The sequence below is a fragment of the Telopea speciosissima genome, chromosome 1 (genome assembly GCF_018873765.1).
Source record: "Telopea speciosissima isolate NSW1024214 ecotype Mountain lineage chromosome 1, Tspe_v1, whole genome shotgun sequence".
Lineage (NCBI taxonomy): Eukaryota > Viridiplantae > Streptophyta > Magnoliopsida > Proteales > Proteaceae > Telopea > Telopea speciosissima.
The window spans coordinates 72,127,111-72,199,199 of NC_057916.1; the positions used below are offsets into that span (position 1 = coordinate 72,127,111).

At 38.5% G+C, this 72,089-nt stretch overlaps 3 protein-coding genes and 1 long non-coding RNA gene across 4 annotated transcripts in view; all 4 read left to right on the forward strand.

Moving 5' to 3' along the window:
• Positions 1-12,034: 12,034 nt before the first annotated feature.
• On the forward strand, positions 12,035-14,506 carry LOC122671939 (probable trehalose-phosphate phosphatase F). The gene is made up of 11 exons (XM_043869433.1): positions 12,035-12,486; positions 12,583-12,723; positions 12,827-12,898; positions 13,000-13,128; positions 13,268-13,324; positions 13,439-13,540; positions 13,655-13,732; positions 13,845-13,914; positions 14,017-14,087; positions 14,179-14,271; positions 14,376-14,506. Exons 1-11 carry the CDS (start codon positions 12,184-12,186, stop codon positions 14,427-14,429), a joined length of 1,170 nt encoding a protein of 389 aa, XP_043725368.1. The 5' UTR covers positions 12,035-12,183; the 3' UTR covers positions 14,430-14,506.
• Positions 14,507-16,796: 2,290 nt separating this feature from the next.
• On the forward strand, positions 16,797-39,159 carry LOC122671946. Its single transcript, XR_006334419.1, has 4 exons — positions 16,797-16,807; positions 17,706-17,709; positions 27,049-27,055; positions 38,957-39,159. It is a non-coding gene; the product is annotated as an uncharacterized LOC122671946 (long non-coding RNA).
• A 16,812-nt stretch (positions 39,160-55,971) lies between these two features.
• LOC122670768 (beta-fructofuranosidase, soluble isoenzyme I-like) lies at positions 55,972-61,424 on the forward strand. Its single transcript, XM_043867751.1, has 7 exons — positions 55,972-56,436; positions 56,615-56,623; positions 59,025-59,881; positions 59,976-60,137; positions 60,238-60,473; positions 60,784-60,871; positions 61,035-61,424. Exons 1-7 carry the CDS (start codon positions 56,031-56,033, stop codon positions 61,227-61,229), a joined length of 1,953 nt encoding a protein of 650 aa, XP_043723686.1. The 5' UTR covers positions 55,972-56,030; the 3' UTR covers positions 61,230-61,424.
• Positions 61,425-69,512: 8,088 nt separating this feature from the next.
• Positions 69,513-72,089, forward strand: part of LOC122665265 (monocopper oxidase-like protein SKU5) — a 4,565-nt gene continuing 1,988 nt past the window's right edge. Inside the window, exons 1-6 of the mRNA XM_043861374.1 lie at positions 69,513-69,831; positions 70,061-70,170; positions 70,299-70,569; positions 70,679-70,817; positions 71,450-71,816; positions 71,973-72,089. The exon at positions 71,973-72,089 is cut by the window's right edge and continues 249 nt beyond it. Of these exons, the coding sequence (XP_043717309.1) occupies positions 69,691-69,831; positions 70,061-70,170; positions 70,299-70,569; positions 70,679-70,817; positions 71,450-71,816; positions 71,973-72,089 (1,145 nt within the window). The 5' untranslated portion in view covers positions 69,513-69,690. The remainder of the gene's footprint in view (positions 69,832-70,060; positions 70,171-70,298; positions 70,570-70,678; positions 70,818-71,449; positions 71,817-71,972) is intronic.

A 72,089-nucleotide genomic window follows, 5' to 3' on the forward strand; every position in this document is an offset into this window, starting at 1 on the left:
TCTCACATTCATGACACTCTTTCTCTTTGCTGAGTTTCTAACCACAGGGTTCTCTATTGGTTACCGAAAAGCGAAAACTGATTTTTACACCCCAATTGATGTGATGTGGGAGCTAATTCCCACATATTAGTGACGTCGGAAATTCTCTCCCTTACAATTGTATCACATTTTTTTCTCTTTTCTTTTAAAAAGACGAGAAAAACAGACTAAATTTTGCTGCTACACTGGTAGCAGATGTTCCTGCTACAAGATTGGTCGCCAAGGAAATGGAATTTTAAAGGGTATTTTAGAAAATATTAAAACTTAGGAAGGTATTTATGAATCCAAAGGGGAACATTCTTGCTATGTGAAATTTTTTCGAGAAAAACATAACGAGCATTTTCCTTCATCAACAACAAAAGGTTCACCTACAAATCTACCGTCACGGGTTTTGAAAATGCCGTCATTCCCTATTCTACCATGCCCATCCAAGTGCAATGATGACCTTCACTGTGGCTCAAGAAAAACTCAATCCCTAGAAAAAAAGATTTGGTGTACTTTCTTTGGAGTGTTATAGTTACTATGTCTTAATTATTCTTTGAATGGTCTGGTCTGGTAGGAAATTATGTAAAAGAATTAATAAATACATTATAGCTAAAACTAGAAAAATGAGTTTGGTCACAATCTATAACAGTTGGAACCCTTGATTAGCACAACTGCACAAGTCACTTTCCTCTTCAAATCGATTTGCTTCTTCATAAGCTTTTTTGTGTAATATTTTTTTGTGTTGTTTTGTCAACATATACAATAATAGTAGTAGTAGTAGTAGTAGTATGGTACAACTATATATTTATGGTCTTTTTCATGACCAAGAAAGTAGTAAAACACGGTTGCAACGCATTGTGTGATCACGGGCACGCGCCTCTTTTAACTATTAAAGCATGCATGCATCATGAGGGGAGAGAGAGAGAGAGAGAGAAATCTACAATATTAAGACGCCCATTGTATCAATAAGAAAAGTAATCTAAGCGCGCGAATCCCATGAGCATTTGAAATTACCTCTCCAAAAGTGCAAATAACTGTACCTTTGCAATGGGTTCCACCATTCAATTCACACTTACAGTCCAATCCTTATGAAAAGTGGGGTCTATTGTTCAAGTTTTGTTACACTCCTACAAACCCATGGTTACACTACTACACGCCCATGGTTTGAGGTTTCGATAACGTATCGCTCAATACGGGTGATACGTTACCAATTTTGCAAGTGATCAATCTCGATATCGTATTGATACCATTTCAGTGATGCGGTAGAAAGGATAAAATGGTTAAAAAAAACTCATTTTTAAAGGAGAATTAGGGGTAAATTTGATTGATACATCCGATTCATGTTGATATTAATTTGATATTGTATCGGTTTCCCAATTAACCAATACTGTGCACTAAAACCATGTACACACCTTCTTAATGTGGACACGAAAGAGAAGCAAAGAAATTAAATGAGAGATTTCCCACGATGCCAGAGTATAATTTCTTACAAATAGGGTGTCATGAAAAATGGTTTATATACTGAAGGCATTTAATGTAGATTAAAAAATATGGGATCCATGGCATGAAATATGAGAAGTTGTGGAATGAAATCTGCACTATGGTACCATGGGATTCTTTTCCATTTTGAAATAAAAAGGAAACAATGGGCGTATTAGTATGGTTTTCTCCCTGGGAGCTTTTTTTTCGTTCCTGCAGGTTGTAATCAAGCCGTTGTACCATCAGAATCATGCATTTCATCTTTTGAATAGTAATGATTAATGAATGCCTCTATGGTGTTTTTATTAATGAAAATAGTTCATAAATATTTGTAATTTCATATGGAAATATAGGGAAAAAGGACCGTGCGTCACAAGCATAGCTCCTGGCCTGCACTCAGACACATGATGGGATGAAATGACTGCTTCGCTTCTCTTGAAAGGCAGAAATCCTACTACTCTTGATGTTTGAACACACACTTCCATTGATCCTCGTATTGATGCAGGGGCATGCTCTGGAACAGGGAATTCTTCCTAAGAAATATGACATTGGGTCCAATATCAAATTCTATCATGGCATTAACAAAACATTGAGGAGTTCCTTTGACAGATGACCTCAAAACCTGTTTCAATCATGGTTCAAGTAAACCACAATAAAAGCCTCATTGATTTTGATTTTGATTTCGATTTCAATTTCGTATGAGTTAGAATCGACTTGAATATAAGAAAACTAAATACAATCGGTTGATTTGAATCTACTAACTTTGATTCAAACCCTAAGAATCTAGTACAAATCAATTGATTCGAATTGACCAGACTTAGCATCAGGATCAATAGATTTCGATTTCGATTCGATCGAAATCGACACCGATTCAGATTGGTGGAGAGCCAGCCTTGGCTGGTTGTAGCCAAGTCTTCGGATTGGAACCCGCTTTATACTCCCTTCCCCTCCTTCAATATAAAACTTCTCAAAGAAAATAAAAAAAAAGGGGGAGGAGTTTACCTTTAGATTCTATTATGATAATCACGTATATAATTTAACCAAACTTTAAAATATTATTTTAACTATCTTTTGTGCTTGTTTTAGGTTGAAATTTAACCACCCATGCCATCCAAGTTTGCAGCGTGATATGAAAAAAAATAAATAGCTTAGTGAAAACAGGCAATAACACCGATAGTCATGACATTTTTATTTACCTTTGCTCTAATTACTAAAACTTATTTAAATGCGGGCAAATTATAGGTTAGCATGAACAATGACTCAATGAGGCCAGTTTGTCCAACTCGATTGCATCAAAAGCCTGATTATTGATCTTTCTTATTTTTTTGGGAAAATGGTTCTCTAACTCATCAGGGCGAAGTACACTATCACCTCAATCAATGTTTGTCCCTCTCATCCTCACTTGAGCTGTCCTCCTACATACTATATTATTTTGTCGTATTTTATTGGTATGTTTCGTTATTCTCCTTGCTTCGAAAAACAGATTGAACTCCTCTCAGGGAGCATCCAGCTGTTGGGCTGTGCCGCACACATCCTTAGGTGTGCTTTAAGATGTGCGCAGCACAACACAACCCAACCCTTGATGTCCCCTAGACACTCCTTGGACGCTGAGCTCTTTAGAGAGGAGCCAGATCCTCGAAAAACCCTCTTTCTATTTTTATATTTGTTCATGTTTCAATTTCAATTATTGTTTAGTTTAATTAAGAATTTGATAATCCAATGTAGGCAAGTTGCATTCTTGAGATTTTTGTAATTAAACCATTACACAAGGCACCATATTTTTTGGTTTGGGGTTCAACTAATTCCAAGTCTTCAGTTTTGATAGTCAAATGTTTCAATTTAAGTTGCACCTGGTTTTCAGACATACACATTACGGGATGAAATTCCTTAATGTGTACTTAGATATACTACATTGCAGGTTAGATGGTGCTAAAATCTCAAGTTACCCTCTTTCTCACATGTCAAATTTCAAAGCAATTCAAATTTTTCAAATGACAAAATAAAGAATTGAAAAATTGGGAACTACCAAGAAGGTGCACATGACTATAATTTTAGAACAAAAAGATATGATATCAAACGGGCATACAGCCTATTTGGTCCATTCCCTAGATGTCTAATGTTAGATTTATCTTTGTTACATCATTTGTTCGTTTGCCGGCAAAAGTAAGTGTGAATAAGACTGGTTACCTTTGGGTGTTGGCGTATGATTTGTATGTTTACCAATATCAAAAAAAAAAGTGTTAATACGACTCTTACCTAAATGGCTGTGTGGGAGATTTTTTTCCATTAAACTTAACTCAAATGTGATAAAAGCACTACATAAACTAGGTTTAAGGCAGCTTTTTTTTTTATTAGCTTTTTAATTTTCCTATACAATTGATTCAAGATTGCTACTTTGATATCTTTTTAGTTGAGAACTAACAACCACACATTAGTTTGAATAAGATCATTTGTGTTTTCAACTATACTTCACATATTGGTCTAGAAAGTCATGAAAGTAAGATGAAATATATAATTTTTCTATATAGAATGTACTATCTCTTATTTATAAGCAAATTCTAGTACACTCTTGTCCTCTTGTAAAGCTTTACAAAACAAAACAAGAAAATTATTTCGATGCGACTCTTGTATAAAGGAGAAGTTTGTGTTTTGTCAACATGTGTGCAATAATACTTACTTTTTTATATAAAAATAAATTTAAATATAGTGATTTTTTTATTAAAATTAAATTGAGAGAAAGTGAAGGAAATTTATTTTTCATCCATTTTATACTATAGATGTTTCCAAAGATTTTTTTTTTTTTTCAAAATTGAAAGAAAATTTAGTTTTACCTATATATTATATGATAAGAGAAGTGACTGAGTAAGAATAAGTAAAATAAGAAGCCTTTGACAACTCTCCGTGCTAAGTCATTAAAGTGACCTTATAAATCATGCATGCAATTACAATAACTTAATTATATTATTACTTCATTGAACAAAGCCTCGAAAATAATAATTGTACTTATTCCAAATGAGTGGTAATGCAGTAGTAGGAATAGTAAAAAAAAAAAAGAAATTTAAAAGCCGCTTGATGGATTCCATTATTTAAAAGGTAAGGTAAGTGACATTTTCAACCTTGAAAAGAAACTTTTGTAATTATACTACATATTATTATATAATTAGCTCTAAATTATTTCATATTTGGTTATAAAATTTCATTTTACATTGCATATAAATCCCTTGGATTTTGAAAAGTAAAATAAAAATTAAATCTAAAAAGTATTATTATTGAAAAAAAATATGATATAAGAAATTTAAGTAGTTTATACAAGTATGTTAGATAATAATTACCAATGTTTCTTGTTTAGGTTTAAAGTTTTGCACTTTCCTTCCCTTTAATTTCCCTTGCAATCAAATGGAGCCTAAAAACATTGTCTTTGGCAACTTCCCCAATGTGTAGAGAAACCCTCAATAGATGCAATGCTGCATTTGCATTTCCTCTTCTAATCTTCTTATTCCTAGTGAGCGGTAATTTAACAATAAAAGTAGTAAATAAAGAAATAAGTCGTTGATTACAAATAGAACCTGAGAGACATGATTTTTGCATTTTGGTACAAAAGAACTTTATTGTAGATGTAATTCATCATAATTTAATGGATTTTCATTCCACTAAAGAGAAAAAAAAGTCTTTTGACAATGAGGGAAAGGTTTTACCCAAAAAAACAAAAAAGACAATGAGAGAACATTTTATCCAAGGATTTAGAATATCTCTATGGCAAATTGCTTTTCAGTGGTTATATGTTTAGATAGTTTTTTAAATATTATTTACAATTAATTAAAAATACTCAAAAGTTAAAAATTAGTAAATAAAGTATATAAAGAGAGGAATAATTAAATAATTAATATAAAATAAGGGCAAGGAATCACTAGTTGACACAACCAATAAGGGCAAGGGACCGACTAGTTGGCCCAACCATGGTGATCGACTAGCTTTTTGGGGCATTTTGAACATAAGGTTGCAAGTTTGAGGATACTTTCAGACCTTTGTAAATAGGAGATAGTAATGGGGAGTAATGATTGGATCAATGCATTGACATCTAACGAATTTTTTTGCAATAAATAAATATACAAATTTATAATTATAATATAAAATATAAATGAAAATTTTAATATTAGATAATTGAAATGCATAATAATGAACCAATAGAACACTTGCTTTTCAAGAATTTTAATTTATTTTAATAATATTTTCATTCACCGTAAAATAATAATAAAAAATTGCAGTTGGGGGTAATCTGATAAGAGAATAGGGGAGCACACCTATGAAGTGCGACACACCGGTATCATATATATGTGAGGAGAAAAGATCTAGACACATAGGTACTAGGTCACCTAGTAATCTTACGCTCATCATTATCTCTTTGGTAGACGAAGGTCGAAACTACACTTTCGAGGATCTTTTTATTCTTCCATCCATGGTGAAGGAAATTTTTTTTTACCAATAGTAGTTGGAAATCTAGGTTTTCTGACTCGACTCTTCTTTCAGAAAAAACTGGTGACTTGGCCTTGTCAAACCTAGTCAAGGTGAATCATGTTTTTTTTTTTTTTTAAATTTAATACAATAAATATGTATAAATTAGTAAAAATTCAGAAAAATACATAAAAAAATATGGAAAAAAAAAACAGAAAAAAAATAATGAATCACATATCAATGCATTTTGACTTTTTAACATTGAAAAGAGAAGGAGTGGAAGAGTTGACGATTTCTTACTGTTTAAGAATACAGATTTACTATTTTACTCAACTCAAATTTTAAGTGAAGCGCATATGATTGTCTTTTTTAAATGACTAAACTCGTTGAGTTTGTCACAACTCGTGTAAGAATACTGAGTCTTATTTGACTTGGATGCTATATGACTCAGTCTCGTCATTTTTTATCCTAACCTAATATACACGACTATTGACCAGGTTTTCTAAAATTTAATTCGACTCGGGTGATTCGCCCAGTCAAAATCCAGTTGTCCAACTATGCTTACCATGACTATCGTTATTATGATGATAAAAAATTAAAAAAGTATTGTTACAAAAAAAAAGGATTAAAAAAAAAATATTTTCGAATTCGTCAATAAAAATGAAGAGTTTATTGATTCCATAAGATGACATCATTAATGAGTCGGTGATGAAGGAAGACCTTTTCCACATAGAATTGCTGAATCTTTGTCTTTTCGTGTAATTGTGGGTTAATGAATCTCTCAATCCTTTTATTTTTCCCTTAACCTACAAAGTAACATACCACATGTTCCGGGCTGCAAATCATCTCTCATTTCGGTCTTCTTTCTAGAATCTTTAGTATCTTCAAACGAATCTCTTGTTTTCAAACCATTGAATCATAGGGTCATCTTCCTCAAAAGTCTTACCAAGAGCCAAATAATAAAAAAGTGGAAACTTAATCCATCAGTCTTATTCCCCCCTTTCTTATCAAACTAAGCCTTTTTTTGCAACTTGCGTGGAAGGGGTCAAATAATTCCAACCTCTTTATTATGTAATTTTACTGGAAGCGTGCATGGGTTACATTGACTGAGAATCTGAAATATCACACATCTATTGTGAACAACAAATCACAAAAAGGTCTTTAAGAAGAAAAAAAAAAAAAAAAATATCAAGTAGGGTTTGGTAGCCTCAAGCCTGGGGAACTAGAAACCCTACAATACAGCTGGCTTTGCCAAGTTCTTAGTCTTCTTCATGAAAATGTCAATCACTCTTCCCCTTTCGTTTAGGGAGTCTTTTTTTATTTTAATTTACAATATGATATTGTATCTCCTCGTGCAGATTGCAAATCTTAGGATTAGATGTGAGGAAATTGATTATTTGATGCTTAATTTCATTCTTCAGTCTTCACGTTCACCTCAATTAACAATGTTTTGTGATTGCTTGCAGTGGGAGTAACTCATTTTTTAAGTGTGGGATGTTAGGCAACCTAGAAAGGCAGTGAAGAGAAGAAGAGGTCGGGTTCAAAAATAAAATAAATTAGTGAAAGAGAATGCCCTATTTGGTTGCATGCGACATGTTACCCTGAGTCTAGACACAGGATCACACAAAATGATCATTATGATCTTATGATCTTATGAAAAGATAGAAATTCTAAAAAATGCGATGCTCATTTTGCATAACCTTGTGTGGATACAGAGATCACGCACCACACATAGATCAAATAGCATTCATTTTTTTTAATAAAAATTATAGTAAAAACAAATTGACCCAAAAGGTCAAAATTTAGAATCCATAAAAAGACTAAATGTGAAATAAATAATTAACCCCATTCATATAAGTCCAACACTCTAGAAGGGACATATACCAAAACCTACCAACCACATCTTGGCCCTACCCTCTCTCTCTCACACACACACACAATATGTAAGCAGCGAAGTACTGAGAAGTGAGAACACAGTTCTCACAGTTCAAACTTCAACCGCCCTCCGCTGTCCGTTGTGCCAGTCAGTCATGACTCATGAGGAGGAGTCAGCCAACCTTTTTACCTCACCTCTTTTCGACCTTTTTTGTTTTTTGAACTTTTTCTGATTTTGTCTTTTTCCTTCTTTATTTACCATCAATCTACTTTTAATAGTAAAGGAACTTAGATTCTAGAGTCTAAAGTGGGTCCCCATATAGGATTTTTTTGACCCAGTGAAAAAAGAGAATAGTTGCCAGCTCGGACTGAGGAGGAGGACCACGTGAAATTGTGAATTCCTATAACACGAGCTTGGAGCCTTTAGAGGGAAACGACGACGCCGATGACGAACCGAAAGCTAAAAAAGTAGGACCGCTTTTCACTTACGCCTTCGTCTTCACGACCTCCGCACCTCACCTCTCTTCTCTTCACCCTCCATATTTCCGCACGTGACTTTGACACCCACTACTCCGCCACGTGGATCCATCTCGCCCTCTACTATTCAACTTTTTTTTTTTTTTTTTTCTTTTCTTTCCAGAAAGAAAATGGTTAAACTTAAAGAAACTACCTCTTGTACCCCCGACGACTACCAGCTGGGCGGGAAAGCGACGCTTGCGGCAGATTCGTCATTCTTACGTGCCGGGGCCCGCTCTGACACGTGGCCACGTCATGTTTGTTATGAATACAGGTGTCTTCGTGGTTATGGACGGCAAATACGCGTTGACACATGTACGTCAACGAAGGTCTCCGGTGGGACCGTCAGATTCCAACGCACACAATTATATGACCGAAACGTATTTTGGCAACTTCTGTATTTCTCTTCAACTCCCTTCAAATACCTATTTATAAAAAGAACGGAAAATTATTAAAATTGTTATTTCATTTATTTTGTTGTTGATTTCGGTTATTATTTTTGTCAATTTAAAAAAACAAAAAGATTTTGTAATTTCCGGTGGTGTTTCCCGGTTAAACAACCGAGTTGCCTTGTTTAGCACGTCTTCTTGACGCTATAAATACCCCAGCGCGTCCCCTTCGTTCTCTTCTTCTCTCGTTTTTACAATCTTTGTTGGCGTCAATATTGAAGCGCCCTCTCTGTTTTTCTTTCTTTCCTGTTCTAAATTTTTTCTGTCCCTCTTTCCTGTGGGCCGATTTCTTGGATTCTTTGCGACTCCGATTGCTTTAAAGGAGTCTTTGTTCTATTCTTCTTTCTCACCTCGATTTCTCCTTTCTGTGCTCTCTTCTTCCTCTTCATATCCACGAAGTTTCACTTTTCCCCTTTCTCTTCCTATGAATAGCTTTGAAGATTATTGTTGGTTGTGAGAATCCGAGATTACAATCTAATATCTGCATTTCGAAGCTCTGTTCTTGTTTATGTATTGATCTGTTGAAGGAAGGATTGGTTTTTGGGTGCTCCTGAATCAGGTAGGGAACGATTCTCTCTGTTTCTTCACCTTTTGTTATACCTAAACCATTTTTCGAGGAAAAACGTAATGCTGCCGGATTTAATGTGAAAAAGCTAATAGCTATGGAAGAAAATCATCTGCGTGTAGAAGGAGCTTGCTTGTCTCTGTTTTCTTTTACTTTGGGTTCTGTTATTCTCTTGTTTACTATTCAACATTGACGATTTCGTGTTTTCTGATATTTTATGGGATATTCATTGCCGTTCTGTTTGTCCTGTTGACTACTTTCTATTCTTGGCGAGTCATGCGTTGTCGTTTGAAAGACAGGGCTTCCAATAATAGGAAGAAAACGATTAACCAGCGAAGCTTTTGATACACCGTTTTATTGATTCAGGATTTTTTGTTAACTTTCTCGCTGCCATGACACGAGGGTTTTGTTTTGGAGCTTCTTGTTGCTTCACACCGATTAGGATATTGGGACCCCAAGGTTGTTGTGAGGTGTCACCTTTTTGTTGATTATGCGTTTTGTAAATTTGAATCACCATTGTTCGTCATGGTGGGTTTGCGTAATTTCTGATATTTATACTCTGGAGGAAAGCTGCCGACATTAAACCCTATTATTTCTTCTCTTTAGAAAGAGATTGTGAAACAATGCATGTATTCTTCGGATTCTTCTATATTTGTTCCACTGTAACTTTTTTGTCGATTGCTGTAGACAGCTAGAAGGAATTAGGTCAAATGTCTTTCTAGTCTTTGTCAATAGACCCAATACCCCTTGGCCCTTCCGTTATGCTACTGGCCGTCTAGACCCCTAGCGGTCATTTCCGACTGCTTTTGGAGCGATACTCAGTACCAAAGGAAATAGTTTTTTCAAATTTATGTCTTTGTTTTGGTTAATTATATTAGATATTCTAACCACCAAAAAAAGGTGTAGCAAAAATTTTATTTGGTTCCTCCTTTTAAATTTGTGTCCACCAGATCCAAATGCTTCATCACTCCCATGTTCGTATGTAGGCCCCTTTAGCATATGCTTTAGTTTCATGCCACTGTGTGGGGTAGGACGATTTTGTGCACTATATTTCTGTAATGTTTACCTAGATTTTCTTGGGGACCGAGTTTCTCTCCACACACGTTTTCATTCACCAAGGGGTGGGAATGGGTACCGGGAGGGTATTTTGGAACATATACAACCTTAGGAGGGGTTTGTGAACCCTAGGAAAGTGGGTGAACCGTCCTCTATGGGTGGAGGAAAACTTTGTCCTTTTCTTTATCAATGTATTTCATTCGAGTGGCCCTTCTAGAAGTTGATTGGTTTTTAAAATTTTCGTAAATGACTCTTGAGAATAATTTCCACAATATTTACCTTCATTTTCTATGAATTTAATTTGTGATTTTATTATGCGGGTCCAGTGATCTAATTTATTTTTAAAATATTTTGTTTTATTTTTTTTTGGGGATCTGTCTTCCCCTCACTTTCCTGTTACCTGGTTTGTATCATTTAAGTATCTCGTGATGAGCTTTCTAACTGGTGTAGTGGTATTGATTTGTTAAGTTAGACTTAGCAGAGGAAATTAACATCAATTTAGTGTGTCAAATAATAGTGTGTGTATTTTGTTATCTTGGGGGCAGGGGACTGAGTGTAGGTTTCTTGTTTAATTATCATCATGAGAAAGTAGAGATGGTGGTGTTCTTTATCAGAATGACTTATTTTAACTGTCAAAGACATCAATTATATTCTCTGATTTTGATAGTTAACAACTTATACATCATTGCCACTGGACTTGCTTTTTATCTTATATTTTACTGGATCTAGAAAAATCCTGTATTTGAATTGAATGGGATATAAAAAAACTGAAAGATGTGCAATGGTAAATGTCAGAATGTGCACTTTACGTTGCAGCATAAATTAATCAATATTATGTAACTCTCCATGAACAGATTACTCCACTGCTTTGTTGTGTCAGGTGGGAATGCCCCCTTGATAAACTAGCATTCAAGGAGTAAAATTATTTCTTATAAACCCATTTATTTTTAATGAATCTCAAGAAGTCTTAATTTTTTATCTTTTAAAATAAGCCCTGTTGGGGTGTTGTTTTGAAATTTTTACCGTAGCTCCTTCCCTTACTTTTAATAATCATCAGTTCTTAAGATCATTTTGTGAGATAACTATACAAGCCACTGACATATATGAACTATATGTGCCTAGTGTTTGTGATATTGTTGATCTGATTGCAATTGGTGTTGAAACTTGTAGAATCTCTTTGTTTTAAAAAAATTAATTATTGTTGAAGCCCATTTCTAGTTCTTCTAGAGTCTTTTTCAATCTTTCTCAATCGATCTATCTTGTGGTGGTGTTTATGCATTTAGCAGGGAACAACTTATTTTTTTCTGTTTCACCATTCCCATAAAGTATCTTTCTGCTCATGTTTTCCCTAGGCCACTGTTAACTAAGCTATTTTAGAATGGTAGATAAATATTTCTGCTGTTGTTAATCAGGTAACAAATTTGCGTCATCATTTTCACCTGCCAAGGTTGTACGTTTTGGGTATGTTATTATAATAACTGCCTCTATTTTTTCATGCAGACAATTGGAGTGTGCATTCCTTTCTCAACATTCATTGCGAAAATAATGTACAGTTTTCAGGAAGCCTGTGCTTGATGGACTGCTCACACAACAGCAGTGACAAGAAAACTTTGAAGAGGTGGTTTTTCATCGACAAAATGGTTGGGTAAAAATTAGTTGAGATAGTGCTGTGTAATATCTGACACCATTAATCTTGAAAGAACCAGCTATCCCATTTCTTGCATTCCAAACAAACGTTATTTAACCATTTCTATTAATCCGGATCCAATGGACTTGAAATCAAACCATTCTGCTCCTGTTCTCACTGATCCTGTACCCATTAGCAAGTCAAGATTAGGCGGCATCCATTCTAGTCTGTTGCCTTACTCACCACCAGGAGTAGTGTTCCCTTCTAGCCTGTATCTAACTATTCCTAGGAAGAAGCCCATTCCTGGAAAATTTGATGATGTCCGTTCCAGTGGGTGGCTTGATGCTATGATATCCTCATCACCTCCTCGCAAGAAGTTAACTATAGAATTGAATGTTGAGGTTGCACCAAATGATGCAGATATTGCTTACAGCTCCTGGATGGTATGTTTACTTTTGTTTTGTCAGGTTTTTCTGATTTGTATTACAGGGAACTTACCTACAGTAATTGCTCATCCATCATGCTTATCTTTTATGCAGCTTAAGTATCCATCAGCGCTTTCATCTTTTGAGAAAATCATGAATCGTGCAAAAGGGAAAAGGATAGCATTGTTTCTGGATTATGATGGGACTCTGTCACCAATTGTAGATGACCCTGACCGTGCATTCATGTCTAACACTGTAAGATTCTACCGGTTTGGAATTCTTTATTTTCTAATGGAAAAATCCGTGAAATTTATCGACGTCTTCTTCTGAATCATAAATTCTTTTATTTTTTTTTCAGATGCGTTCTGCTGTAAGAAATGTTGCAAAGTATTTCCCAACGGCAATAGTAAGTGGAAGAAGTCGTGATAAGGTAACTTCATGATCTTCATTTTATTTGCATGGAATTTAGCTTATAGATGGCATTCAGTTATTTTTGACCCTTGTCCTCACTTCCTCTTTCTTCTGTTGTAGGTGTTTGAATTTGTAAGGCTAACAGAACTATATTATGCTGGTAGTCATGGGATGGACATCATGGGTCCAGTCCGAAATTCGGTGGCCATTGATGACCATCCAAACTGCATTAGGTCTACTGACAAGCAGGTAAGACAGGGTGCTTCATCTTTACAAACAGTATTAATAATTATAAGAAACTGTCAATCATGTGTATGACCTAAGCCATATGGTCTGTGTTTTTTTACTTTATTATATGTGGTATTGATCTTATCTTTTTTGACTGCAGGGTAAGGAAGTAAATCTGTTCCAGCCTGCAAGTGAGTTTATACCCATGATCGATGAGGTGTGTCATCCTCTGCAGTAACTTCTGTTGCAAAGCACTAAATTAGGTTTTAGAATTTTGCATTGTAGTAGTGTAAAAGGAGACCGAAACATTAATGTTGCAACGTTTGTGCAGGTTTTTAGATCCCTTGTCGATAACACTAAAGAAATTGAAGGTGCGAAAGTTGAGAATAACAAGTTTTGTGTCTCTGTACATTACCGTAATGTAGATGAGAAGGTATGGTTGATTGTGAGTCTGATCAGATTATGCTATTCCTCTGAATTACGGGCTTTGGACTGTACTTTTGTCTCACACGATTTCACTTTGTTTTGCCCTTGTGGAACTTTCCAGAGTTGGACTACAATTGCACAATGTGTCCATGAAATTCTAAAAGACTACCCTCGTTTACGGTTAACTCATGGGCGAAAGGTACTACTTAGTTTACTTGATCGTAGAGAAATTATTTGCTTCTCAATTTTCCTCTTTCCTCATACCTGATATTTTTTGCTCATCTTGGAAATTTCTTATTCTATTTGTATAGGTTTTAGAGGTCCGTCCTGTGATTAACTGGGACAAAGGGAAAGCTGTTGAGTTTCTACTTGAATCACTTGGTAAGTCTACTGCACCAGATTATGGAAGTTACATGATTGTATACCAATTTTTGGTCCAATCTTTTAAGCTTATATCCGCTGTTTATGATTGTAATGGTGTAGGATTAAGCAATTCTAATGATGTGGTTCCTATATATGTGGGTGACGATCGGACAGATGAAGATGCATTTAAGGTAAAATCAGCCTAATGGTGTCCTGGATTCTTTGGTTTTTATTCCGAGTCTCTTCCTGTAGACTAACATTTGATCGGGAAATTCCTACCAGGTATTGCGAGAGGGAAGTCGGGGTTGTGGGATCCTAGTGTCGTCCGTGCCAAAAGAAAGCAATGCATTCTACTCTTTGAGAGATCCCTCAGAGGTATTTTTGACTGATCCAGTCTTTGTCAAAGCTACATTTGATGTTGTTTGTAACTTCTCTTCCTGATTGATTTTGATCAATTCATTTGTTGGCATTAACAACAGGTCATGGAATTTCTCGAGTCCCTGGTGAAATGGAAGAGATCAGATGAAGTATGAGCAGCCTGTAAAAGAGGAGGAATAGGAGCATAAAATAGTCTGCACATAGTAGTACTTATATGTTCTGTAGTTCCTAAATAGCCTAATAAAATCAAGGTTGGCGAGGAGTTACTGGAAGTGTTAATATTTGAAGCTGGCATCTGGGTGTGCAGTGTCTCTATGTTTACTTGTATCAACCTAGTGCTTGTCATCATCCTTGTACATGTTTTCCCTCCCAGCTAATGGTTCTTCTGATCATCCTCATCATCTCCCGGTCTCTAGGATGTATTAAATCAATTTTTTTTTCTTCTCTTCTACCTGTTTTGGTTCTAGTGTTCCATCTATTGGATATTTGTTTAAATTCATTTATATCTATTTATATATATATATATATATAGGTAAAATATTTACTGTCACAGTTGTGAGTTTCTTGAATCGCAATTGACATTACGCTTGTGATTGTTAGCACAGATGGAATTTAAAAATCAAGGGCATACGCCTAAGCTCATACAAAAACTTAGGATATAATGAATTTGGAATAAGTTAGAAATTGGAACATTATTCCATTCCCGGTAAAACGTTCGGGCTGGCTGACAGGGCTTATTGGCTTTAATATCTGATATTTGGTACACATTAAGTTTAATTTGGGGAAATTTGAAAAACCAGTTAAAAGCAGCTTCACAATTCTTAAAAATAAATCGGGGAAAAGAACACTACCTGGTGGTGTTGTTCCCATGGAAAGGTGAAAATATCTTCCAGATGATGCTTGTGTGTGCTCTTCCATTGGCTAGTGTTTGTGCAGGCTTGAGGCAGCCTCGGGTGTGCAATAAAGGTTCTGAGAAGTGTAGTCCCATTTGGAAAAGGTAATAAATCCATAGTTCCTCTTAACGGGTGGAATGGGCCTCGTCATTTCCAATGTGCTATAATCAGACACTGAACCATGATCCATGGGCTTAGCCTAATTACTGTTTAATCTGGATAGGTTGGCCCAACTAAGCCCACTTACACCTGAAAGGCTGAAAATTTCAATCTATTTAATGTTCTGTCCACTGTGGTTCAAGTGTCTGGAAAGAAATTTGAAACTCTTGGGTGCCTTTAAAAATCCAAGTATTTTTTATTTTTATTTTATTATTATTATTTTTTTAAAGGAAAGCTGTTAACCGAAAGGTTCATAGGATGATTGTGGAACACTCAGTAATGTATCGCCATCAGGCAAGACAACATTTGTTTATTAGTCCTGCTTCTCTCAGAACATCCATGCAACCGAATAAACATATGCATGAATGGATTATGGCTTGGGGTGATCCAGGTGAAGGATTAGTTGCTATAAAAAAGAAGAAGAGCTTTGTAACTCACGCACTCACCTATTGGTCCCATTTGGAAAAAAAAAAAAAACGCATATATTTTCCAAGGAACGTACACCCTCAAGTGAAGATTTGGAATGGAAATCTTATAAACTATATTCACGAGATACTAAATTTGAAAATCACAAAAAAATTCATTTCCAACAAGTAAATCAGGTAACTCTTCCGTTCCATCATTTCAGTTGCCTATGCATTGTATTTCTATTTTTCAGAGGCAAGCTTTTCAAATAACCCTAAGGCAATGGGCTTAGGATGCATTGCGATGAATCATTTGGCCGGCCCCAACTTCTACATTAGTGGGAGAGGCCCTCGCCTTGCGTCTTGGCTTTAACAGGTAAAGTCGAAAAGCTATCACAAGGTCATGTTGTTCTCGGATTGCCAAATGTTGATTGAAGATTTAAAGGATCGAGATCGCCTCATTGTCAATCACATCAGTTGTTCAAGACATCTGACATCTCCTACAAGGCTTCCACAACTGCGAGTTCTTGTATATTTCTAAGAATTTAAATGTTTGTACACAGAATATTGCTAAATTGGTTGTTTCTTTTCCCGAGTACGTTTGGTGGGAGAACTCTTGTCCAGTGTGTCAAGAAATTCCGGTATCCATTTGCTATTCTTCATTAATCACTTCTTTTCCTCTTTACTTTGTTTCTTAATTAAATTAATCTCATGTTTAGCTCCAAAAGGAGGGCAGCTGTAGGTTTGGGGTTCGATCTGCGGCGCCAAATTTTCTCTTCAAGCTTCCAAGGTCGTCTTGTCAAATCCGCTCTTCCCCTGCAACGCCTCTCCTCTCGACACTGGTTCTCTTTCTATTCTCTCTCCTCTTTGTTCAGCCAGAGTAAATTCTTGTCCTTGTATATATGTTGATTGTTGAGGATTCGTTTTCTACTTGCAGATTTAAGGATTGAATTGGGTGCTGCTTCTAGCTTCAGTGAGATCCTTCCGGATACTTTCATCTTCGATGATTTCAATTAGTAATTTTGTAATCCCTCTTTTCTGATCTTCCTACGTTGGATGTTTTATTACAAAATTTTGGTTGTTTCCCTTAGTATTCTTGCAAATTGTTAGAAATGCAGGTTACCCACTGCGGCTACAGTTAGCTTTTCCCTGCTTCTCGGTGTATGTAGCCTTCCGGATACAGATATTTAGGGTGAGTGTCGTTTGATGCTAGCAAAACATAGAATGAGAAATTAAAGAGTGTAGTTTTATCCATCTAGATTACAAATTCTCGTAGTAAATGAATAGTGGGAATAACTATGAGTGCAGAGCGTTGTAGAAAATGCACTCTCTGACTCGGGAGTGTTATGGAAAAGTGGATCCCAGTGTTCGTATGTCCTGCTTCTATAACAAGGTCTGTCTTTCATTCTCCCTTTTAACTTGGATTGAGTTCTCAGAGGATATCAGTTAACTGGGTTGCTCATGTTGTTGTTGTTGTTTGCATGTTTTAGTGAATGTTGGGAGTGACTTGTTGAAGCTAGTCCCTGGTCGAGTATCAACTGAAGTGGATGCTCATCTGGCTTCCAACACACATGGTATTGTTAGGAAGGTGCTGACTCTAAGACCCTTCTGGATGCTCATTTATTGGTTCTCTAATGAGCTCCTGTGCTGTTCTTGTGTTTTAGGATGATCATATTAATGATTTACATTGGGCATCTGATGTTGAGACATCCATTAATATGAATTTGTATTTTTGTAATATATATTAATGCATTTTTTTATGTATTATCTTGTGCCTGGCATCACCATTACGATTTCCCTTTGTTTGGATAATGTTGGCAATGATTGAGTTCCCTGTGTAGTTAATATTCGTTGCCTACCTTGTCATTTGATTCTGTAATTGAAGCATTAGTTAATCATTCATACAGGTTCTTGAAAAGTTGACGTTCTGCTAATTCAAAAGAATAAAGTTGACTATCTTGCTTGTAGTAACTAGAAGTGTTTTGGGACTGGTTAATTTTACCTACTCCTACAGTATGTAGCAAGAACAATGTACTGCTACTATGTGGCACTGTTTGGGTTGAGTGAATATTTCTTTGAGATATAAGAACATTGTTCCCTTACAGACCAATGATCTTAAGGTTAGACTTTTTAAAGGATGTTCTCGTCTGCCAGTTTATGGGGGATATGGAAGGAGTGGATTACAATGGTATTTGAAAACAAATCATTAAAAGACCCAAATTTTGCTTAGATTTAGATGCTTTATTGATTGGTGGAACCTATCTTGGTCACAACTGGTCTTTTGGGTGAGAAACACATCATGATCTATACACATAGACAGAGCATCCATGCGAGCGAAGGAAGCTAGGGCAGCTAGGGATTTGTATGGCAACCATTCTGTTTCAAAAAATTGGTTTTGAGTCAGATTCGATTTTTTCTGTTTCTGGATTTTTGTAGTAATTCTGTACCAACAAATGTTGTATGGTAAACCTGGTAAAAATTTTTTTTCTGCTATTACAGAGAAACAGAAACAAGTATGGATTGCCATTTTAATAGAAACAGTTTTCTCTTCTAAATCTATCAAATTACATAAAAATTTCATCCCTTGGCATAATTTTCATAACACAAATGAATGAGAAACTATCACTAATTTCAACATGTCCAAAATCATTTCAATACTAAACATAATGTTCCTGCACATCAAAAAAACTATTGACTAATTTTCATTCAATTGGAGGCATGTTTCTTGATAAAGCCAATTGGTTTGCAATGTTCTTTTTAAGTTCATCCATCTCTCTTGCCCTATACACAACACTTCTCAGAAATACACACCTTTCCCTGAGTACTTATCCTCATCAACTAAACTCTTAGGGATCTTGTTCTCAGATTTCCTCACTACCCACAAGAAATAGTTTTTTGCTACTCCTCAAACCCCATGCTAGTTCCTCCATCTGCTCCTCTCCAAGTTTTCAGCAACTCTCCCGAAGGATACATAGATGACAGATCCAGCTTCTCTCTTGTTTAGCCAATCCATGCAGGCCTCCTTGCTTGACTGAAAAAGACTCAGACCATAATCTTTGTCATCTTCAAAACAGGATAAGAAAGAAATAAGGGAAAAAAAACTTATTATTTGGGTTGGAGATCAATCCTCCTTAGAATTACCCATTGCATGCAAGGACAAAGGACAGAGAACTTCCTCTTGATCTTGAAACTGGTATTAAGGAAATGCTGCCATAAACTGTCTTTTTAAAAAAAAAAAAAAAAAATCATTTTAGCATTATTAACTCATTTGCTCCCCAATTAGATCAAGGCCCACTGGTTGTTTCTCTCCACCAACATTGACTTGAGAATTTCTACTTTAATGCACAGCAAGTAATTAGTTTCAATAAGATAAGATCAAGTTGCATTGCTAGGGCTTATAATATATAGTGAACCAATAGTTTTCTCATCTCATGTACAAGAGAAGAACCTTTAAAGCAAGTACAAAAACATGGCACCTTGCAAAAAAAATAGGCTGAAACATAGAGAAGAAAATGATTGAAGAAGGAGAATTTTTTGGTCCTAAAACATAGCACCTTGGGATAAGGTTTCCTTTTAATTACACCATGGATTTGAATATTCAAATGAAACTTGTGCATACTACAGGACCTTGGAAGTAAATCAGCATCTTATATTGCAGAAAGAGGATACCTCTGGTTTCTCTTCCAGGCCAGCAAGGGCATGGCATGGGTCTTGCATCAACACCTAGAACCAAAGGGTGTGGATTTTGTCTTTTACTAGGTGTAACTTATAACCAGAATTGGGTTACCATGAATCAGGAGCTCAGAGTGTTAGAAAGTCTCTCCTAACCCTGAGGTGAAATCTGGTGTGTTTGTTTCAGTGGTCGAAGAAGATTCCTGTAAGGCTTTCAAGATCATGGTTTTTAATATCTCTTCTGCTTTTGTTTAGTTTGCTTTTTCAACAATCTCAAATGTCTGTTATTATCTCTTACTGGAATTAATATGGCAGTCACTCTAATTTGTAAGAAGACAAGATGAATCACCGAAAGGGATGGATTCGTTTATCAAGTTTTGTGAGTAAGAACAACATCGAAGAGAGTAAAGTTCAAAGATTTCAGGCAAACCCAGTAACTGTTATTCACAATTTCACATTTTTCGATAAAAAAACTTCCGGAAGTTTTATTAGTGGAACTCTTCATGGAGAAGGGTAACACAACAACAGTACAAGAGAAAACGTTAAGAAGCCGGGGTTACGCTGGTTGATGATAGCTTATATACAAATGGAAGACAGCCCGGGCACTGATCTACATTGATCCCATTGGATTGATGTCTAGTAGATAAATTTTCCTGTTTTGGGGTTTTCATCATCTTCAAGGGCAGAAGCAATCGATGAGCATAGAGACAAAAGCTTCCGAGTAGTTGAAAAGTGGCGACTTGTGTTGCAGGGTTCCACCAAAAGTGAGAGAGACTTGACGTTAAGTAAAGCCGATTCTTTTGATTGAACCACAAGGCTTGAGCGAAATATACAGAAGAAAACAAAAAAAGCCCTAAAAATCACAAACAACCTTGAATTCAAAAGAGAAACAGTTTGAGCAACTCTATTACACACAGAGAGAGAGAGAGAGAGAGAGAGAGAGAGAGAGAGCTGATTGGATTAGGGGGAAAATTTTATAAAAGAGTAAAGAAGGGGAATTTTACCTTCGGCTCAAGTTTCACTATTGGTTAGTGAGATTAGAGAGTTTTTCTTTGCAACTTTTGCTTTAGGGTTTCTGCAAAAGGAAAAAAACCGCAAGAAAAAGTAGGTGAAGAAGAAGAAGAAGTAAAGTACGGATGGCTTACCTGAGTTGGCTGACGATGTTCAGAGCTTCGAGAGGGCCCGGAGAGGTTAATGGAGCTTCAAGATTGCAGTAGAGATCGTTACGTATACTCCATTGTTATGTTTTGATGGCAAATTCCATCAATACCCCTGTGCTACTTAAGTTGGACGGTGTTTCTCCGATTTTTGGTAGAATCAATTCTAAAATGTGAGAAACACCTAAGTGTTTCTCAAAAGCTTGCCAGAATCTATTATATCACCCGGTCCGTTTCAAAAATCACAGAAACAGACCGGACAACCCATACATAATCTGTTTCAATTCTGCCCCCAGAATCAGAAAAAACACCAGAATCCATTTTTTGAAAGGTTACCGTACAGATCCTAGGAAACCAAAGAATAACAGTTAGAAACAAAGTATTAAGCCAAGAAAGTATTACGATTTCGGGGAGGATGCTAGAATACAAATATGGCATGAACCATGAAGAATGGAATTCTCAAGGCAGGTAAGAGGAACTCATGAGGCCAGTATATGGGAAACCACGAAAGATTTTGATGGTTTCATAATTTGTGTTAAATCAAAGGTCTGCATTAGAAATTAAATTAAATTATGAGAGGACAAATGCTAGAGTAAGGTAAGTTGAAGAGGTTTGCCAAAAGTATATGATGTCGGTGTGAACAAGGAGATCACTCTGATCAATAGCTCCAGGAGTATTCTGATGACGCAATCGAGTGGCCCGGATATGCTTAACTGAGCTTGGAATTGCTTTCGGTGATTGGAGCATACATGGTAGGAAATTGGGTTATTTCCATCACTTTTCTTAGGCTTAATTTTTGGATGATCATAACTTCCCTAATTTGGTGTTATTGGTTCTGTTTGAAAGGGTATATTATTATCTGTTCTACGAGACTAAGATCTTGCAATTTCGAGTTGCGCTGGGAAAGTTACGATATATTTACTGATGGTGTGCTGATCTGTGGGAAAGTTGTGGTTGTTGTGTTCCCTTTCTTTTATTTTTATTATTAATCCTTTTTTTTTGGTCTTCATTGGGATCCGTGTAGCCAAACCCATTTAATTGGGAGAAGGCTGAGTTGTTGTTGTGCTGATCTGTGATGAGCTTCTATTTTAGGGTGTGTCCACAGATGGTAACTCTTTGGAATCCTGAATCTGAATATTGAAAACTGTTTGGTTGCGTGATGGGGTGATCCGTACTAGATGCAAATAATTCCATAGATGCATCTTTCTTCAATGAAACGCTTCCATCCAGATTTCACCTAAATAGGTGGATCGTGATTTGATTCACCTACATTCAACCCTAGTATAAAAACCTTGCGTCCAAGTGGATTCAGGATTATTGTGGAAGAGAAGACTCACATGAACTCCATTGCTCATCTCAGTTCGAAAATAACAGCAGAAAGAAATCTGGAAACAGCTTTGCCCTAATCTGCTCATAAGTTTTCTTGCCCAAGCATCTGCTCGTCATCTATCTCTCTCTCTCTCTCCACTTCCATAACTTCAACGCCCTCTTGCAGATCTAGGAGCCTAGATTTCGCAGAGAAGTGGTACAATACTCACTCCAACAACACTCATACCTCTGTTCGAAAGGACCAAGAAGGGTACCGCTGCTGCTACTTTTGCCCTAACCGTTAGTCTTCTTGCCCTAACAATGATAAAGCACAATAAGCTCAAGTAATGTCATAATGTTGGAAGGGGAACAGGGCGGATATGTAGTGTTATTGTTTCCATCATAATGAGAAGGTTATCTTCTGTTGAAGCTTCTGTTGAAGAGTTTCATCTTACCCCCTCTCCGAGTTGGTCATGAAATAGGGAATCAATTTGAACATGAATAACACAGACCCACTATTGTGTTACCACTACACAACGAAAAAAGCTCTCTCTGTTATCGAGGTTCTACCACAGTTGTCGTCAATTCATTTATCTAAGCATAGCATTAGATGCTATGGACCTGGGTAACCAAACAGTTTTTCAGATAGATTCAGGATGAATCCAACTAACAAACTCAGGGTAACCAAACAGTTTTATAGGAAGATTCAAGTCACAAAATCAGGCTAACCAAACAGTTGATTTTCCAGAATAACGAATCCACAGATGTTAACTCTGTGGATGACCATCCAGAATCAATGCAAGCTCCAATTGGTATACGCAACCAAACACACCCTTAGGAAGTCTAATTAGATTTGGAATCAGGTCTCTCTTTAATTAGCAGTATATTTGATTACGAAAAGGATTAAGCACATTAGAGTTTCAGGTCTATTTCTTTTTATTAGCAGTATACTTGAAGGATCACTTGCCTTGGCGCAACGGTTAAGTTGCGCTATTGCAAGTTGCAACCATCAGGTAGTGAGTTTGAAACATGGACACAGCCTCTCAGCGAAGCGGGGATAAGGTTGCGTACATTGCCCCTCCCAGGCCTTGTAGGCACTAGGACACTCTTTTCTTTTTGTATGTTTTGGTAACTTGAAGGAACACTTGTTTTAGTTGGTTTAGAAGTCTTAAAGTGAGTCAATTCGGTAATAGGGTGGTATCCCTGCATGATTATTGTTTTTTTTCAAGAATGGAATAAAATTTTTATTTGATTGAAATTGCTTCCCACATATGTGGCTAGTGTGGCTACCATGCTTCTTCAACTAGTTGTCTGTGATTGTCCTCTCTCTCTAGTCTCTACCTTCTTCATCTTACCTATTCTTCTTTTGCTTCTTCTCCCAATGAATCTTCTTCCTTCTTGTTTACTACTACATAGCAGATCTGTACTGGTAAATCCATAGTTGTCACGGCGTCATGGCTATCCAAGTTGGTGGAGGGGTATCTAATCGATATATCGACATGTCGCCCGCCATGGTGATCATGTCGACCATGGAAGAATTGTAATAAATCCAAAGTTGAATGGCAAAGTTGAATGGCAAACTAGTAGATAAATCAAGATTTATAAGAGCAATGGCAGAATTGTAATTAATTTGAAGTTGTAAAGGAGTGGCAGAACTGTAATTTAATGGAGTTAAAGAGAAAACTGAATGGGTTAAACAGAATAGCAATAGAGAATATAAGGGGTTTTATATAAATAATATAAGTTGTCCTTACTTGCAATTTTAAAGACTTCATGTCTTCTTCAACCTTGCAATAACACGATAGAAAGAGAGGTAGAGAGGCGGTGAACTGGAGTAGTTCCAGCAGAGGAAACTCCTTATGAAGACAATTCTCCCTGCAATTTTTGGAACAAAATCGTAGCACCAAGGTCTGCCGATCCCAACGAGAAAAAGCCCCAAAATTCTACTGGCAACCAAATGGTGAGATCTGAAATCAGATTTGGCGGACGTCTTAGTTGCAGGTTACTAAACCAAGGCTAAAATAGGAGATTTTGGGAAGCAAGGAGTGGGTCTAAGGTTGGGGAAGTAAGAAAAAATTAAAGAAGAAGAAATCGAAGACGGAAAGAGAGCCAGGAAGAAGAAATCGAAGAGGGAAAGAGAGACAGGTGCCATGGCGTAGGTTGATATGCACAGACCTCCAGCGCCAGAACGCCATGGTGACGATATGGCGACGCCATGACAACTATGGGTAAATCAATATCAGGTACATTAGTTGACTTCATTCAAGAGATCAGATATTATATTCTCTTCCTAACCATTTTCCTTGGTTAGTATTCTTGGTTACTATTCACTGGAATTGTTTAGAATCATAGTTGTCCAGGCGCCTTTCTCTTGCCTTGGTCCCCTAGGCAATGCCTTGTCTCCTTGTTGGTGTCGACTTGGTTTTTACCCCCTCAATCACCTTGGTGCGCCTAGGCGCCTTAACAACTATGTTTAGAATTGCATAACAGGGTCTTATTTTTATTCTTTTCCTCTTCTCTTCTATATTTATTAATCCTAATCAATTCTATCTATTACCCATCACATTTCCTTGTCGTTTAGCCTTAGAAGTCCAAAACCCTAGGTTGTTCTATATCATGCTTGAACAACTTTGTAGGGGGTGGAAATTGATGAATATATATACTTTCCAGTTTCATAAAAGAGCAGCATATAGGTAAACGGTTGAAGATTAAAGGGTGTGGAAGATGGAGTAAGTGGTTTCAGTCATTTGACTCTAATGAGCCACCCATTCAAGGATTAGGGAGCAGCAGTTTTGTGCCAATTGTTAAAATTTCTGCCAGCCTGTCTGGAGCGGAAGTCTTAATGATTGCATTAAAGAGAGCTCTTACCGCAGACAAACAGTGTGTCAGAGAATTCTGAGTAGCAAACAATTGGTAAATCCGAGGAAAACACATAGATACTCATTCCTTGAAGCAGTTGCAAATGGAGCTACTTGTAGGTACAAGAATCCCACAAGCGCCATGAGTGTGAGGCATCGTGCTTCAAGAGGTACCGGGAAGAAATATTAGAAAGCAATATGATGAACAAGTCTAATCTGAGTCCTACAGGATGTCCATTGGAGGAAAATGCTTCACTGTTTTATAAAAGGCAATGGCATTAAATCGGTAGTAGCGGGACTGGTCAAGGTTCCTCATCAATGCACCAAGTTACACAATTACTATTCTACATGGCATTTTACCACGTACCATTTTGCCACAAAAGCCCCTTCTCCATTTGGCATGGGATCGGGGGTGGGGTTGCAGGGGATGGGATTACAGAGCGAATTGCAGGGAAGGGCGGGTGTGGGGTTAGGGGGCGGAACAGAGGGTGAGGGTGGGATTCGGGGGTACGTTTGCAGGGGATAGGTGGGGTGGGGTTGTAGATGTGTAAGATAAGTGAAAGAAGAAGAAGAGAAAGAAGAGAGAAGAAGGAAGAAGAGAATCTGCAGAATAGGGGCTGCAGCCGTAAGAAAGACTGCCCCCAAAACATATTATTAAATAGGGTAAAAGACAAATAACACCAAGAGACAAAAATACCCCCAGTAGTGGAAATCGTGAATAGGGGCTGACGCTAGTCCCTATTCACGACTCCCCCTCTCTCCCTTACTTCTAATACTCCCCCTCAAGCTGGAGCATAGATGTTAATCATGCCCAGTTTGGTACAAATATAATTCACTCTCATACTTCTCAAAGACTTGGTGAACAAATCAGCAAGCTGCTCCCCAGTGCGAATATGGCGAGGGGAAATAATCCCTTGTTGCAGCTTCTCACGAACAAAATGACAATCGACATCAATGTGTTTCGTTCTCTCATGAAACACCAGATTCTCAGAAATATGAATAGCAGCCTGATTGTCACACCACAACAGCATAGGAGAATCATCACCAAATCCAAGTTCCGTCATCAACTGTTTAATCCACATTAGTTCACAAGTGCCATGAGCCATAGCCCGATACTCCGACTCTGCACTAGACCGAGCTACTATAGTCTGCTTCTTGCTCTTCCATGAAACAAGGTTTCCTCTAACAAAGACACAATAGCCCGAAGTAGACTTTCTATCAATAGGAGATCCTGCCCAATCCGCATCAGTAAATCCTTCAATCCTTCTATGACTATGATTAGAATACAAGAGACCACGGCCTGGATCCTTCTTAACATATCTCAGCACCCTTATAACTGCCTCCTAATGAGCTATCCTAGGGGCGGACATAAATTGACTCAGTACACTGACAGGAAAAGAGATGTCAGGTCTAGTCATAGTCAAATAGTTGAGTTTCCCTACAAGCCTTCGATACTTCTCTGGATCATCCAGAATATCCCCATCCTCTGCCATGAGTTTCACATTTGGATCCATAGGAGTATCCAAAGGCCTAGAGCCCAGTAATCCTGTCTCTGAAAGTAAATCAAGCACATATTTTCGCTGTGAGAGCGAAATCCCTTTCCTTGAGTGAGCTACCTCAATACCCAAGAAGTACTTTAGTCGTCCCAGGTCCTTAGTCTGGAATTGCTGTCCCAAATATGTCTTCAAGCTCTCAATACCTGAAGAGTCATCCCCTGTAATAACAATATCATATACATAAACTACCAAAAATATCTTCCCTGCATCTAACTGCCTGAAAAACACTGAGTGATCACTCTCAGACCGAGTCAAACCAAACTCCAGCACAAAATTTGTAAAGCAGCCAAACCAAGCTCGTGGTGACTGCTTCAGCCCATACAAAGATTTTCTCAGCTTACACACCTTACCAGACTCCCCCTGAGCAACAAAACCAGGAGGTTGCTCCATATACACCTCCTCAAGGAGGTCCCCATGCAAGAACACATTCTTGACGTCTAGTTGAAATAATGGCCAGTGATGTATAGCAGCCAAGGAAATTAAAATGCGGACAAAAGTAAGCTTTGCAACTGGAGAGAAAGTATCCAGATAGTCCACACCATACACCTGGGCATAGCCCTTAGCAACAAGACGGGCTTTCAACCGAGCCACAGACCCATCAGGATTAACCTTCACCACAAAGATCTAGCGACAACCGATAGCAGACTTACCAGAGGGTAAAGAAACAAGCTCCCATGTCTGATTGTCCTTCAGAGCAGATAACTCCTCAGTCATGGCAACCCTCTACCCAGGGTGAGCTAAGGCCTCTACCACCGACTTAGGAATAGGATAACTGTCAATAGTAGATAAACAAGCAACAAAAGAAGAGGACAAACGAGCATAGGACACAAAACGATCAATAGGGTGTTGGGTACAACTGCGAACCCTCTTTCGAGACCAAAGTCTACAGGACACCACATCGAACGTAGGAACATCAAGATCAGAAATAGGAGGTACAGTTATAGAGGAGGAAGTACCAGAAGTAGGATCTGAAGGCGAGGATAACGTGGTAGATGGTGCTGCCTGGGTACTGTATCTCTCCATAGGTGTAATGCGATGTGTCGGTGCATCAGGTGGGCGACGATGAAAAACATCCAGTGGTTTGGTAGGGAGGTGGCACCGTAGGCAAAGGATCCTGCACAGGAGAAGAAGTATTGATAACATAAAGAGGGAGATCATCGTCCACCTCCGAAGCAGGCAGCGAGGATGTAACAAATGGAGTAGATTAAAAAAAGGAGACATCAGTGGTAACAAAGTACTTTCGCAAATCAAAAGAATAACACCGGTAACCATTTTGGGTTTTAGAATACCCCACGAAAAAACATTTAAGAGCTCTAGGATTTAACTTAGAGCAACCAGGACGATGATCCCGAATAAAACAAATACACCCAAAAACACGTGGTGGTAAAGACAAACAACGGATGGGAAGGGAATAACAAAGAATATGGAATGCCACCACCCAAAACAGAAGAAGGCATGCGGTTAATAAGATAACACGCAGTCAAAACAGCATCAACCCAAAAAACTTTAGCCACTTTCATCTCAAATAAAAGAGATTGAGTAACTTCCATCAAATGTCTGTTCTTCCTCTCAGCTACACCATTTTGTTGAGGTGTATCCGCACAAGAGGACTGATGAATGATCCCACGTTGAACCATAAACTCATTAAAGGGAGCAGAAAAATATTCTTTTGCATTGTCACTTCGAAGAACTTTCAAAGAAGTAGTAAATTGATTCTGAATTTCAAGCACAAAAGTACAGAAAATGGAATATAATTCAGAACGATCATTTATTAAATAAATCCAGGTAAATCTGGAAAAGTCATCTACAAAAGTGACAAAGTAATGAAAACCCAACACAGACGAAGCAGGACACGGACCCCACACATCCGAATGAACTAAAGGAAAGGGTTGGACAGCCCTGTTACTGACTCGAGGGGGATAACTTACACAGTGAAGTTTCCCAAACTGACAAGACTCACACTGCAAACTAGACAAGGACTGAAACCGACTATCTAAAATCTTCAAACTCTGCATTGAAGGATGACCCAAACGACAAAGAATCTGATGAGGAAGTGCCACACTCGAACACGCCACAGTGGATGCGTTGTCAACAAGATACAGTTCCCCAGATATGCGACCTCTACCAATCGTCTTCCTCGACTGGAGATCCTGAAACTCACAATAATCAGGAAAAAAGGTAACTGAACAATTGTTAGCTTTGGTAACTTTTCGAACAGATAATAAATTGAAAGGAAATTTGGGCAAGTAAGAAACGGAAGACAATGACAAAGAGGGGTTAACATGCACAGTGCTTGTACCCCGAACTTTAGCAAGAGACCCATTGGCTAACACAACATCAGAAGAAGATTCACGAAATGAAGAAAAGATACCTGATGCTCCAGTCATTAGGTCCGAAGCACCTGAATCAATGATCCAGGGACGAGAAGTAGATGATAGGCATGCAATAGCATTACCTGGCTGAACTAGGGTAGCAGTGGAGAACTGAGATGACTGAGAATTCTGAAATTGCGTAAACCGCTCATAGTCTTCATCAGACATAGTCACTATTTTACCCTTAGGCTTAGAAGGAGGGGTAACCACCGGATCACTGTTGGCTGAATTTGCAAACTGAGGTGGTTTACCATGAAGCTTCCAACAAAAGCGCTGAATGTGACCAGCTTTGCCACAATGATGACAAGTGCGCACCTGTCCTGAAGTCTCTGAAGTACCGGATGTGGGTGCTTTACTGTTCCCTGACCCACGACCACGGCTACCACCACTGCTGCCCGTACCTGTCCCACCACTGGACCCACGGTTGGGGAAGGCTGCAAGGGCAGAATTCTCATTACCATGAGAGGAATCTTGGCTGTTCTCACAAGAAACCCGTAAAAGTCTTGAAAAAGTTTCCGAGAGTGTGGTGACTCTATCCCCATTGAGGATTTGAGACCGTACTGGCTCAAATTTTTTTCTAAGTCCACCCAAAAATACCATAACAGCCAGCTGCTCTTGAGCAACATCTCTTTCACATCAGACGTGATAGGAAGAATGGAATTCAGCTCCTCATATAGTTGCTTGAATTCTGCAAAATATTGGGTTACAGGCAGAGTCTTCTGATCCACCTTATAAAAAGCTTGGGACAGGTCATAAATCCAAGACAAATTGTCCTTCCCAGAGTAGAGGACATTCAAATAGTCCCATAAGTCCTTTACTGTGTCAATGTGAGTAACCAGGTCTGCAATCTGATTATCCATTGAGTTCAACATCTGACTCAATATTCTTGCATTCACCGTATCCCATGTCGTGTCTCCTGCAGGCTTTGGCTTGGTGAGATGATCCTGTTGATCATGCCCCGTCAAGGCCAATCGAACCACCTTCTTCCATTGCTGAAAATTTGAAATCCCTTCAAGTTTCTTTTCGGTAATGCGATGAGAAGAGGAGGATAATTCTGTCACAGTAGTCTTTGCATCACCCATGCTGAACTAAACCAAATTAAATCTTCACAGAGAAGTCTCGGACAGAGTGAAATTAATGGACAGCAATCACTTCTGAACTTGCAAACCCGGACAGCACCAACTTCTCACTTTCAAACACCTCTGAAATTACAAACAGTTATGAAACTGTAGGGCAGCAAGGTGATACAACCTTCTACGACCTCCAATCAATCACAACCAACACACGCCAGCCAATAACTCAATCCAAATCCAAAAGACATAAACCACCGAGACCTAGTTCTTTATATAGTCATGAACTAGTCTCAAATAAAACCATAAAACTGCAGCAAAGGGTGCTGCATCCCCTTTAAGATGAGATCACGAGAAGTTCCAAAACCTTGATTCTTCAAATCTGCAAGTTTATACAAATTAAAACGCAGGAATAGAGAGAGGATTGAGGATGAATAATCGACCTCTACAGTCCTAGCTCTGATACCATGTAAGATAAGTGAAAGAAGAAGAAGAAAGAAGAGAGAAGAAGGAAGAAGAGAATCTGCAGAATAGGGGCTCCAGCCGTAAGAAAGACTGCCCCCAAAACATATTATTAAATAGGGTAAAAGACAAATAACACCAAGAGACAAAAATACCCCCAATAGGGGAAATCGTGAATAGGGGCTGACGCTATTCCCTATTCACGACTCCCCCTCTCTCCCTTACTTCTAACAAGATGTATTGGGAGGAAGAAGGGTGTAGGTCCCACTTTTTTTATTAAAAAAAAAAAAATAACAATCACAAACCGTAAAGGTCAGTTTTTTCAGTTTTGTGAAGGACACGTGTTCACTGGGAAACGTACAAGGAGGGACTCCTTTACTCCTCGTACGAGGAGCTGAGCATGACTCCCAAATCCACGGGTCATCTAGGTTGAAGACCTAGCACGATCTCAAAAGGTGTATGGCCAGTAGTATGGTTGAAGGAATTGTTATATGCGAATTCAGCAATGTCAACAATTGAGGGCCACATCTTCTCATGATCACGAACAAGACATCGGAGAAGGTTGTCGAGACTTCTATTCACCACTTCTGTCTGGCCATCTGTTCGAGGATGGAATGCCATAGAGAATTTCAGCTTGGTGTTCGTCTTCATCCATAGAGTCTTCCAAAAGTAACTCATGAACTTCACATCATGATCAGAGACTACGAATTCTCGCAATCCATGAATACGTAGCACCTCTTTGAAGAAGATCTTGGCTATATGGCATCAAACGTCTAAGCCATCTTTGGGAACTTGTCCACCACTATGAAAATAGAATCATGCCTCTCGTGAGTTGGTGGTAAGCCAAGGACAAAGTCCATGCTAATGTGCAGCCATGGTGTGTGTGGGTCCTATGGGATGGGTAGAGGTGTGTATAGACCCGTATTTTGCTCATCTCCCTTGGCAAGTTGGCAAGCGCGGCATCTTTGTATCACATGCTGAATATCACGTTGCATATGTGGCTAATAGTATAAATCAGCAGCTAATCAAAGCGTCTTATCCTTGCCAAAGTGTCCTCCCATGCCACCTCCATTTAACTCTCGAACAATGTGCTGCCTCAAGGATGTATTAGGAATGCATAAACGCATCTCTAGGAAAAGAAATTCATCACATAATGAGGATTTTGCATCGGTTCCAGCTTGCTGTAAATTTTCAAAATTTTTGGAAAAGATAGTATCAAATACTCATCTTTAATATGGTCAAGGCCTGTGTTGTGGGTAGTGAAAGTATTCAACATTAACACTTTCCGACTGAAGGCATCAGCCACTTGATTCTCTTTTCCAGCTTTGTATCTCAATGCAAAAATAAACTCTTGGAGGTAAGCATTTCATTTGGTGTGACGGTTGCTTATCGACCTCTGAGAGTGTAGGTACTTGAGAGCCTCGTGGTCAGAATAGAGGATAAACTTCTTGCCAATGAAATAGTGCTACCAATGCCTAAGAATTTGTACCACGGCATATAACTCCAAATCATAAGTTGAGTAGCACTTCTTAGCTTCGTTCAACTTTTTGCTATAAAAAGCGATGGGATGTTCTACTTGCATTAAACCACCTCCAATCCCAGCATGGGATTCATCAGTAGCAACCTCAAATATAAGGTCAAAATTAGGCATGCGAAGGACTGGTGCCTTTGTCATGTTCTTCTTGATCAACACAAAGTCTTTGGTGGCAGCCGGCGTCCATTGGACTTTTCCTTTACTTTCTTTCATGCATTCTGTAATTGGTGCCATTACGGTGCTGAAATAGTTGGAAATGATGTGAGGATCGATTCAAGAGAGAAGAGGAGAAGGTAGGAAGTGAGAAGAGAAGAAGAGAGAAAGTGATGACAACCGAATAATAGAGAGAGTAGTTTCCTCTCCCCTATTTGGTTTACTAATTTGAAGTGAGAATTACAATGTTACACCCCGCCCCTGGTGGACCAGAGTAACTGGTTGTCGATCGATACCCCAACCACAGGATCACAAACACAGTACTCCTTATCAAGCATCCATCACAATACCAAAATTAAAAGCACCAAGAAAGAAACTTATATACATTATATTTACTAGTTCATAACCGAGTCTATGTGATAAGTTAACTTATATATATACAAGGTCCCGAAAGTTAGCTTTACATCTTGGGTAGTAAAGATACTTACACAAAATAACTAAGGTAAGCTCAAAAGACCTATATAGTAGAAATTTCTATCTATGTTAATCACTAACAACTCCTATTGGTAAGGCCATATCATACACCATTACAGTATCCACAATCACAAGACGGATCATTCCCCTCGGTGGTCCAAACCCGCATAGTCGTAATCAATAACAGCTCTTGGTTCGATTGGATCCTCTCACTCGGGGTTATGTTCACTTGCAAGATTATCTAGAAAAGAGGGAATTCCACGGGGGTGAGCTTCACTGAGCCCAATGAGTGAAAGTAAACCATACAAGCACACGCAACACCAATGAAACCTAAATGCATGAGGTTCAAGTCTAACTTTTATCCACCTAACATTAATGTCTAAGTCTCTAAGTTGATGCTATTACAACAACTCGGGAAAACACTTATGACTTCTTCTACACCTCACCGAGTTGCAACCCCGGTTGTTGCATGGAGCCCGCTTAGGTAATCGGTTGTAAACTATCCATCTGGCAGACCCCGATAACCATAGTCAACCTTACCTTGGTACTCTCGCAACTCAACAACCCTTCTCACTCCTCAGACAGTAAGGAGCTATGACAACCAACACCTAAACCCCTGTCGGTAAGGGTCGTAGCATAGGGATATAATTATACCTAGCCGAATGCATTTTTGTATGGCATAGTGTGAAGTGCACAGTGCTCCTGCATCCCATACTATGACACACCACGGCCTTCACTTCCAAGCCGGCTACGACATCTATTCTATCACAATTTCCATTCAAGATATTTGATACATAACTTAAATTCAGACATCATTGTTCCAACACACCATAAACCAGTAAAAGAAAGAAAGAAATACAGCATGCCTTCATAAATAATTTAATTTTCAGAACAACAATTTAAGTAATGAGAGATGAACATGCTAGCATAAATATAACATGCGTTCCTAAGAAAATTGTAGACTTCCAAATAACCGATTAAAGGAAGGAAACATAAACCAGTCCATAAAGGGCAGAATTTAATTACATGACTCTATGCATATTCTTCATGCATGAAAGGTAAGCAAAGAAATCAAAATAGAAACACTCCATAAACAAGTCAGTGTCTAAATTCACTCACTCTGATCTACCAAACAGTTCGATAAGGATTCCAAATCCGAACTTCGATAAGCTTCTTCACGTATAAGTGATTCCTTCCCTAATTAGATTACATAATAGATAATTAGGTAAATTAAATAGTTTAGGGTCAGTTCTAGTGTGTTTATACCTTAGTTTAATTATATGATTTATTAGCTAGGTCTTGCAAGGGTTTAGAATCAAAGTACAACATTTAGGTCTAAATAGGTTAATTAGGCTATGCTTATAGTTTATTTGATCATGCATGTAGATTAATTAGGTGGTACATAAATGTTAGGTTTAATTCTAGTGGGTGATCATACCGCAATTTAAGTGTACCAGGTGTTAGTTAGGGCTTGCATAGGGTCTAGCACCAAAATGTAGCAAGAACTGAGTAAAACAAAATTCACAGGGCCAATCGGATGGTTTAGCCAACAAGGACCGGATGACCTGTGTGGTTTGGCCTAAACCATTCGGTTGTGCTTTTATGCTCGAATTTTGGGGCCTTTGTTATGGATTCTCCATTTTTAAGGTGCAGAAAGCTTCATCAACTTGGGGTAGATGCTCACCATGGCATTTGGGTTAAATCAACCCAATTGCATGGCTCAATCAAAGAGGTTAACAGTTTTTAAAGGAACTAAACTAGAATTTGGGTTTATACACCAAATTGGGCAGAATTTATGTTGATCATGCAGTCCTTGATCTTAAATCCTACCTAATAGGTTAGATTTACATCAGACATGGTTAATAAGACCATGCATGTATGATCCAAGGTGCTAAGGTTTGGATTACTACATATATAAGTGAATTCAGCAAGGGAAAAGAAGGGTTTCAAGTCGAGGTTCTTATCTTGAGATGAACTTGAGTAGAATCACAAGAGTAGCCGCAACTGGGTGAGCTTCTCTCTCATTTCTCCCTTCTCCTCTTCTCCAAGGTAGAACCGATTCTAAGAGTGGAATGAAGAGAATGGAGTTGAGAATTGAGAAATAAGTCCTATATATATGTTTAGGCCTTTAAGGCCTGTTTGGCCCTTATGAATTAAACCTCTATGGTTTGTTTGGTTGCCCAAAAAGGTTTAGAATGGGTTAAATGACCAATAGGTCCATGTGGGACCCACCGTTATGACTTGATTAGATAATTTGGAATGTTGGTGGAATCCAGCCGTAATAGTATACTAGTAACTGAATTACCATGATGGGTATGTGTGTGGGTCCTGCGGAATAAAATATTATTAAAATAAGACGACGGTCTCGTAACCTTACTGGATCGGGTTGTAATGGACAGGTTGGAGATAAAATACTTACTATTGGCTGTACATCTGGGAGTGTACAGTATAGTTACACGGAGAAGGTACTCGCCTCTTCACTGGTGTGTATACTCTCGCCCTCGGGGTACCTTCTTCTCTTTCAAATACTTGGTTGATACTCCACAAGGCACCAACAACTGTGACTTCCAGTTCAGGACTTACAACCAAAGTTCGAATTAGCTTGGGTGTAACATACAACCACCTCCCTAGGGAGGTAAAAGGTAAAACATGAAATTTACAACATACGACAACAAGATACTAAACTAGTACTTAAACTATCATTTATTACATAAACTCTTAACACTCCCCCTCAAGCTGGAGAATAGATGTCATACATTCCTAGCTTGCATAACAGGGTACTAAACTGATGAGGGATGAACCCCTTGGTTAAGATGTCAACTAATTGATTGCCTATTTTAACTAATAGAGTACAAATGTAGCCAGAGTCAATCTTTTCCTTGGTGAAATGTCAATCCACCTCAATGTGTTTTGTCCTGTCATGTTGCACAGGGTTGTGTGGTATACTTATGGCAACCTTGTTATCACAATAGAGCCTCATAGGTGCCTTTGTATTAAATCCCAACTCTTGGACCAGCCGTCTAAAGCATAAGAGTTCACATACTCCATGAGCCATAACTCTAAATTCTGCCTTTGCATTTGACCGAACCACAACTGGTTGCTTTTTACTCCTCCATGTGACAATATTACCACCCACAAAAGTACAATAGCCAGACGTAGATTGCTTGTCAGAAATTGAACCAACCCAATCAGCATCAGTGTAGCCTTCAATTCTCAAATGGTTGTACTTAGCATGTAGAATACCTTTTCCTCTCTCTCTCTCTCCCTCTTTACTTCCCCATCTTCATTATTATTCTCTTTTATATTTCCTTTTATTTCTGTCATAGTTTTCACTTTCCTCTTACTACCGATTTTCCTCTGATAATAAATCTGGTTTTCAGCCATGAGTTACTGACGCAAGGAAGAAGACCAATCTTCCTATCTCACAATTCTTTCTCCTTGGTATTTATTGCTCTATTGCCAAATATACCCTTTCCATTACCTTTTATTCCCCCATGTCCCATACCTTATTTTTGCTTCCAAGTTTGTCCTTAGTAAATACTTATCCCTTTTGCATCCCTTCTTCTTTACTTACCTAACAGCCCCTTAGAAAATTCTGGTTATTACGAAATTGCCATTGCCCTTCTATTATTTGGACTTATGTTAATTGGGTGGGCTCATAAGCGATCTGAGTAGGGTTTCCGGTCCCCTGATCCGCATCAATATTACATATACCACACACCTAAGGTGCCTAGGCAATGACGCCCATCGCCTAGGAGGGTGCCTTGTAACCTAGGTACTCCCTCCAACGCCTTGGGTCACCTAATCGCCTTGACAACCATCGTATGAATGAATAATGGCTTAACTCAAAATTGTTTTGGTTGTCGATCCTTAATCCCATGATGAAGACCTCATTCAAAGTTTGCTTTACTACTACCATTTCGTAAGTGTTGTTTGTGCAACTAATGAAGGACCCCTATGGTATCAATTGGTAACTATGGCAGCATGGTTTTGTTGTTTAACATTTTTATTTACATGAAATATCCTGTTCAAAAGCTGTTTGCTAAGGGAACATATTCATCCTCCCCCGCATAGCATGCAACTGTTCCTCTTTCATGTAGTACTTAAATCTCACAAGTTATTCCTCTTTCTTGTGTTTTTGCACAAATTCTTTTTCTTTATTCTTGAAGAATGTGTATCTAAGGATTGATTCTGTGAAACTACATCTTTCTCTTTCCTTTTATTGATAACTAATTTGCTTTTCACGACCAGGGAAGCCATTGTTTGTTGCTTGGTTTTCATTGAACAACCATGCCTTGGCTACATATTTTGTCTTGCCATGAATCCTAGCAACAGAAGAAACTACTGCCAAAATTGCTTTGCACAACCAAGAAACAAAAGGTTTGTTATGTATAGCCAAAATTTCCACCATCGCTCAGGGAGTCATTTCTGTCATTGTGATCAATCTACCAAAATTGTAAGTGGGGGAACCTAATCAGTTCTTCAATCTAGTTGCCTACAGCACTGGTTTAAAAATTGGCAGGAACTAAGAAAGCATAAATTGACTGCAAGCACTTTTTGTGGAGCTGTTGGGTTCTGGCCATGCTGAAGAGTCCAGCTCTGGCTAGAAAAGCTTGGGGCAATTGAGCCTTTCACTGGCAACCTTGCTACCTGTTGGAACAATATAAAGTAAGAGGAAGAACTTGAAAGGTATAAGCTGATGACAGGAAATAGTGTCTCTTTTCCTGAATTTCAGATCTATGATACAATGAATCGTGAAGATGAATGGCTTGCAGCTTCACCTGATGGGTTGGTTGACCAGATTGTTTATGGTTTACCTTCCCGTGGGGTGCTGGAGATCAGGTGCCCATTTTTTGGTGGTGACATGTTGAAGGCTTTCCCTTGGAAACGAATCCCTCTTTATTGCATTCCACAAGCTCAGGGATTAATGGAGATATTGGACCGGGACTGGATGGATTTTTATGTCTGGACTCCTAATGGAAGCAGTTTATTCAGATTAAACAGAGATGTAGAGTACTGGAACCTTCTGAAGGTGGCTCTATCTGATTTTTGGTGGGAGCATGTCCAATCTGCAAGGGAGCTCTGCAGCAAGTCTCAGATCGCAGATCCTCTCACTCAGTTGAGATCACTCAAGCCAACACCAAGGCATGAACTGTGTGCTGCCATTGTTTATGCTAGCAAATACCTCGTTGATGATTCCAAGTTATTAATGCGAGAAATTCATGGAAAACTTATAAACTGAGGTATCATTAAATTTTCTTGAGTTGAAACATAATTGAGTTGTGAAATCCGGGAATGGAGGGTGGGTTGTTGAGAACAGGACAAATGGCTTTGACCTTGTTAATTGAATGTGGAATTGGCTTCTCTATGTCAGCTACTGAAGGGTAAAAAATCTGATCTATATGAATGGTACATGATCTAGATGAATGCCTGAATGGTGCGTAATGGGCAAGGTTTCCAATTTTTTAAAATGGGTAAGATGATAATTTAGTTGATCCTTACTTCAGAATTCAAAGTTGCATCAGCAGTCACTTTGGTGGAGGGGATCCTTGATGGCAAATGAGTGTCAAGGGAAGAAGAAAGGGCAAAAGGTTTTCACCATGTTAATTTAATGTGGAATTGACTTTTTGTTTTGAGTTACTAGCTAGAGGATAAATATTTATACCAATTGGATGTGATGGGCAATGTTTCCTATTTTTGCAAAGGGATAGGAAGATAATATATTTGATCTCTCTAGTAGTGTTCGAAGTTGCACCAGCAGTCACTTTGATTGACAGATCCTTGATGGGGAACGAATATCGGGAGTGTGATTATGACAAAAGTTGGAAATTCTGGCTGTAAGTTACCCTTTGTTCAGTAATGTTTGTCAAAACTTATTTCTCTGCAGGTATGTTCAGCTAGGTCTTTAATTACATTGTACAATTGTCCTGATACCATATAATTATGTACATGCGATTGGGTGGGCTTAGGAACCATAATTATATAGTTGTTTAGGTCCTTTAAAGAGATCTCTGCACTAAAACATAAATAAACTGGATCATCCTGGTTCTTTATCTGCAAAAATCTGTAAGATGTCATAAAAATGTTTTGCCAGATCAAATGACAAGATTAGCCCAGAGACAGTTTTGGCTTTTGAGATCTCCTAGTGGTGCTATGAATTGCTGGTTACAATTTCCAAGCCTTTTGCATGTATTCCATGTTTATGACATGGAATTCAGAACTTTAATTGGGTGTAAAAGATATGGGCTTCCCATCTGATCTTCCATCCAGTCTCAACTCTCAAGGATGGAATTGTTCAAACAGATTGTATATCAAGGTCAAATTACCAAGCTCCAATCTTGGAACCTTCTCTATGATAGGCAATAGCTCATGCTGTAGCTGATTCATTCTTCAACTTTATTTGCAAACTATTCAATAGAATTCTTTTTTTTTACAGTCTCTTTAGTTTGACCTGCTTTTGATGAAGGTGGGTCAAATACTTCACAAGAACTTTAAGTGTTCTAGTAGGAGCAAGTTTTCCTGGAAGTTATATGTTGATCCTTTTACTTCTATTTACTTATTTCAATTTGAGCTAGACTGAAAGTTGTGATCTACTTGTGTTTTTCTGCAGGCTCTTAAAGTGGATAGCGGACTACTATAGAATTTGCACGAAGATAGGTCTTGATTGAAAGGTTTGTTTGTGAAGATATTGTCGTACATACTGGTAGCATTTATTCTTTTGTCAGTTGATATATCTGTTAGGGCTTGCAAAATGCAAACCTCACAAAATTCTTTAGCCATGAAGGTGGAAATATAATAAGTGTGGAATCTTGGGTCAATATTCCTACTTCATCATCTACTGCTGAATGTTCAATCCAACCTGTCAATACACCCAAAACCCTTCATTCCTTTGTGGGATGGGTCCAGCGCAATGGCTACACAGATATAAGACTGATGGGCACGATGGGTCAATGATTCTCAAATAACCATCAGACTGTCAATGTTGTAAACCATGTCCTTGGCTGCTTTTTTTCATGAAGTGTTTTCTTTTGAGAAACTCCAGGTGGTGGTGTGATTTCTTCTCTCCTAATTCTTTCATAAACTCGGAAGTGTAAGCATTTAGGGTTGGATTGACTATTATAGTGGTTGAAACTGCTAATAGTTTGGAGAAGTGTGTAAATCACATGTGATGTTAGTGAATTGGTGGTCAAAGAAGAAAAATAGTAGATCAATGAATATTTTGGAGCTGAAGTTTTTCAACAGTGGCTTGGATTAAAGAGTGAATTTCTGATGGATCGACTACTCTTATTGAAAATTCAGTTGGTGGGATTTGTTCTTGTTGTTTACTGAATCTTTGGTTTTTATTTTCTAATGACTGGATAATTGAAATATTTTCGCCTAGAATTTGACAAACTCCTGTGAAGGATTTCAATGATAAATTTTAGTACATAATATATTATCTCTATACATAAACTAATCTCCCCTTCTCAATTCTCAAAGCTTTGATTGTTACTTTTTGGTTCTTATTTGGCATTTTTATGTAATCTGCGCTGTGAGTCTGTTGTATCTCTCTCCCCCACCCCCACAAAAAACTGGAAATAAGAAAAAAGAAAGCATTTTTGTCTTATTTTTATTTTTTGCATTTTATGTAGTTTCTTTCATGTAGTCATTCAAAGGGTTGATGCAGCTGTAAGCATTCTACTTAAATATTTTTTTCAAGTGGTTGATGCAACCATAAGCATTTACTTAAATATTTTTCCTTCTGTAATCAGTCTTCAAACTTTTGGGGAGCATATCAAATCTGGCAGAATTATTCTGCAGCAAAATTGATTACTATCCTTGTTGAGACCGATATACCAGAGATTGGCTCTCAAAAGAGAACTCAAAAGACTCTCTGCTTATCGTTCCAAATCAGCACTGGCAGCCGGAGATTGATCGGAAAGGCAGCCCAGCCATGTGAATGACATTGTTACTTTGTGTTATTAGTTTGACTCCATGGAGCCAAACCACAGCCATCCCTTTCTTCTGTGTGAACTGTATTGCTGCTGATCAAGTAATTGTGATCAAGTTTTAAACGAGGAAATGGTATTGTTGACCATCAAGTGTATTAGGGGATACCTTTGTTTGTGTTCTCACTTCCAGCTTTGTAACCTTCTTGCACCATCTGTAGATTTCGCAGATTGAATGGGACTTATGGTGAGGTATGAACAGTATGGTTGTTCAAGATTAATAATGGTTGGATTGGGAACTTCCTTTGACAAAGTTGCCCTTTATTCCCAGGAGTATCTGACAGTAGCTGCTCTTAGAGATGATTTGATCATAGAACTTATTTGTTATATATGGGTCCCTGAAGAAGGCTCAATGAAGCAGACGTTCGAGTCCGTTAAGAACAGAGAAACCTGTTTCAATGTCTATTTTGATTGGGTTGAGAATTGCTTATGTCTTGTATTGGAGATTTGGGAATGGGTCAATATGTGTGAACATTATTTGGATGAATTTTGACAAAGGGCTTGATTTTATGTAATTGGAGCCAAGAAATATAGACTTTTGTCATTGAAAAATCAATACGAAAATATGAGATTTTACCTGAAAATGTAAAGGTCCACCTCTTCAGTACTGAGTCAGTAGTCACTATCGACTAGGGTAGCAATAGCAGGTCCAAAGAACAAATTTAGCCTTTATCCCAACTTAATGAGACCAGCCATATGGATCCAAACAAAATAAAGTAAAGAAAATTGAAGCCTAAAAATAATAAGCGAATTAGGAGATGGGAAAAGAGGGAATTAGGAGATGGGAAAAGAGGGATGGGTAATGAGATGAAAAATGGAAAATAACAAATGAAAGATGAAAGTAAGAGGAAAGAAGTACAGCCCAGCAAATTAAAAGAAACTCAACTGAATGGGGTCTGCTACATGGATCCTTGCCCTCCAATAGGCTCTAACTGATGCATATCGTTCCCTGCAACCCTACCCTTGTCCTAGCCAGTGCAATTCTCTTCTATCCCAAGTAACAGAGGAAAAAAAAAAAAAGAGATTTTTTCAAAGGGGAACTGCCGAGGATGGAAGGAGAGTCACTGTTTTGTCTAGTTTTGTAAAATTAAACTTGTTTTTGTCTATTTTTGTTAACTCAAACATACAGTGGATAGTTTTGTAAATGAAAACCCAAAAGTAGCTAATCATGTAATTTTCCCGAAAAAGAATAGGGTCTTGGTCAGATCCATAGTTAGTAAGTTCGAGAACGGCAATAATACGGGAACGGACACGTACGGTAGTCAAATGAACTATACGGCAATAATATTTTTAAAAAAAATCGACGTAATAATACGGTACGTGTTTAATACGTGTATAATACGGTTACTATATAAAAATCCAGAAACAAAAATACAGGCATATATTCACTATGCAATAGACATGTAAACCTAATAAACACAATAATTGCATTTACTGAAGTGCCTAAATATATAGTTTGATTGGTTAACAAGCCTAGATTCAATACATTCTTTATTGTAGGGATTAAAATCGCCAATCAAAAGGGATGATTGAAATGAATATTGCTTATAAAGAGTCTTTTTAGCTTTTATGTACCAAACAAGAAGTAAGATAACATGACTTCTCTTCATTCATAAAATCTTGCCGTCTCTGGAACAAGATAAACGTCTCTCCCACAACACTCTCTCCCCCTCCCCCCCCCTCTTATATTTTTCTTTCTAATTTCTTCTATAGTTTCAGATTCTATTTTCAATTTCTAATTTTAGGTTTCGGTTCTGCTGCTGAATTGAGTTTTGTTATTAAATATTAACTTAATCTGAGTCTATTTTATGCTTCATGGGTTTTGGACTTTAATAAATCCCAAAGCCTGTCTCTTTGACCGTCAAAACCAGAAAGAATGGATGGTTCTGAATCTACAGTGATGGAGTTTTTGGCTAAGAAAAGCTTTGAGTTCTCACAGATTGTATATGTTTCATTTGGTTGGGTTTCTTGAAAAAAATCGAACGAGTTGCCTTGTGTTGTTGTTGGGCTTCAATTTCTTAGTCATCTCTGCGATTCTCCTTAATAGAATGGAGGGGAAAAAGTTTCTGAAAAAATACCCTAAGAATTGTCGCTTCAAGTGCACCGCTACAATCATCGGCTTGACAAACGCAAGAACCACCGCTGCAATCGCCGGCAAAATGCAAGAAGAGGAAGAAGAGACAGAGAGGAATGGAGAAGGGGAACAAGCCGCTAGAGGTTTGGTTTTCCGCTTGAGAAGAGACGAGAGTTTCGTAGATTTTAGGTTTTTTTTAATCTAACGGTTAGTATTAAGAATTGGTTTAACGGTTAAGATAGATTTTAGTTTTTTTTTTTTTTTTAATACATATGCAAACGTATTATACGCGTTTCATTCGAGTATCATACGACGACCCTTAAAATGCATGTATTTTACCGATTCTAAAGTATTATACGCAATATAGAGTTTTTTTCATTCATACGTTTGGATATGCAAACTAACTATGGCCAGATCTAGCTAGGTTTAATATCAGGGTGCCGTTTCCCATCTCTAATCGCCGAGGTTAGAAATTGATGCATTACAAATAATATCGATGTGGCCGGGGAACCCTTAAAATACCTGTATTTTACTGATTCTAAAGTAATATGCAATACGGAGTTTTTTTCATTCATATGGATATGCGATGTAGCTAGGCTTAATATTAGGGCGCGAGGTTAGAAACTGATGCATTACAAAAAATATCGCCGTTGCCTGGGATCGAACCCGGGTCACCAGCGTGACAGACGGGAATACTTACCACTATACTACAACGACTTGCTGATGATATGTTAGTGGACATTTTTAAACCGTAATTTAATTTAGCTTCCAAATTCATTCCCAAACTTAGTGATCACTCATGAGTCCTGACTTTTCTTTGGAGCTCAAATATTTCTTACTCTTTCTAAATAAACCTCCAAGCCATTATTTGAATATCACTAATCAACCCCAATTTTCAAAATCCTCTTCATGACCACCACCCATTTTCTTTGGAGAAGAAATACCCAATTGCGCGCCTTTGCAACTGCTCTGTGACAACGAGGAGTGTAGCTGATATTGTGGAAGTCAAAGCAAAATCGCCTCAGGAGTTCGGACCTTTTTTCCAAAGAAGACAAAGGGTAAAATAATCATTTTAGTGTTTCAGTTATTCGCATACATAGAGATAGAGTGCTCACTGTTTTGGGCAAATTTCATAATAATCTTCCTATTGGGCATTATAGTATACACCCAAACTTTTGGACACAAGGGAAACTAAAAGAAAAGAAAGTAAAAATTTTAAACTTAAAAAAGAAACTTTTGTAATCATTAACATGTGACTTATCACTAACTCTAAATCATTTCATATTTGGTTATTAAATTCAATTTACTTTGATAAGAAATTTACATGTTAAATGTATCATTATTAAATATGATAAGAAATTTAAGTAGTTATGAAATTACATGGCTAATTATTAAAAAAAAAAATTATTTTAGGTTTGAAAACTTAAACTTCCCTTCCCTTTAATTTACCTTGCAACCAAACGTATCCATAAGGAAAACTCAAATTTGGGTCATCTAATAATTGTTGGGGGAAAAAGAACTTTGTTCGAGAGTACAGCACATGTGCCTAGACACAGGGTGCGGGCGAAATGACCCCCCACCTAAGAAAGTCCAAAAATCTCACTCTTGTTGATGCTTTAGTGTGTGCTCCTATTGGCTTCCATGTTGATGCATGGGCCACGTTCCCAAACAGAAAACACTTCCCTAATTTTACAAATAAATATCATGGATCCAGTACACTAATATATAACTAGGGAGACATCAACCTTATAGTGCATCATAACACATAATATTCAATTCTAACAATAAGGACCTCTAAAGTCTTGCGATCAATCGTAAAGCATTGATGAAAATCTTGTTCTTAATACAACTGACAATAATCCATTCAAGATTTTCATACTATCTAATTTGATGTAAATAATTATGAACATTTGCTTGTGTTCAAAATCACCATTCTCATCCACACACAATGTGACAACCAAATGAAGATAGTAATCTAGTTGCGAAAATTTGAAGGAATAACTTTAGGATAAGAAAATGCCCAATTAAATTAATTCAAAGCATATATATTATTTAAATTATTTAAGAGAGAAGGTTCTTTGCTTGGCAGCATGACCCCTATACCAGTGCAGGGTCAATCACAGCACCTGCGGAAGCATCAAAAGGGGTGTAATTTTTTGCATTCATAGGGGTGCGGTGGTCATTTCACCTCCCTTTGTATCTGGGCACTTGTGCCACACTGCCAAATAGGATTCTTTCTCCCATATATGGGATCGTGTCCTTGTACAAGTACCGTCTAAGGCCCTTCAGGGGCCACTCACATGGAATCCACTCCTCCTGTGGATCCCACAATAGATTTGTTAGATGACACTTCATCAATCCTATCCATAGCTGTTGTAGTCCCTATGATATTGCTGTAATATTCCCTGTGATTGTGTGATTATATCCAATCCTATCCACAGCTGTTGTAATCCCTATGATATTGCTATAATATTCCCTGTGATTGTGTGATTGTATCCCTATCCCCATAATCGTATCCTTATGACTGTACATTCCTTTGTTAACTTCACCCTATTAGGAAGCTATACCTGTATATACATTGTCCATTAAGGACAAGATTAAAATCAAGATAAGATATTCACATTCTTTACATCTTATCATGGTATCAGTTTGAGGCAACGATTCTGTGCCTTCATTTTCTCTGTTTTTTTATTTTCTTTCTTCATGCCTAACGATTCTGCTGCAACTACGTCCATGGGCACCACAGCTCCAGCAACTCTACCCATCTCTTCTCCTTATTTCCTTCATTCGAATGACCAATCGGGTTCGGCCTTGGTTACTCCACTCTTGGATGGTGACAACTATCCAACTTGGCACCGCTCTATCTTGATGGCGCTGGAAGCAAAAAATAAAATCGGTTTTATTGATGGTTCCCTTGCGATGCCAACCTTTGATTCACCGGACTTTGCCAATTGGGTTCGCTGCAATAGTATGGTGCGCTCTTGGCTCGTGCACTCAACCGTTCCAACCATTGCTCACAGCATCTTATGGTTTGATTCCGCGCATGCGATATGGACAAACCTCCGGGAACGTTTTTCTCCCAAAAACACTCCCCGAATTTTTGAAATTCGTCGTGCACTTTCTACGCATGTCCAAGGTAATGACTCAATCTCTGCTTATTACACTCATATCAAGGCATTCCGTGATGAACTTTATTCCTATCGATCTCTTCCAACTTGTTCATGTGGGGCGATGAAGACCCTTCACTATTTCATTGCAACAGATCATTTGCTCGACTTTTTTCAAGGATTGAATGAATCCTATGCTGTTGTTCGCAGTCAGATTTTGTTGATGGAACCACTGCCTTCTGTTAATAAGGCTTATTCTCTTCTTCTTCAAGAAGAAAGACAGCGCTCTCTTCATGATGCACGTCTAGCACCACTGGACCAGGCAGCTATGGCAGTTCTTCATCGCCCATCTACGGCTCCCACTCGGCCTGGTGGAACCAAGCCCAGTTATCACTGCACCTACTCCGACAAGGATGGTCACTCCGAGTCGCGATGTTTCAAAAAACATGGTTATCCTGAAGGGTGGACACCACGTTCCAGTTCTCATAAGGGTGGCTCCGGGACATCTCGTCTCAGCCAGCCGCGCACTAATGCACCACGTGCCCTTGCTGCTGTCACGGATTCTAGTTCTTCATCTCTTTCAGTCCCTACTTCAACAGCGACTCAAATCCAGCGGTTGTTGATGCTGCTCCCTCTTGATGATCACCCATTGGTTAACCTCGTAGGTAACACTCTTTGTCTCATTTCGGTTGCTGCCTGGATCATGGATTCCGGAGCAACCGACCACATTGCTTCAGATATTTCTCTTTTTTCTTCCATTACTTCTACTGCTGCCACCAATCCAGTTACATTACCCGATGGTTCCCGCGTTCCAGTCACACATATTGGTACTGTTTCTTTGTTTCCTGGTCTGATTCTTGAACACGTGCTTTATGTTCCAGCCATTAAATTCAATCTTATTTCTGTTGGTAAACTCACATCCACCTCTAATGCATCTATCGTTTTTTCTTCTACTTCTTGTGTCATCCAGGACCAACAATCGCGGACGATTTTAGAGACGGGTAAGCGGCATGGTGGTCTTTATTTTCTAGCACTCGTTTCCTCTTCTTCATTCGCGGATATTGCTTCCCCGGGTACCCATTTCGACCTTTGGCATTGGCAGCTGGGTCACCCTGGTTCAACTTCTACTGCTAAAATTCATAATATGGATAATAGTATTTCTTTTTCTCATAATTGTACTTGCACTGTGTGCCCTCTTGCGAAACAATCACGCTTGCCATTTCCTCTAGTTCAATAACAAGTACTTTTTGTTTTGAAATGATACATTTGGATGTTTGGAGCCCTTTTCGAACTAAATCCCTGTCGGGTGCACGTTTTTTTCTTACAATTGTCGATGATTATTCCCGCTGCACTTGGGTTTATTTAATGCATTCCAAGGCTGATGTTAATTCTCTTATTCTCCATTTTTTTGCAATGGTTCATACACAATTTCAAACCACCATTCGGTGTCTCCGTTCTGACAACGGGCGCGAATTTTTTAATACCTATGTCATTTCATATCTTCAATCTTTGGGGGTTATCCAACAATCCAATTGTCTCTACCCCTCAACAAAATGGGGTTGTTGAACGCAACCACTGCCATCTCTTAAATGTGGCCCGTGCTTTGCGTTTCCAATCTAATTTGCCTCTTGAATTTTGGGGGGATTGCATTTTGACCGCAGCATATTTAATCAATCGTATTCCCACCCCAGTGCTCAATGGGAAATCTCCTTTTGAAATTCTATATGGCAAATCACCATCTCTTACCCATTTGCGTGTCTTTGGTTGTTTGGCCTTTGGTAGGCAAACAATTCACCATAAGTTTGATAAACGTGCATCTCCAGGGGTTTTTGTAGGATACCCTCATGGTCAGAAAGGGTTTCGCATTTTTGACCTCACCACCAAGCATATCTATGTCACCCGCGATGTCATTTTCCATGAAAAAATATTTTCCTACTCTCTTCATCCTAATCCCACCCTCCCTCACTCCCTAGTTCTTCCCTTACTCATTTCCGACACCGACATTCCACCCGTGGAGACTTCCACAACCTCACCACCACCACCTCCACCCCGAACCTCTTCCTTCCCTTTCGATAGTCCCTACCCCATCGCCATCACCACCACCTATTCCCCCTCCCCCTCGCCCTCAACGTACCCGTCAACAACCCATATATTTGAATGACTACCACTGCACGCTCGTCTCGTCTTCTGATTCGTCTCTCACCGTTGGTTCAGGTACTGCTCATCCCATGTCCAATTTTTTATCTTATACTCATATTCGTCCTGTACACTTGGCATTTCTTACTGCTTTGTCCAGTTCCACAGAACCCACCACTTTCACATAAGCAATGAAGCATCAGGAATGGAGGGATGCAATGCATGCTGAAATACAAGCATTGACACTCAATAAAACTTGGTCTATTGTTCCCCTTCCACCTGGGAAGAAACCTATTGGTTCTAAATGGGTATACAAGATAAAGCACAATTCGGATGGGTCCATTGAGCGTTACAAAGTTCGGTTAGTCGCCAAGGGATACACACAGGTTGAAGGAGTTGATTATCATGATACGTTTGCCCCCGTAGCCAAAATGGTTACCGTACGGGTTCTCCTAGCAGTTGCCACTATTCGTAGTTGGCCTTTACATCAAATGGATGTCAATAATGCCTTCCTCCAAGGCGATCTTGACGAAGAAGTCTACATGACTCCCCCTCCCGGATATCGGCGTAAGGGGGAGACTTTGGTTTGCCGTCTTCACAAGTCATTTTATGGACTCAAACAGGCCTCCCGCCAATGGTATGCCAAGTTCTCCACATCCTTATGCCATATGGGCTTTGCTCACTCTGAGGCCGACCACTCCCTGTTCCATCTCCAACGGGGTACCGATTCAGTTTTTGTGCTCCTCTACGTTGATGATATTGTTATCACCGGTTCCAATAATGCTTTGATTGAGAATGTCAAAACCATGCTCCATCAACAGTTTCATATCAAGGACCTTGGCACCTTGAAATATTTCCTTGGGATTGAGGTAGCTCGTTCTCAACATGGTCTCTCCCTCTCCCAACGCAAATACATTTTAGACATCTTGGATGACTGTGGGCTGAGTGGTTGTCGCCCAGCAGACACACCAATGGAGCAGCACTTGAAACTCACTGATGATACGGGCACTATATTATCAGATCCCTCCCTTTGTAGGCGTTTGGTTGGTCGACTGATATACTTGACTGTAACTCGACCCGATATTGCGTACACCATCAATTTATTAAGTCAGTTCATGCACCAGCCCCGACAACAGCACCTCGATGCCGCTCACCGCCTTCTACACTATCTTAAGGCTACGGTAGGGAGTGCCTTTATTATCCCAAATCATCTTCTCTTGAGCTCCGAGCCTATTGTGACTCTGATTGGGCCAGTTGTCCAATGACTCGGTGTTCAACAACAGGTTACTGCATTTTCCTTGGTGACTGTCCTATATCTTGGAAGACGAAGAAGCAAATTACCATCTCTCGGTCCTCTGCCGAGGCTGAGTACCGGGCGATGGCTGTCACCACATGTGAAATCACTTGGTTATGATACCTATTTCATGATCTTGGGCTTCCCATCACCCGCCCAGTATCCTTATTTTGCGACAATCAGGCTGCCCTCCACATTGCAGCTAATCCAGTATTCCATGAACGTACGAAGCATATCGAAATTGACTGCCATCTTGTACGTGAGAAGTTACATCAACGTCTAATCCATCCCACCAAGATCTCCACGGCAGCTCAAGTCGCAGACCTATTCACCAAACCACTGGGTCGAGATCAGTACCGGGTTCTACTTTCCAAGTTGGGCGTTCGCAATCTTCACGCTCCAACTTGAGGGGGAGTGTTAGATGACACTTCATCAATCCTATCCACAGCTGTTGTAATCCCTGTGATATTGCTGTAATATTCCCAGTGATTGTGTGATTGTATCCAATCCTATCCACAACTGTTGTAATCCCTGTGATATTGCTGTAATATTCCCTGTGATTGTGTGATTGTATCCCTATCCCCATAATTGTATCCTTATGACTGTACATTCCTTTGTTAACGTCACCCTATTAGGAAGCTATACCTGTATATATATTGTCCATTAAGGACAAGATTAAAATCAAGATAAGATATTCACATTCTTTACATCTTATCAAGATTCCATGTGAATGTTCTCTGGAGGGCATTGGACGATACTTGTAGAAGGATACTTCTAAAATATAAGAAAAATTAAGGCTTAAAAATAATTAAATCATTAATCTACATAAATATAAATGCATGTGGCAATGTTAAACAGTGATGATAGACTGCATGTGGAGACATATGCGAAGTGTTAATTAAGAGTAAACAAATTACTATTAGCATTGGAAGCCAAAGACCAACAAGACCAGAGGTGCACATAATTTTTTGTCTCTTAAACGTGCAAAACTGACCGCTTCACATGCAATTGTAGCTAACCTATCTTACTAATTATTAATAGCATCTTTGTCTTCTTATGTGCTTCAATCTAATTAGGGATTAGAGAAGACAATTAATTCCAAGAGACAGCTGTGGTTGGTGACTGGGCCATATGAAAGAACTACATGACCACATGCATGGACGAGGTCCAATCTCTATCTTCTTCTCATTGAATTTTCTTTCTTTGATGGAAATTGAAGGAATCATCCAATTGGGCTCCTCCTTATTGGATTTGAAATGAGTCTTGAATCATCATGGTTTGAAGAATTAGAATCGGATTATGTCAATCTTTCAACTCAAATCAGAATTAGTGGTAGTTAATTCCAATTTCAATCATTTCTGCGACTCATCTTTAGGTTTTGCTTGATTTCATATTTGATCTTCATTTTTTAACTATTTTTTTAATCTATTTTACTTGGTATAAGTATAGGATCAAGTTTCTCTTCACCCATGGTGAAAATAAAAATAGAATCTCTAAATCCATGGATTCTAATGCTTGGATGGAACTCCCAGGAATAGTATCAAGAACATTTTGGACTTCATACATTATGGGGCAAAGGAAAAAATGAAACTACAATGGCTTTGATTCTATTTACCCATGGTGAATAAAATCATTGTCAGTAAAATAGCAAAAATTCAATGAAACTTACTTTGGTAATGATACATCATAAAACTGGCACCCAATAGAGGGAAGGCATGTGTGTCCTCTCGGGAGAGAGGTCAGAGAGAACGGGGCATGGGCACTTGACCAAGTCGTTCCAGGAAAGATGAGGCAGGGAAAAGACCGACCTAGTATAAATGGCGACCCGATCCCAGCAGAGGCCCGACCACGCCACGATAACAAATCCGGATAAAACGGCAAAATCATATCCCAAAAATGAAGCGGCCCTAAATTAACATGCCAATCTAGGCTGATGAGGCGTGATAGAGCGGGGACTCATCCCTAACCCTAAAAGGACTCCTAGTCTCCTAAACTCACGCCAAGGGAACTCCCTTTCCTATTAAGTCACGCCACCGCCTGCAGAACTCTCCCAATCGCCTATAAATAACCGGGTAACCTCCTTCCATGATCATCTGAATTCAATCACTATTATCTGTTGCTAGAGAGTTCTGACTTAGACATCGAAGCGACTAAACCGACTCAACCTGATCTTCTATTGCTATTTTCTTCTTTGCAGGAACGTCACGCTTCACCTCAGTTCTTGACGCAACAGATAACAAGATCCCCTATAGTCTCCACATGACGTGGAAAGATAGGATCAGTCATCCATCCAATAATAGATGATAGATAGATGGTTGTAGAAGGTCCATTCATGCTTATTGGTTCTGTTTCTGGGCATTGGAGACTCTCCACTTTCAAGTTTCCATCATCAATTTGTGTTTTATCAATAAATAGAAAATAATTTGCCTACTTTTCATTCGTATCCACAGACGTGAATTTCACTTCTCCACGTTTCTTGCCAAATCTTTGTGGAGCCCTTTGGGTCCTGTGGGCCTTCTGATGTCTCAATATTTTCCCGGCTTTTTTTTTTTTCTAAGATTAATTTCTTTTGGTCCTTTTAATGCGGCATATAATCTATTATCTTATGTCCTCTCAAATCTCTCAAGTGTTTTCCTTTAGAAATGTGTCCTCTCTAATCTCTTTTGCTCTTTTTTGTCCCTTTCTTCATTGATTGTGGGCTTTCAAGTGGGTGAATGGACCGACCACTTCCACTATTATTGATCGCTTTGTCAAGTATTGAAAGATGTTTTATGTTTATCTCTTTACCCAAAAAATTTAAAAATAAAATAAAATTATATATATATATATATATATATATATATATATATATATATTGATCTAAAGTTCTTTATAAATTTTGTGGTATATTTGGTGTTGATGTTGATGTTAATCATGATAAATGTTTACCCAAAAAAAAAAAAATTTTAATCGTGTTAAATGAGAGCAATCATGTGAAGCATATGTCTTTTTCAATTGCAAAACTTTGAATAAATTTGATTCTGCTTTACATGAATATGAAGGCGAAATCGATCCATTTCTCATTGTTTTTCTCCTCTTACTGTATTACTATGTACGAGTAGAACTAAACAGTGTTCAAGAAATTGGAATCTGATTCAAGATCGAATTGTCGATTTTAATCAAATTGAATTAGAATTGGTTGAATCCAATTCTTGACTCTGACCAATTTTTCATTCAAAATTTTGGATCATTTCTAGGATTGATTACATGAAAAAATCTGTCATGTCACACGAATAAAATAATTTATTTAATTTGATTTCTTAGCATTAGGCTACAAGTAGGTGGCAGCAATGTTTGAAGAACAATTGAGGAAGACACCCATACGTAACTAAATACACACTTTGAAAAAATCTACTCGATCAATCCAATAAATGTCTAATCCAAGGAGTTTTCTTCTCAATCCAACTATCGAAATGATCTTTATCTCTTTGGGGTGGGGTGGAAAACTATCAAGAACACTTGGCATATATCTGCAATTGTCTCCATTAAAAGGAGGGAATTCCTTAGAATATTTATTTATGTAGAAGTATTCATATGTTTCTCCGCATATATTTTTTGAGGAAAGGAATGCTAATCGGTGCTGTATGTGGGGCCTGTGAGCGTGTTCCTGTGCTCAGCCATAGTTTAGCGCAAAAAGACAGCCACATCCATGGACCTTCCACATTTTCAGAGGGTGCGACGGTCTTTTTGCACAAGTACACACCTACACATAGTACCGGTTACCATTCTTTCTCCCATATATTTTTTTTTTAAATTGTGAAACGGTTTCAGACCCTATTGATCTTTTTTTTTTTTTGGATAGATGACTCTATTAATCATTCCTTCTAAGCAAACGGACAAACAGATGGATACATTCTCTTAGCTTCCAAGGCTTTTGTAAATTAATTTTTAAGATTATGCAAACCGCCTTTCATTTATCTAATCTTTCTGTCAATTTCTAGAATAGAGGTCAACTTAGTAAATTATGGGACGAGAGAACCATTTTATATTTTTATTTTGTATCGTAACATCATTAACTTGAAAATTTTAAATAGCTTTCAAGTATATACATAAAAAAAATAACACAAAATAGAGAATATTTAATGTTTCTTATCTAAATAATGGAGTAAAAACCAATATATAGTCGAAAAAAAAATTTGAAAATGGCATCTTATATAGCTATGGATGAAGTGTTCACTGAAAATATTCTTTCATTATCTACAAGGGAAGCTGATTTAGGGTCTAGAATGTATTGGATTCTTCTCCTCCTAATTTTCTCAATGCATCAATGATTTTTCAAAACTTTTTGTTTGATACATGGCATAGTTGATTGAATGAAACTAGAGACAAATACAAGTCCATATGGATAACATACTAGTAGAGTTTGGAAAGAAGGGTGTATCCAGTGCATGAGGCTCCCACCACTATGGGGTTTAAGGATGATCATAATGTACGAGCCTTACCCCTGCTTTTGGAAAGAATTTGGAAAACATGTCAAATATGATCACCTACAGTATAATAGTTGTAGCAATGGGTGTCGATTTGGGACTATAACATGGAATCATCCTGGAATTGAACAAACTGATCACATTACTAAAGTGGGACAATTCAAGGAGGCAATTTTGGGACTGATTATTAAATGGGACGAGACAATTCTGGGATAGATTTTCCAACGGTTCCAAAACCAAAAGATCAATAAGGAACTAATTGGAACTGTTGTGAATAAAAACTAAGCCAAAAGCTAGTCTAAAGTGACTAAGTCCCACTTATGTGAGTGAAGAGAAGACCGTGGTTCTTATAAGGATTGGAGTTCTCGTTTTCTCATGAGGCTTTTTAAAACTGTGAGGGTGACATTAAGCACCCAGAGCAAACAATATCATGGAACGTATTCCTTGACCTCATCATGGGCTCTATCTGTTGGAATCTCAGCTTGGGTTGGTAAAGCAGCATACGATTATCCAAACCTGTCTCGAATGACACCCTTAGTGCACTGTATCCGAACAGGTAATGGCCAACTCGAAAATCAATACGGTATCGAATTGGTATCGTCAAGGATCGACCGTATCAGACAAATTTACCCTTGATCCTCCTTTAAAAATAGATTTTTTGACCAACTTACCCCTTGTTCGTACTATGTCACCGATACAATATCGACACGGTATCGGGATTGGCAAGGTGCAAAACCATTACTGCATATCGGGCGATCCAATACCAATACTTAGAACCATGAACGATTGAAGTTTTTTTTATGAGAAAATTTTTTTTTATAAGATTACGATGGCAAATGTACACAAGAATTAAAGAGACAGCAAGTAGTTGTGATATTGGTTAGCCTAACATAATACTTAAGCCAATTACGAAGTGAGGATTGAGAAAGAGTTTTAAAGGACATTCCTTTAACACGGTCCACTATCTGCAAAAGAAGGTTCAGGACTTCAAAAGACCAGGGAGAACGGGATGGAGTTGGAAGAAGTCCTGGTAACCCCTAATTGGAACACCAAACTTCTTTCAGCTTCAAACCTCTCATAGTGGCATGGTCCAAACCATAGAGAATTCCAGTTAACTCCGGTTCCAGAGTATGGTTGGTTTTAATTTGTCCTGCAGCCAACAAAATGAGTTTGTCATCTAGCAAAATGCAAAAAGCCCAGCCAGAGTAATCTATACCTCCTATGTCTCTAGGATCAAACCCTGCGCATAACAAAATAGAAAAATCTAAAGTAGGTAAAAACATATTAGGACATGATGAGATAAGCGTATCTGAATATAACAGAGAATCCAACTTGATTGAAGGGGGGGGCTAGATGGAGATCCAGTAACCAATGTTCAATCTTTTGCAACACGGTGGAAGGATCAGGCTTAACAGAATTAAAAATATAGTTGTTTCTAACAAACCAAACAACATAACAAGTTATTATAACAACAGAGAAAAACCAAATGAGGGAAGTCTTATCAAGCCGGCGGCTAAAAAGGTAGAGATACAGAAATGTCTGATAGAAGGGAAAGAAATGAATTCCGTCCTTAGACCCAGTGGACTAGCTGCCCAGATATATTTAACCCAATCACAGGAGAGGAAGATATGCCAGAGGGTCTCATTACAACTGCCACAGAAAGCACAAGTGGGATCGACCTGAGTCCATTTCGAAACAAAACAAAATCCTTAACCGGAATCCCTGCATGTAATACATGTCAGAAGAAAATTTTAAACTTAAGATGAATATTAAGTTTCCAAAAAAACTTCCACCATGTGGAACAAGAAAAATCATTTAAAGTTGAACAGGAAAGAAAATGTGCCACTTTTTTTGTACTGAAACACCCATCTTTAGAAAGAGAGCACCACCAAGTGTCAGCAGAGTCAACACAGGGGATGCTGCAGATATTAGTAACATAAGTAGGAACTGTGCTTCTAAGCAACCCCTTCATTCCAAGTGGAAGCATTAATAAACTCAGGATAGGTCCTCACCTTTTATAAATACAGAAAAAAAAGAGAAAAAAAAAGAGTAAAGTTGCTGTCTGATTATCAAAGACTAAACACACTTATGTAGGTAGGACCTCTATTAATTAAGAAGTTGTTGTCTCATATTATGGACCACAACGAATACCGTACCGTATGGGAGGAGTATGCGGATTCCATAACGATTAACGAATAACGTGACGTACCCCACTGCTCGTGCTGGACCTTCTCTCTCTCTCTCTCCTCTTCATCCTCCTTCTACGCTGGAATTTCAGCCAACCCCGATTACAGATATACCAAATCACCGGCCCCAAAAGACCCATCAAGAAGGTATTCAACTCTGCCAATCAGAATCTGACACACAAACACACTTCCTCTGGACTCTCTTTGTCTGTCAGACTCAGACGCACTCCAACTCATAACCAGTACTCCCGGTCCCCACACACATGATACATGATACACCCCTTTCCAATTAAATAAATAAATAAACTGCTTTTAAAATCTCTCTTTCTGTCTCTCTCTTTCTCGAGTCTCTCTCAAACAACTGGAATTATTTCTATATAACTTCTCCCGGCCCCGAATCGTACACCATTTCCCCATCGCCACCACCACAGCCATGGAAGCCATTCCTCCTCGCAGAGATCCCTATCTCGAACACGGAATCCTCTGTTCTTATGCTCCACTCCCGGATGAGGAAGCGCAGCCAGAGATCCCGGCAACTCGCCGGGGACCCATGAAGGTTTTCGCTTCGACCGTAACGGCTGTCTTTTTCTTGGCTTTGTTCGTGATGTTGTTGGGAAGTCAGAGATCGGAGATCCCAGAAGCAGTAAAACTCGGAAGTAGTAGTTCATCGGAGGCGTCGGAGATTTCAAGGCCGGTATCTAGAGGTGTCGCACAGGGCGTGTCGGAGAAGGCGTTCAGACTTTTCTCCGGCGATGGAGATGGATACTCGTGGACCAACGCTATGCTGTCTTGGCAGAGAACTGAATACCACTTTCAGCCAGAGAAGAACTGGATGAATGGTAGGTGACCCTTTCCCTCAACAAACTTCCCTCTTTAACCTTCTTTAATTACGTCCTAATCTCTTTTACTTAACAATCAGACAAGACTAGTTGTTTGTTTGTTTGGGCTTATGTTGATCTGATGTTTTTGTGTCTTCTTGGCCGATCCGGCGTGGGAATTCGCTCAATTCTGCTACAGATCCTAATGGTAAGTCTCCTCACCATTCTCTCCATCTCTCTGTTTGTCTGTTTGACTCTGCCTTCCTCTATCTCTATTCTCCATCTCCATAATCTTATTTGTCGATATTTAATTATGTATCAATTAGGGATAAAATTTGAAATTAGAAAAAGTAAAATCACAACCAAATCCATTAGAATCCTTTTTGGTACTTTTGAAGTAATAATTGTGTAGGGTTACCAACAACTATTTAGCTCAGTTGGTGAGCCTGTGGTGCACTTCATGCCCATGTTCACCAAGAGGTCTCGAGTTTCTTGGCTGGTATCTTACTTATCCCCCTTGCTATAGATCGGTGTTGTATCAACGCGTCAGCTGATACATATTGGTATCACTCTAGGCCGATATGATACCAATATGGATCGATTTTATCGGTCAAAAAGTTGTCCATTCTTTAATTTACATCCCAATACCACTCGATCTATATCGTATTGGTATCTATGAATCGGAATCTAATCCATGGAGATCAATCCGGTTCCTTATTCCACTAACTTGAACCCTGATAGGAGTCAAAAAGTAATAAAATAATTGAACGCCGGCCAACCACGCTCTTCCCACGAGAGTAGAGCCCACTATCCAAATCCCAATTGCGTGCCTGTGATACACACAGTTCAAATCTGTGAGCATTCATGCGAACTCTGTTGCTACCACGCTTGTCACCGGCGCGTGGGGTTAGCAAAATATCGTTTGTGTTTGTCAATCATCTAACTTGGACCGGGTCCTCCACATGGTCTTAACTCTTAAGCATATCCAACTCCACCTTGACGCCTGTGATTTTCCAGTTGGCAATTCTAACATCATCTCTTTGTAATATTAATATCAATTTAAATCTGTATTCTAGTGGTAGAGGTAGACAGGAATTGTTACTGAGGAATCGTAATGATATCCTCAAGTTTTGGGATTGAAGTCAATCAACCTTATCCACAGAGGGTAAGCTCCTAAAAGATCATGGGTTCGATTCTCCTGTCTTCATCTTGTGTTATTGGTATTGGGATGCAATAGAGTTGGGTTGGGTCGGGTTTTATAAAACCCTAATCCAACCCTGAGTCTCCTTAGTTGGGTCTAAGTCCAACCCGACCCTGACTTAGGGCCTGAAAAATCCAATTCTGACCCGCCCTCAGGGTCAGGCCAGGCTAACCCTGATTGGCCTTGATCATGATGAGGGGGAAGGGAGATGCATGGGCTGGACTAGCCGAAAGAGAAAATTATCAATGTTACTTAAAATAACATTATAATAAAATGTTTATATCACTTATTATCTTCATATATAATCTATTATATAGCAAAATGTGAGTGACATTTAAAATTTATAATATATATACTGTATCAATATGTATTTTATATTATAACTTAAAACAGGATCGGGGCAGGCCGGGCCAAGCTCAGCTTGAAACCTCAACCTTGACCCGATCCGATCTTAATTCGAGGTTAGAAATTTTCAACCCTGGACCAAGATATCTCAACCCAGGCCCTATTCGGGTTCAGGGCGATAGGACCAAACTTGCACCCCTAATTAGGATCACCTTTACTCCTCAACCCCTTTCTCTAATAGTTGAAGTCCTATTGGTCAGCTAAATACGGTGGACAAAAAATAATAGTAATAAATGAATAAAATTGTAGCGTTTATCTTTTTTTTTTTTGGATAATAAAAATTGTTGGGTTTATCACAATTGTCCTTTATTAACTATGGTGCACAACATGATGTCCATTGTCAGTAACTTTTGGGGTTTATCATGATTGCTATTTCTTAAATATATATAGTGCATAGCCGAAAGTGATGTCCACTGTTGCTAACTTATGGGGTTTATCATAATTGTTATGTTTTTTAAATGTATATGGTGTGTATTGTCCCTAACATGTGAGATGTAACACCATGGTTATTTTTTAAATATGTTGCAAATCTGATGTCAAAAGTCTAAAACACCCTCCTCCACTTATCCAGTACATGTTACAAATAACCCTTTTGATTGTACACTCTTCTCCGGTCATCAAGTAGAAGAAGTTGGAAAGTTTGTTGCATGCACAACTGCTTATTTATCAAGCGGTCCTACCAGCTTTTCAAAAATGAGCTTATATATTTATGGGAAAGAGAACGCTACCTCACCGTATAGTACACATTCTCTCTGCATTAGGCATAGGGTCACACAAAATGACCATCATATTCCTGGTGATTTCTATTTTTTAGGTGTGACGGTCATTACGTGTATCCGTGTATCTAAATGCAGGTGCGACGCTGTGCGACCGAGTGGCATTCTTTCTCCCTATATTTATATATGTAATTCGTTATTTGTCTGTGTCGTGTCGTTGCTGCTTCGTAGGATTTAGAATCTGAAAATTTTGAAATACTGAAGTGGTGAAATTGGAAATATGGCAGGCCCATTGTTCTACAAGGGTTGGTATCACCTGTTCTACCAGTACAACCCAGATAGCGCAATTTGGGGGAACATAACATGGGGACATGCCATATCAAAGGACCTGATCCACTGGCTTCACCTGCCCATAGCAATGATCCCTGATCGCTGGTACGACATCAACGGTGTCTGGACGGGCTCTGCCACCATGCTCCCCAACGGCACCATCCTCATGCTCTACACTGGTTCCACCAACGAATCCGTTCAGGTTCAGAACCTGGCCTACCCGGCCGACCCATCCGATCCTCTCCTCGTTCATTGGGTCAAGTACCCTGGCAACCCGGTCATGGTCCCACCCTCAGGAATCGGCCTGACCGACTTCCGAGACCCAACCACGGCCTGGTTCAGCTCGGACGAAGTCTGGCGGGTCACCATTGGGTCCAAGGTCAACACCACGGGGATCTCCCTGGTCTACACAACAAAGGACTTCCTCTCCTACGAGCTCCTCGACGGTGTCCTCCATGCCGTACCGGGCACTGGCATGTGGGAGTGCGTGGACTTCTATCCCGTCTCGACCACCGAAGAGAACGGCCTTGATACGTCGGTGAACGGCCCCGGAGTGAAACATGTCCTCAAGGCCAGCCTCGACGACGACAAGCACGATTACTATGCGCTAGGGACCTACGATCAGAAGACCGATACATGGACGCCGGACAACCCTGAGCAAGACGTGGGCATCGGAATGAGGTACGATTACGGCAAATACTACGCGTCGAAGACGTTCTACGATCAGAACAAGAAGAAGAGGATTCTGTGGGGTTGGATTGGTGAGACAGACAGCGAGAATGCCGACATTGACAAGGGCTGGGCTTCCGTTCAGGTATTACTATTTCTTCATCTCTTCTTCTACATATCTGAAAAATTGGAGATGTATATCAAAGACTAAGACTAGTGCGTACTATAACTTATTGCAGAACGTTCCGAGGACGGTGGTGTTCGATAAGAAGACAGGGACCAATATTCTTCAGTGGCCAGTAGAGGAGGTGGAGAGCTTGAGAATTAGCAGTCAAGAGTTCAGCAATGTGAAGGTCAATGCTGGATCAGTAGTGCCGCTTGAGATCGCGGAAGCCACACAGGTACTTGTTTCTTCTTTTGGGAGCTTCGATCATCTGGGTTTTAATTAAAAACTACTACAGTAGCTTACAAAGGGAGAATCCTCTTGTGATGTGTAAACAGTTGGACATAACGGCCGAGTTTGAGATAGAAAAGGAGGCATTGGAGGGAACCATTGAAGCTGATGTAGGATACAACTGCACCACCAGCGGTGGGGCTGCTGGTAGGGGTGCACTGGGACCGTTCGGTCTATTGGTTCTTGCAGATAAAGATCTCTCCGAACAGACCCCTGTGTATTTTTACCTGGCTAAGGGTAGTGATGGCAATGTCAAGACATTCTTTTGCAGCGATGAATCAAGGTATGTCCTTGTCTTTTTTCCAAGTGTTTCTTCACTTTGCTAAACTACCCCAAATTCCACGAGGATGGCATGGTCAACTATTGCCCATAAAATGTATGTTGGAGGGTCTAAACCAAAACCTTAAAGCATTTGGTGGAACTGGAGAGATCTCCTCGAGTATATGAAAGCACCAACGACCAGAACAAACTATGCAAAACCATAACTCTTTATAACTCCCAACATCTCAACAATGTCAGTTTCAGTTCTATCTGATTGTCAAAGAAATGACGCATAGATCTTATAAATAAATGGAATTTACTGTTTCTTGCAGGTCTACTGAGGCCAATGATGTTGGTAAACTTGTATATGGAAGCACAGTTCCTGTGCTTGATGGTGAAAAACTATCTATGAGATTACTGGTGAGTTGATTACAATTAGGCAAGCATATACTATTGAAAGTCTCTCTCTATCTCTCTGTGTTATATGTCCATGTGTTTGTGAACATGTAAAGGATATTTATCATCCACAATTACCATTAAATTTTCTTAATGTATAACAAATTAACAATGTATGACTGCTCAGGTTGATCATTCCATAGTGGAAAGCTTTGCTCAAGGTGGGAGAACGGTGATCACATCGCGGGTTTATCCAACGAGGGCCATATATGGAGCAGCCCGGCTCTTCCTTTTCAACAATGCCACTGGTGCCAGCATTTCTGCCTCCCTTAAGATATGGCAAATGAATTCTGCATCCATTAGACCTTATCCTGGTCAATAAAAAGATATGCAACCTTCCAAAATTGCCTTCCTTCTTGTATCATTTTTTATGATCTTATCTCATTTTTGTGTCGAGCAACTGCCATTAATTTTGAAGGCTTTTTATCCTACCAGTGATATCTATTGGATCAAAATGGAAGGATATGTAGAAAAAATTTTGTTTGTAACCCAGAGAATAAATTATAAGTTTTCCCTATCTATAAGCCCTTTAATTCTTGATTGCTTGAGTCAGAGCAAACAGTTCGACGCTAAATTGTATTTAATTTTTGGATGAGTTCACTTAGATTTAGGTGAGCATGAAACCATCAGAGCAGGTACTAACATAAAAGTGAACTGAATACTTATCATATTTAGTAATATATCATCTTCAACACATTAGTAGCTTCCTATCCCGGATCATTAAGTAAATTTATTAACATTTCAAGGTCTTTGAGCAGTTGACACATATAATTGATGTCTTGAATCTTCATGTTCTATTGGCTAGGAACTTTGAACTAACAAGTTATAATTCACTTGCAGCCTATGCAACCTGTCAAAGCTTTTGAACTAACAAAAATATTCTTGTATTACCATTTGATTAGGAATGTGTCTGCTTTAGCTGTCTATAAGACAAGAGAGGGGTCTCTTAACAAGCACTCGTTTCTTTTACTTATGATTTCAATAATGTTAAAGCTTCTAACACACTTTGGGTATACTAGTAAGTTGAACGAATTGAAGTCCTTGGAACATGGATTCTGATCCATAAGATGAAGTTACAGGAATTTCAATGCATCAATATTTCAATCTACTTATGATCCCTTCTCCCATGCAATCTGCCCAAGAGAAAAAGAAAAGAAAGAGGCATCATCTAAATTCTACATTGCTTATGAATAATATAAGCTCAGCTTATTTCCCTCTTTGGCCTTTTTATGTATAAACAAACAGAGCCGATACCAACAAAATTGTCACCACCTGTGTTAAGATGAATTCCATTTTCACTTGTTACCCCAAGGGTGCTCTCTACAATGGCTACAACTAGTCCACTAGTACTCAGTGAAGTTTTATTCTAACTAAATATGGTTGGTTACACAAATCCTGAATTGCCATTCAAGTTTACCTCAATTCTACCAATGTAGTGTAGAATTGGGTTTCTTTCATCTTATCATTTCCAAGAATTGGAAGTTGCGGCTTCTTATCCACCTTCCTAGTATCCTCTGGCATATCTGGTTATCATGCAAAAATGCAATTTTTTAACCAACGAAACCAGTTGATCAGAGTCTGAAATTTATTCTTGACTTTCGACTCCGTATAAGCCAACCATCCTCATGTCGTCATACAATTAATGTTGAATGGAATTCTTGTATCAAAATTAATATGGATGACTCAGGCTATGTTTGGAAGGCAAGAAAAAAGAAGAAAAGAAACTCTTCAAGCCACTTCATTTTGTTTTTTTACCAGAATATGTTGGTTACACTTATGTGTGGAAGTGGCTGACTCCAGAGGCTTCAACAACATTTAGCTTGAAGTGAACTCTCAGGTGGTGATCGATCTGCTCAAGTACTATGACAAGAAAGTTCCATGGAGTGAGTGAAAAAATTATAATGGATTACAGAACTTTGATGCTTCAGTTTTGCTAGTCTTAGAATCTATTGAACATATTTTTCACGTGTACAGATCTTCCATTAGACTCTTTCCTTATATGTTTAGATTCTTTAACCATTCTTTCATTGCTGTAAATATTCAGTCGCCTTGTATTAGAATACTGATGAGCTTTCATCACCGAGAAATCTTCTCCATCTCTTTTGTATTTAACATTGCATTGACAATGGAATTATTCATTCAACTCCAAACACAAAGTAGGGTTTTTTACATAGTATCAAAGTGGCTCTGCGACAATCAGACCATGTATATGAGCAAGGGAATGCATTAACAGATATTTTTTTTGCTTCTATTGCTTCCAACTTTGTATTAGCTCCTCTTTCCCATTCTACGCTTTTGTTGGGCTTTACAGCAAGCCCACCCGAGTTGCATTCCCAAGCATACTTTTTTTAGACCCACAGAAATATGTTGTCTGAATGGATAGGACAAAATGCAATATACCAACCTTTAGGCTGCAGGATGGTCGGATTGGGCGAGGTTTTTTAAAACCCCAGCCCAACCCTGAGTCCCCTTAGCTGGGTCCAGGCCCTAACTCATGACCTGAAAATCCAACCCTGATCCGCCTTTATATCTGGGTCGGACTGACCCTGATTGACCTTGATCATGGGGAGGGGGAAGGAATATACAAGGATTGGGTTCTTTTCTAATTCCATTATTCCCCTCCTCCTTTTTTGTCATTGTTCAGTTGTTATTTTGTTCTCTTCTAGTGTAGTGTAGAGAATATTATTCATAATTCCCAAGGTTGCATCACCATTCCAATTGGCTAAGAGACATCCAATAATAATTGGACAACTATCAAACTTTAATGATCATGGTTGTTCTTTCACTAGGAGATTAGTTAGCCATATGACTGATTGGTGTTGATATTTTCTATGTGCTACATATAAGACAAAATGGGTATAAAAGACTGAATTCTTTAGTGTACTCACCTATGTTCTGTCATATTTTGATTGAAGTTTTGTATGTTGTATCTAGTAATGAAATCTTGAAAGAAGAAGAAGATATGGCCATGCTTTGCTCAAGGCCTCAAACCTGGACCGTTCTTGACTCAGGGCCAGAAATTTCCAGCCCTGACCCATCTTCAGGGCTAAGGTTTCTCAACCAAGATGTTATTCGGGCTCAGGCCAAAAGGAACAAACTTGAACCCCTACCCACCTTTCAGTGAAGCAGGTTTTCCGACTCAACCTTTCAGGGATCGTGGTTGGGCCGAGTGCAGACCATGGGTGGTAAGGTATGGCCTTGGTTTTAAGCTTGTTGGGTAAACATATCATCCTTATTGCCTTAAGCTAGAGGTTCATTCTCTTCACATCTTCTTCTTCCTTATATTCTGAATTTTAGACCAACAGCACCACCACATGCCCGAAAAGAAAATCAAAGAAAGAAAGATAAATATCACTTTTCCTGTTTAAAATTCTGGATAGAAACAACTACTTTCATTATGCATAATGAAGCATGCACATTAGGTTGGACCCATATATATATATATATATATATATATATATATATATATATATATCTCTGCCCATTTAAAGTTTTCTGTAGGCTGGGATGGGCTCAACATGTATTAATAATATATCTATATAACCTGAGCAGATGTTTGGGCTGAGTCAGAAAGTTAGACTAACCTGGGCCCAGCTTAAATTTATATAGGGTGAGTAGTCCCAGCTTGAATTTATACAGTGATTAAAAGACAGACCTGAGCCCAGCCCGAGTGAGGAAGGAGCCCAGCTAGAGGAAACTATATCGATTGGCCTGAATGTACACCGAATTTTAATTGTTAGGTTTCCTTAATATAAGGGTCCCTTTAAGACCCTTATATATTTTATATGAGAGGAGGTTGTATGATTGAGTTGAACCTAAGGGTGTCAAACGGGATGGTTCTGGCTATTCGGGATGGTTTCTTATCCATTCCGGTCCCAAGGGGGCCAATTCCAGACCCATCTCATTTTTAAACGGGGTTGGAAACGGTAGATATCAAAACAAGGATCTGATCTCATTTAATAAAGAAATGGTCCGGTGTTGGTTCCTTAATATGGTTCTGATCACTGGTCCGGTGTTGGTTCCTTAATATGGTTCTGATCACTTAAAGTCGCAAACACTCAAAATCTTAAAATTTCTTAAGCATAAAAATAATTGAATATATACTACCAAACATACAAACACTCAAATAAATCCAAAATCGTTACCCAACAAAAAAAACTTTTAATTTTCAAATCCCAGATTATTCAAATAAACATATTTCATATCCATGTTAACATCCTAAATTGCCAAAATAGTTCTGAAACATTAAATCCAAATGATCAAAAAGGAAAATCTAAATCTCCAACACTCTTCTCTGTCATCAATATCTTCAAATTTTTAATTTCACAAAAGTGTTCTTGTATATTGAAATAGCACTATTTTTAATAAATGAAATATCAGAAAAACAAATAACGTAGGAGAACTGGAGATTGCTGACCACAAGATCATCTTCCTAGTCCTAGGAAGAGAAGAAGAATAAGTATTATATAAAATATAGTATAGGTGAGGACATGAATTCATGATTAATATAATAATAATGTTACGCGTAAAAGATTGCACATGCCTTTTGAAATCCCAACATTAAAAGGGTAAAGGAAATTTGGTGCTTGATCTCCGCCTTAATTCTTCCTCTTTGCCGCACATCTCGCGCCAGAGAATGCGAATGCTGTGAGTGAGAACGTCTCCTTAATTTTCTGGGTCACCGCTCCTGTATACTTTGTACCTCATTCATGTTAAAAGTCAGTCTTAACAAGAAGAAACAAAGATCTTATATACTAAATTGTATTTATGTTACATAAATAAATAAAAGAAAGGAAGAAGAAGAAGAAGATAATATTATACATTGGACGTAAAGAACAACAACACACAAACCCCATGCTAATTAATTAATTGATGCAAAAAGACATTCATTCATTATCCAAATCAATTCAGTCTTTTTGGTTTGTTTAATATATTAAGGGGGCGATGTTCAGAAGGGACAATCATTTCGGTCATTCAGTGGGGCAGGTCGATCATTTCGCCCACCCAATGTGTTTGGGTGCATCCCAAAATAGTTTCTCATAAATTAATTTAAGGTTAAAATTTAAAATTTAATGCTAACAGGCATTAATATATTTGGATTACTTTTTTTCATCAATCTTAGCTTTCTACATTTAATATATTTTAATGTTACGGGTGTTGCATGCCCCGTTGTACCCATAATATGGTAGGATAAGGTATGGTATTATCAAATATATAGTTATAATTAATTAGGGGCTGGGAGTGTAGGGGCCATGCACATGTGGTAGACAATGAGAATGCACTGATATCTGGGGTGGGATGGTCATTTTGCCACCCACTATGTATGGGCAAGGCCCCTGTGTCTCACACAAAGAACTTTTCTTCAATTAATAGAGTCCCTCTGTGCCTCATTTTTTTAATTAAAAAAATTTAGCATGGTTATTTTTTTTTTGTATGAATTAAAAAAAAGTTTGTATGGTTAATGACTTAATGGAATGGTGTGAAAGTAGTGATATACCTACTTGAAGGAGTGGGGGACTTATGATACACGTAGAATCCGACCTCTAGTAATCAGATGACACGTGGAATGAACCAAGGGCTAATAAGCATGACCGATAAAGCTTGGACTAGCTAGCCGCCCAAGTTAAACCCCTAACTTCGGACGCCTCACACTAGATTCATGCTCAAAGAACTTTACACGTGGCCTGCAAAAGGGATAATCATCCACGATACTAGCTCAACCATTGAGAAATTCTATTAAGCTATTCCTGCTAAAATCTCCCGCCTACTTAAGGAATACATGATCTAGAGAATAAGGACATTTCCAAAGACATCATATAAATAAGGAAACCACACTCAACGGCAAGTAAGAGAACTTTCATTCCACTAGTCGATTGGATTCATCTTGGAGCTCTGCAACTAGCATTTTCGTTTCAAGATCCAATAACTACTGTTCTTCTAAGATCTGACTTAAGCATTGGAGAATCCTCCTAAAGCTCACTCTAGGTCACTCATTTACTCTATCTTCCAGTCTTCTTGTGTGCAAGATCGAATCGGACCACAAGGAAGATCTTGACAGCAACAACTATCATCCTAATTCCTAACACGTGATGTCAGAATTGAGAGTCCTCACTTTAATGTCATTCATATCCAACGGTTAAAGTTGATTGATAATGCAAATAATCACTTCATTGCGAATCTTTAAATTTTTTGGTGAAAACTTCAGTGCAAATCGCCTACTCATAGATGGAAGAAATAAATTTGGAACACTCACGAGTCACGCCCGTACTCAAGAAACGAACGATCGGATGGAGAGGCCCCATATGAGATGTGACGCACGCTTACCTCACCTGTCCTCTTCCCTTAGACATTGACTCTCATTCTTTTCGTGGAACATCTCATGAGGCCAACGACCCTCCCTAGTCCCTACTGTTCAGCAAAAGGATAGGAAACAAACCAGGCAATCACTTCTTTCCATTTTTTCTCACATTTCCTTCGTGGCTATGGGGCCTCTGGACCTCTTCCCTGAAATAGCCCTAAGAATAAGTGGGTTTTCCTCAATCCTTAGTCCTTACCTTTCACGAATTTTTATTTCCTACAATTCTGACACCCTTCACGCCTCATTTTATGCTAAAAGTCTAAAGTCATTCGAAAGCCTTTCAATGAGGGTTGTACAAATGTTCAACTGTTAAGTTTTCTTATGCCTAGAATATCCCGCTACACCCTTTTTGAGATTTGTCTTTGATGCCCTTAAAGATTTGGGTCCCACCTTCCTTATGACAAACAATGTGGTTTGAAGTATAATCAAATTCAAGGGAAAATGGAACTCTACTCATATATTTTATCACAGATTTTTCTTATTTTGTTCAAATTGTCTCTTTTTTTGTCATGGCGTGGATAATGATGTGTGTTCTTTCTATCCGAAGTTAGCCGTTAAGGCTAATTGTGATAAATTATCAATGTCAACCTCTCGATATTTAGACAATGTAATCTTTCTTCTTCATTTGTGTTTTATTATTAAATATATAATTATTAAATATGATAAGAAATTTATATAGTTTATATATCACGTGGGTTCTTTTTTAGGTTTGATAATTTTCACTTTTTTTCCTTTCGAACAATTTCCTTTGTAATCAAACGTAACATCAATCACTCAATCACTCTTCGATATCCTCTTCAATCTGTTTTAAGACATATTGCCTAAAAGTTCGTACAACAATCATTTTACCGTCCTATGTACCCTAGCCCGTGGTCCAATCAAGGTTGTGGATATTTCAGTCTAGATTGGATTGGACTCAATCGATTAAGAATCAATTAGAATCACCTATAATCTATATATATCCTAACCCTAGCTTTTGAATATGAATCAGTTAAGAATCAATTAGAATCGCCTATATAATCTATCCAAATTCTGGATTTTGTATATGAATCGGTTAAGAATCAATCTATCCTAACCTTAGATTTTGTATATGAATCAGTTAAGAATCAATAAGAATCACCTATAATCAATCCTAACACTAGATTTTGTTTAAAAGGTCGAGCAAAATTCGTAGAAAATAAACCTACCCCAAAAGAGTTCAAATTTGGAGCATCATTCTAATGCTTCTTCAAGTTACATTTAACATTAACTTGAATAATGAAAACCATTTCATAATCACTCCAAAAAAAGTATACAAAACAGGCAGTGTGCTGGCAAGGCAACAAAATTTTTTGCTCTACATAACAAGTTATGTTAAAATTAATCCCCTTAAGAAAAGAATGGAAATACTTGTAAGTTTTGAGCAAATGGTGTCATAAGGGCTTCCTCTTCCTCCATACGTTGTATAATTTACTTGTCCAAAAGGAAAACTTTACAAATGATCTGTACCAATATCGGATCGATATCTTATCCACATTGATTCCAATTGAAATGAGGGAGAAAAAACCCCTCTCTGATGACGCCGTGAGAGTCTGACCTATGTCCGTCACTCCGACCTCAGTTGTCTTGTATCAGATATACTCGGAAAGTCGACAAACGGCTACCTAGACTCCGTTAGGTTCTGTGGCCCACATGTTTATCTTGAGAACCGAACAGCTACTTTTAGATCAGACGGTCCTCAGGCTCTTTGATATTTCGGATCCAAACTGCCTAGGTCCTGGGACCTACCGACCAGCTCATCTGTAACCCTCTCCCTAAAGTAGAATCTAAAAAAACCGCGTAAACTGAGAAGATTGAAATGATTTCAATTGGGACCCCCGCGATGAAGGGCCATCCCCACGTGGCAACTTTTGCAGAAAATCGGAACGTTGGAAAAGAAGCTTCGGGGACGCCGAAATTAGTGTGCGTTACTGGACTGAAGTAACTGCACACTCTCTCGTATAAGCCCTATATCTTATGACCCGACCCGACCGACCAATGTGTACCTCCAAAAGCGATTTCTTCCCATTTTTAAAATTTATTTTTATTTCTGGGGGGTTGGGATTTGGAAAGATCTAATTTTATTTTAATTTTCTTTCCAAAATTTCAACGATTTGGGCTTGACCGGATGGAAACAACCCTAGGAAATCTCCCTCACACTCACAAGGCTTGGTAGTGAGAGCCTTGAAGTGGAGGTTGTAGTAGTAGTGGTTGTAATTGGGCAGTAAGCGCGAGGGGCTTCAGAAAAAGCCGTTTCTTCGTTACAGTTTACAATACAGTCTCTCTTCGTCTCCACACCATCCACCCCTCCTCTTCAATCGTCTCAATTTCTCACTGAGATTATGTAAAAACATCGAAACGAGCAGGGTTTTCTGTTGGGTTAATTGACTCTCTCTCTCTCTCATACATGGCTTCAATTGGGGTTTTCCAGTATTTCATGATCTACATTGCTCCGTTTCTGAGCCTCTGTTTCGCCGCAGATCCCTTTGTTTCTTACGACTGGACGGTTTCTTACATTACGGCTTCACCACTGGGTGTTGAGCAGCAGGTTTTGTTCTTCGATCTCTATTTCCTTGTTTGTTCTTTTGAGGTTTTAAATCTTCCCCCTTGTTGGAACGATATGCTGTTCTCTCAGAAAAGAAGTGTTTTCTGTAGTCTGTGTTGGTGTTCATTCTCTGCTTTAATTAAAATAGAAAAAAAAAGATGCACTTTTGAGTTCCTTGAAGCTTGTCTGGGTTTGTATTTTCTGTAATTCTTTTAACTCTTTGAAACTGTAGGTGATTGCGATTAACGGGAAGTTTCCGGGTCCTATTGTTAACGTGACTACCAATAACAATGTTGCTGTTAATGTGCTTAATAGATTGGGCGAAGATATCCTCTATACTTGGTAGAGACTCATCAACCCTGTCTTTTTCTCTTTTCGTTTATGCATACTGTTTTAGTGGTGATAGAGATGTGCGAACAACCCTGTCAAGAGTTTTTGGGATAATAATGATTGTGACCATCTTTGTACAGGAATGGCATCCAACACCGTCGTAATTCCTGGCAAGATGGTGTTCTCGGCACCAATTGTGCTATCCCCAAGGATTATAATTGGACTTATCAGTTTCAGGTTAAGGATCAGATCGGGAGCTTCTTCTACTTCCCTTCTCTCAATCTTCAGAGAGCAGCGGGCGGTTATGGTGGTATCATTGTAAATAACCGGGATATAATTCCCATTCCATTCGCCACTCCTGATGGGGATATCACCATCTTCATTGGTGACTGGTACAACCGAAATCATACGGTTAGTCTTCCTGCGTGCTAGTTGGTCCCTTGTCTTTGTGAATATTTACCTTGAGGGGTCTTGATTCAAGGCCGCGATATGATGCTCTGTTTCTATTTTTGGGTTGCAGGATCTGAGGAACACCCTTGATGCCGGGAAGAGCCTTGGCATGCCGGATGGAGTTCTCATAAACGGGAAGGGTCCTTACAGATACAACACCACGCTTGTTCCGGATGGCATTGAATATGAAACTATTGAAGTCCAGCCAGGTATATTCATACGGTTTTTCGAAACATACCCATTGTTAATAAATTACCAATGGGCATAAGCTGGACAAGTTTTTCTGTGCGGATTCAAGTTTTTATTGGCCAGTCTTAATGAAGCAGAAAACTTGACTATTTAAGTTAATCAGTCAGACTTGTTTTAGATTTCAGTCCATCCAAAGTATAAAAATTAGAGGTCATGCAGTGAAAGGAGATACAATACCTCTGTTCTATCTTTTAAGTACTGAAATTATATTTGACCTGTCAATAATTCACCAAAGGATATACCTCTGTTCTATCTTTTAAGTACTAAAATTATATTTGAACTGTCAATAATGTCAAGCAGATGGTTTGACATAGAATTTACATCCATCTTATACTTGGGATCAATTGACTGAATTGCCACAAATGCCATAGCAGAGGTGATTTTAATAGATCGTTAAAATTGATAAACATGTAATCTCTGTTTTATGAACCACTAATACTGGGTCATTAAATTGTTTCTTGTATTTGAAAATCTTCATTACTGAACATTATCTGAGTTTTGCCCTTTTGGGTCACGGTGAAGTTGTTATTGACACTACCTCTACTCAGGTTGTGAAGTACACTCGATTTACAATGCTTTGGTGTTGAGACAGGGAAAACTTACCGTCTTCGCGTCCATAATGTTGGAATCTCGACTAGTTTGAACTTCAGGATCCAGAATCATAACCTGCTTCTTGCAGAGACAGAGGGATCATACACAACGCAACAAAACTATACTAGCCTAGATATTCATGTCGGACAGTCTTATTCTTTCTTGGTTACCATGAGTCAGAATGCAAGTACAGATTACTACATTGTGGCAAGTGCTAGGTTTGTGAATGAGTCTCTTTGGCAAAGAGTCACAGGTGTTGCCATCTTGCACTATACAAATTCCAAGGGTAAAGCCAGTGGTCCTCTCCCTGACCCACCAAATGATGTTTATGACAAGACCTATTCAATGAACCAGGCAAGATCCATCAGGTTTGTTCACATTATCTCTTTGGAATTCATTTCCTTATTTTTATTTCTTGTTTGGGATGAATTTTTCCTTTGTACTCAAAAGTAAAAGAACTCTTCCAAGAACTATGTATAAGTTATATCAATATGGATTCTGATTTATGTTCCTGAAATTTTCAGGTGGAATGTTTCTGCTAGTGGTGCACGTCCTAATCCCCAAGGATCTTTTAGATATGGTTCGATAAATGTGACTGATTCATATTTGCTGAAGAACAAACCACCTGTGATGATTAATGG

What these genes read in the sequence shown, in the direction of transcription:
- LOC122671939 (XM_043869433.1), top strand. Translation starts at nt 12,184, where the DNA reads ATGGACTTGAAATCAAACCATTCTGCTCCTGTTCTCACTGATCCTGTA. An exon ending in TTGCTTACAGCTCCTGGATG is followed by an intron (nt 12,487 to 12,582) that starts GTATGTTTACTT and finishes TCTTTTATGCAG; the next exon opens with CTTAAGTATCCATCAGCGCT. An exon ending in GTGGAAGAAGTCGTGATAAG is followed by an intron (nt 12,899 to 12,999) that starts GTAACTTCATGA and finishes CTTCTGTTGTAG; the next exon opens with GTGTTTGAATTTGTAAGGCT.
- LOC122670768 (XM_043867751.1), top strand. Translation starts at nt 56,031, where the DNA reads ATGGAAGCCATTCCTCCTCGCAGAGATCCCTATCTCGAACACGGAATC. An exon ending in AGATCGCGGAAGCCACACAG is followed by an intron (nt 60,138 to 60,237) that starts GTACTTGTTTCT and finishes ATGTGTAAACAG; the next exon opens with TTGGACATAACGGCCGAGTT. An exon ending in AACTATCTATGAGATTACTG is followed by an intron (nt 60,872 to 61,034) that starts GTGAGTTGATTA and finishes ATGACTGCTCAG; the next exon opens with GTTGATCATTCCATAGTGGA.